Source organism: Adiantum capillus-veneris, chromosome 30 (assembly GCF_014529385.1).
Source record: "Adiantum capillus-veneris isolate H3 chromosome 30, ASM1452938v2, whole genome shotgun sequence".
In the NCBI taxonomy this organism is placed as follows: Eukaryota; Viridiplantae; Streptophyta; class Polypodiopsida; order Polypodiales; family Pteridaceae; genus Adiantum; species Adiantum capillus-veneris.
This window is the reverse complement of record NC_140960.1, coordinates 87,652,656-87,724,744: the sequence shown is the minus strand read 5'-3', so window position 1 is coordinate 87,724,744 and position 72,089 is coordinate 87,652,656. Positions and strand designations below refer to the sequence as shown.

The 72,089-nt window shown below is 44.3% G+C and overlaps 1 protein-coding gene across 1 annotated transcript; it reads left to right on the top strand.

Moving 5' to 3' along the window:
* Positions 1–17,508: 17,508 nt before the first annotated feature.
* On the top strand, positions 17,509–62,226 carry LOC147418356 (glutamate receptor 3.1-like). Its single transcript, XM_086507579.1, has 7 exons — positions 17,509–18,183; positions 18,369–19,422; positions 20,928–21,321; positions 26,477–26,757; positions 26,916–26,947; positions 27,028–27,437; positions 61,474–62,226. The coding sequence occupies exons 1-7, from the start codon at positions 17,907–17,909 to the stop codon at positions 61,915–61,917; spliced, it is 2,892 nt and encodes a 963-aa protein (XP_086363705.1). The 5' UTR covers positions 17,509–17,906; the 3' UTR covers positions 61,918–62,226.
* Positions 62,227–72,089: the final 9,863 nt, after the last annotated feature.

Genomic DNA, 72,089 nt, shown 5'->3' with positions numbered 1-72,089 from the left:
TTGTTTTTCCATAAAAACCTTTTCAATGGTTTTAAGAACTCTTTCCAGTGACACTTAGCCATCTTGAGAAGCGGGCTAGTGAAGGCAATATAAGGAATTATAAAGGCATTAATCACTTTTATCCGACTTGGGAATGGGAGAAGAGCATATTCCCACCTACGCACCCACTCAAATCTTTGCTTGTGAGTTACGTCCACGCCCAAGGGGGCTCCCAGATGTCTGAAGATATTCCCCTTTGTGACAATCTCCCCCGACCAGTCAGAAGGGTCAAATGAGTCATTTTTCGATAGGGAGATCAGCCTTGACTTCTCTATATTACAATGGGACCCCAAAGCTAATGAGAATATTTGTACAATCTCAGGAGCTTTCTTGATGAGCTGGAAGCACGCCTTCAAGAAGAGGAGAGAATCTTTTGCAAAAAGTTTTGCTAGGAGTTGGCTATTTCCTGGCAAAGCCAGGCCTTGCAACTCCCCTCGTTCTGCACTAGCTTTGAGCGTCATGATTAAAGGATGTGATCTTATGGCAAACAGCAGGGGGACCAGAGGGCATCCCTGCTTAACAGACCTTTTGACCTCAAAAGAGCCCACAATTCTATCATTGAAAAGGAGCTCTGATTGGCTTTGAGCTCCCAGTACACTTACCAGATGACATAGGCGCGGCCCAAAGCCCCCAGAGCTTCCATGACGGCTTCTATATATGTCTATGTTATTATGTCATAAGCCTTATCCAGGTCCAACTGTAGCAGTACAAACTCTTGCTTTGTGACAGTTGCGCGTACTCGATGCACACCATTGCTGCCAAGATGTTATTGTAAATGGACTTCCTTTGATGAACCCATGCTGATGGGGAGAGATGATCTTGGTTAGTAAGGGGGCTAGTATGAGGGCTACAACTTTAGCAATAATTTTGTAGGCCACCGACATCATCATTATAGAGCACCAGTGTTTCAATTCAGAACAACAGATTTGTTTGGGGATGGGTTTGATAAGCCCTCTCTTTACACTTATCTCCAACGACCCTTCAACAATGGTTGTATGGGGCAACCTTGGGATTGGGACCTTGAGATCGTCCCAAAATTCTCTATAGAATTCCACTGTCATCCCATCCCAACCAGGGGACTTTTCCTTGCCAAGGGCTTGCAATGCTAGTGAACATTCATCTTCGAAAAATGCGCTTTCCAAGAATTTAGCTTCTGAGTGGGGAATCTTCTTCTTGACACTCTGAAGTAAGAACCCTCTGGCTTCTTCCACTTCTTGGGACTGGATCTCTAGCCGTCCAATGATTTGACTAAGATAGCTCAGCATCAAACAAGCCATCTCATCCTGGTTATGAACTGTTGTCCCTTTCTCATCATCGAGCGAGCGGACGTGGCCTCGACTCTTCTTGATTTTTAGAGCCCTAAAAAAATGAGCTTGATTAGAGGCTTCAGGTTGAAGGCACTCTCCTTGGAGAGAAGCCTTGCCTTTCTGATATCTTCTAACTGCTCAATAGCAAGGTTAGATTTGCCTTTGAGCCATCGTTTGTGCTCATCCTCAGTAGCAAGCCCATTGGGTTTATTGGAGGTAAGCAACTGTATCTCCACTGTAAGATGCAGAAGGTGTACCTCCCTAACTTTATTGATTCGAGGGCCCGAGGTTTTGATTGCTCTCTGGATGCTCCGAGCAAAGAGGTCCCACGCATTGTGTTTGTTGAGGTTGACATCTTTTTTGAGCTTACCTAGGGCTTTCTTGGTTAGATTCCTGAAAAGAGGGTCTTTGAATAGGTGTGCCCCTATTTTTTCCCACCTCTTGGGGTCTGCTCCTCCCCTGTATTCTTCTTAAAATGTATGTGCAAAGGTCCAAAAGGCTTTTTGTTGGGACTACCTTCATCTCCATCAACAACGATATCCAGCCAGTTTGGTGTGAGCAATAGCATCTGTCCAGCCTGGAGGCAGTGCGGGCATACTAGAGGCTTGTGTAGGTGAACACAGGCATGTTGTTCCATGGGCCAATTTCCCATAAGTCGATCATCGCCCATTTTCCTTGGAGGTAGTGCGGGCATACTAGAGGCTTGTGTAGGTGAACCTAGGCGTGTTGTTCCATGGGCCAATTTCCCATAAGTCGATCATCGCCCATTTTTCACACAAACTTTGCCATTTAGACCTTTCCAAGCAGCCAACATACTGGAGGATCCTGTTCTATCTCTACTCTTTTCTACCATATTGAAGTCGCCAACCAACAACCACTCACCTTCAATAGGAGTATCTCTAAGATGCATCCATAGTTTAGCTGCATTGCAAGGGCCGTACACATTCACAATGGTGAAGGGATGCCCTTCCCATCTGATTCTAATCCCCAAGATTCTGTCGGATAAGTGGTTTAGAACCAACTTCAGTTCCAATTCTCTGTCCACAATGCTGAGGATGCCACTGAAGCCGTTACTTCCTTCTCCATATAATAGTAGTTTCTTTCCTAGCGCCTACTTTCTCTTGCTATGGGCATCTAAGTGGTGTTCCTGGATGGCCCAGCAGTTAACTCCCTTCTCCTTTTTTATTTCCTCCCAGAATAGGGTACTCTTCTTACGGGTTTTCAACCCCTTTACGTTCCAAGATTGGATAGTGAGAGACTCCATCATTAATGAGGGGTTCATTGGGAAAGAGGAATGAATTCTTCAGCATCCGAATCATCCCTCCCCCCTCTCTCCTTGGTCTCAGGAGAATCTGGGTACGAGTGGCAATGTTATGTTAACTCATCAAAGAATCTACAATGAGCCTCACGCACCACATGTGTCAAAAAGAGGCTTTACAATTCATAAGCAATAGGCTCTATTTTTTCCTTGTCTAACAGCTCCTTGTGTGTCCACTATATAAGCATGTTGATGTACCATTAACATGATTATAGCAAAAGGGTTTTTAAAAATCCTTTGTGGAAAAAATCCATTAATTCATCAATCTATTCATATTACCATTATAATAGAGTGGGTTTTTAAAGTACCATACAAACAAACTCTATTAGGGGTTCTTAATGGTGGACCCCCCTGAGAGTAGCTCCTGTCCAGATTCGTGGTCTCCTTTCCCTTAGAGGACACCACTTAAGAAGCCAATGCAACTTAATGCATGTTGCCATTCTTTGGCTTGCAATTTCAACCCTATCAAGTTATAAGCTCAGTGATTTCACTCACAATATCATTGAATTGATCTACCACAAGGTTTCCCTCAAAAATCCAAAGGTTTTGTGCTTTCCATACTTGCTTTAGATAAAAGTATTGGATATTTGTGTGCATACCAAAATTGCTTGATTCTGAAATGTTCTCCCTCCTAGAACCAATTCTTTCTAAAAAAAGAGTACCTTTCATGTCATATGCACCCATTTAAAGATTTTGGTGGCAATTAGACCCCACAAGGAAGGGTAGTTTTTAAACAAATATAGTAAATCCTCCTAAAACTGCTTTGCACTCAGAGCAGGTGTTTGTGCCAATCCCTCAAGATAGAATCTTATTCCAAGTTGGGATAGTCCCCCACAACACCTTCCAAGTGGATATCATCATTGAAATTTACCTCCCATATGGTCTTTATACTTTTTAGTCACTTCTCTTCTGACCAATTGAATCTCTAGTCTTCAGGCCAATGCCCATCTTTTCAATCAAGCTCTAACCCGACAGCAGGTATTGGAGAATTGCATAGAACTATGGAGACTCTATTGATCAATAGCCTTTCGTTTAGATTCAAACTATTTTGTAGTCCACATCCTTCTAGCATAAGTTGCCCTCATCCCAAATATGTGCCAACTTTGAGCTCCCTTTTCTATTCACATGTCTAGCAACTTCCCTCCAAAAGGTACTCAAGGATCCTCCTCCTAGCTTGAAGAGCCAAGGCAGCTAGTGTAGGACAGAGTACTTGAAGTATCCCAAGGTCTCTTGAGGTCCTCTTTGTCCACATAGCTTTGGACATGGAGCCTCAATTTCCCAAGTAAGGGAGTGAATGAAGCTTCTTGCCCCTTGGAAGCACCATCTGCGAGTAGGACATCTACCATCTCATAGGCTTGGATGCCTAGCTTGGTGGCCAACTCTGTGGATATGAAATTGTGAGTAGAACCAGGGTCAAAGAGAATAAAAGAATCATGTTCTCTTACCTTTCACCAAGCATGGCATAGAGGAGATCCTTTGTGTGGTGAGCTTCCTCTTCTTGGATTTTGACCAAGGCAGCTATAGGAGGCTCATGGTGGGTGTTCTTTTGGGGACAAGCACGGTACGCATGCCCTTGCTCGCCGCACTTGAAACATCGGTTATCCTTGCGATAACACTCAAGCTCGTCAGGAGAGAGTTTGTTTTTGCCTTTATAAACTCCCTTCTCCTTAGCTTTGTTGTTATTGGAATTGCCCTTAGGAGACTTTTGGGCATTGTCCTTCCCCTTAGGCTCATTGGGACCCTTGGGCTTAGAATTTTTCTTAGCCCCTATTTGGAAGTTGATTCAAGAAGCCACCATAGTATGGTGTATAACTGCGGATATGGTGCGTGGCCTTTGGGAGTTGACATACTCTGCCATCTCTTTAGTTAAGCCCGCACAAAAATTTTGCTTTTGCTCTCCAAAATCCATCTCTTTGAAGACAATGGCGTTGAGATGTAGGTCCCAAAACCTATCTACATATTTGTGAATGGATTCGTAGGGAGAGAGCTTCACGCTTTGCCATTTGGTGAGTACTTTGTCTTTGGCATCGGTGGCCAAAAACTGCTTCATAATGGAAGCTCTTAAAGGTTTCCATGTTCGTGGAGCTTCACCGTTTGCGTGTAGGCTAGACCACCATTGCCTTGCATACTTTTGAAAGTGCATAGCTACATGGCATAGCTTAGAGGATTCCATGAAGCCGTCATCTCCAAATGCCACATTGAATTGTTGGATAAAGGCCAAGACTTTGTCCGTGGAATCAAAGGTGTCATCGTAGGTAAGGAAAGAGATGCTCTTTCCTCCCTCTTTGAACTTCTTTAGCTTGGACGATCTCTTCCACGCGGCATGGGATTTCCTATGGCCTCTTCTTTTTGATGTTTCAAAAGTTGCACCATTGCTTTCTTCATAAGATGAAGAATTTGAGGAAGATGAAGAAGAGGGTGACCTCTTTCTTGCCTTTTTCTTGCCTTGCTTTTTGTCATCCCTCTTTGAATGATGGTGTGGAGAAGTGTCAGATGGTCTTCTCCGTTTTGGAGGTGATGGAGAGCGTTTAGCCCACCGTCTTCGTGGAGCCATCTCCACCAAGGTGATAGGAGACTCACTTCTTTCTCGTTCCTTTGGTGGGGGCTCTTGAATTCTCCTTTGGGAAGGAGATGTGTCATCAAGAACAAATTTTTGAGCCCTTCAAATGGATGCTCTTCTTTTTCCGAATCGGAGAGAGTCCTCTTTTGGGAGTCTCACACGGAGGCTTCCTAGGTAGTCTCTCATCATGGTGGGAAGCTTGGAGAATCCCATGAGCAGGAAGCTCCCGTTACACTTCACTTTGGAGGGATGGATTGCCCATGGCTTGTTGAAGCCTAGAAACAAGGCAGTTAACAAGCATAGGGGCATCATTAGTAGCCTGCTCATTAGCAACATCAAAGTTATCAACATTAATTCACTCTCTTTACTATTGTTAGCCATTTTAACAACTTTTAGGTGTAAACTTTTTTAGGTGTACTTTGGCACTTCAAGCCCTAGTTGCTACTCCTCTTTACCCCTTTAGAAAAGCACTCAAGCTACTATACCCGTGGCTTGAATACCATTAATTGCAAGGAATAGAAGAGAGGGTCGTTCAACACCAAAACAGCACCGGCCCCTGTCAAGCTTCTAATAGCTCAATAGTGGTTAAGCCATAGGCAAGCCCCATAGGACTTCACTATTAAGACAATAGCTCTCAACGGTGATGCTCTGTTATCTGCATGAAGGCAGGCCCCACTGCAAGGCTAAAAAATCCTTATTCTACTTATTCAAATGCAACTAATAATACCAACCATTTATAGCTAGCTTGAGGAACTCCCTTCTTGAGCAAGAAAAGAGAAACCTTGGGCTATGATACCAATGTAACATTTAATGGCCTAGTAACTTGTGTGTAGTGGAAAATAACATGAATAGAGTGAGCATTTCATTAGAATAAATTCCTAATGAGCATAACAAGAGTGCTTGGGTGGAGAGAGCAACAAAAAGCATAACACCTAGTTAGATAGGCATGAACAATACTTTAAAAGGGAGAGAAATTAAGCTATTGACAACAGTTGAGGACCGGATTTACATGGAGCCAGTCCCCCTCCAAAAGGCTTTGTATTATAGGTTTCTCCCATCAAGAGAGACATTTTGCAATACAATTCTTTGTGTTCCTTCAATACTAGCTAGTGCAATGAAGATGGAAGCTTCAAGCACTAACAAAAACACTTATAAAACACAACATCAATTCCCTCACGGTCTCAGACGACCCAAGACCTCACACACCTTCGAAGATGGTGAGAGCTAGTGGGGCATGAGGGTAGATTGAGAGGAAGAAGGAGTAGTCTTACGAGAAAGATGTGCATTTCCTCACATAATCACTCATATTATCATAGCATGGCTTAGTAATTAGCATGGTAGAGGAGATGAGCATGCATTGAAGCTTGGCTCTTAATTGGATTTGCATGACAAAGCCAAGAGTTGTTGGTGTAGACCTCCCTTGTCACAAGCTTGGAGTAGGTGATAAGCTTTCCATTAAAGATTGAGAAGGAGAGAGAGAGAGAGTCTTCTTGCTTCACACATGAGATAGTGTGAGTGTGTGTGGAATAATGACTTGAGAAATTCAGCCCCCTCTCTCTCTTGGTCGACCCCTCATGCAATTTACTCATGCTGACACCCCATTGGACCTTTCCCAGCTTAGCCAATGAAAATTAAGCAGCATAAGTGATAGCCTTCTGACATGTGTCCCCCTTTCCCCTTTTGTGAGAGCTTTAGGTAATTAATTAATGCAACTAAACTCTCATTGGACCCCTTTGTCTCCTAGCCAATAGGAATTAGGCAAGCCATTGGGCTGCTGAATGCTCATTGGACCCCTTGGGAGACTGTCCAATAGTCTTCTAGAGAGCTTAATTCTTATTGGTTCTTTTATTAAGTGTTTTTAAATGAATTGAACTAGCTTTACTCTACCCTAATTCTCATTGGTCCACCTCCATGGCCATCCAATAGGATTTTAGTACACCTTGTGGGCATCTGGGCTAGGGAGCTGGCATGTGTCCCTCATCCCCTTTGTGTAAAGGAAGCTTGTGAGTGTGTGTGTGTGTGTTGCATGTTTCTCTCTCATACCCTACTTGCAAGGCTCGCCCCCTCTTATGTAGGAACCTTTGAAGACTTTTTGTACACACACAAAGCATCCAATTTAATTAAGCTTTGACCATTGGACACAACCTTTGAATTTTGGAACCTTAGCATTTTGGAAGTCTTAATGGGCTGAACCTTATGGTCTTTAAAGCCCATTGTTGCACATTGCTCTTTTGCAGATGGCCCCCCCTTTGGATCCCTATTTTCCCTCCTTTGGATCCCAATTGTGGCCGGTCTGCCAACTTAACCAATATTCTAGCCTTTTCTCCCCTGACACTTCCCCATATTAAATGATCAGTTTAACATGAGAAAATTATTTAGGAGAATTAGATATTAGTTATTATGACATGATGAAATTGTTGCATCTAGCCTTTTGTGTCGTGGGTTGTATAAGCTCACTTTGTATGACAAGTGTAGACAAAATTTTGCAAATTCAGTTGCAGATTCAAGGGGTGTTTCAGATGCAAAACTGTGGCATGCACGTTTTGGGCATCTAAATTTTGCCACTTTGCTGCGTTTGCGCGTTTGCAGAAATCTGATAAGGTTGCTTCTTTGCTGCCTCTTGAAGCACCTGTCAAACATGTTTGTGAAGGCTGTATTTTGAGTAAAATACAGCGTTCTAAGTTTCCAAAGGATGGTTCAGTTAGGGCCACATGCAAGTTGCAGCTTGTGCATAGTGATGTTTGTGGACCCATGCAAACTCCGTCCTTAGGCAATTACCTATACTTCGTGACTTTCATTGATGATTACTCCAAGCATGCATAAGTATTTCCGCTTAAAGCGAAGTCCGAAGTTTTTATGTGCTTCAAAACATTTTTGGCTATGGCTGAAAATGTCTCAAAATGTACTATGGGCACCCTCTGTTCCGATCGAGGGGGGGAGTACATGTCTCATGAATTTAATGCATTTCTGGCTAGTCATGGGATAAAACACCAATGTACAGTGCCTTATACACCTCAGCAAATTGGGGTTGCTGAGAGGAAAAATAGGTCACTTACGGAAATGGCACGTTGTATGGTCAAAATTCAAGCTTTGCCGCATTCTTTTTGGCTTGAGGCCATCATGTGTGCCACCTATGTACTTAACAAGTGTCCTACAAAAGCTTTTCAATCTATTACTCCATATGAAGCATGGCATGATAGAAAACCTTCTATTGAGCACATGCGTGTTTTTGGTTGTTCGGCATATACTTTGGTGCCACAAACACGGCGCAGAAAATTGGATGATAAGGTTGTCAAATGTATTTTTGTTGGTTATAGTGTTGAAAGCAAAGGTTATAGGTTGTATCATCCGCAAACAAAGCGTATTTTGGTTTCAGGGGATGTAGTGTTTGTGGAAGATTCTGTTCAGCCCTTGATGTCATGTACTAGAGACAATAATGTAAGCTCACATGACATTTATGACACTTTGTTGCCTCTTTTCAGTGGTGGAAGTTTGAATGTAGATTCCAATGAAGAAAATTTACAGCCTATGGGGGTTTCCAAAAATGTTACAGTTTTAGATCGAGAGTGCGTTGTGTATTGTGAAAGATTGTTTAGTGCATGAGATGGCCAATCATAGATATTATTGCTTTTGTTTGTGTTTTGAAAATAATTATCATCGTTCCACTGTATAAGTATGATTATTCTTTGTTGTATGTGAAAATAGTTGAGCAAATTACAAAACCCTAAAACTCTATATATATGAACAATGTGAAGTTTTTAGATGTGACTTAATGTCTACAAATTGTAGAGGGTGTATAACTAATCCTCATGTTTGTAATTGCATTGAAATATTCATATCTTTGTTGCATAATGCCAGATAGAGAGTGCATTGCAATGTGTATACTTGCTCACAACATATGTGATCGATATGTGAATTGACTAAAGTACATTGCAAATCGCACAATGTGTAAATTTGAGTGCTTTCTTAATGAAGATTTTCAGTTTTCATTTATAAGGAAAAGTAAAAAATTGTTTTTATGAATGAATATCCAGTTCTTATGCCTTCAACATAAAATTCCAGTAATGGAGCAAAATGTTGGCACACAAGTGGTATGAAAGATATTGCATCACATCGAAAGTACTGGCTACGAGGAAAAAATGCCTAGTTGGGTGTGTGATTATCAAAATGAAGATGAAAGTGAGTTCAATGTCATTGTATCCCAATGCACTATAATTGAATTTGAAGAGAAACTCAAAATAGATGTGGACGATCACATAGAGGAAAACCAACAATACTGGGACTCAAAACAAGACAATGACTACATAGATTCAATAGGACTTTAGCAAAGAATCAAGATTGCAATTACGAAATGTACTTGGAGCTTATATTCAATGTGTTGTTTTGATTGTATACAATGCTTCTTAGAAGAAAAAATACAATGTCTATTGTTATTAACTGTTGTGTTCTGAGTGTGCTTCTTAAGTACTAAATAGATTCCTAATTGCACTAGGGGTGTCTTGGAGAGCTTGCTTGAATTTATACTCATTTTCCATTCCAAACATATAATATATCCCTTGTGGAATCTCTTGAGGATAGATTCCACATCGGCTGTTGTTTTGCATAATCAAATTAAGCACACTAGGTGATAATAATGGCCACATGTCCATGTGTAGTATCCATTCTATCCATCAAAAGTCTTGTAGCATATTGGGAACTGAGAAGATGAAGATCCATCTGACCATGATACAAAGACTAACTCTGGAGGGATTCACTCATTGTGTCAAATTCTGAATATCTTGGCTTAGGTGATGAATACTTTTTTCCATTCTAGCCTGGGACACTTGAGGTGTTTGGGTTACTTCAAGCAGCCGTGTTATTTCTACATCCTTCTCTGCCAATAACTGTGTCTTCAAAATATATTTTTTCTTTTTCAAATTTAAGTCGGCACATTCAACTATCAGGGCCAACTCTTCCCATGTGAATGTGACACAACTCTCTCTTATATCATGGGTGGCCACAGTTGTCTCTTTTGAGGAAAAGTCTACTGCACATTGCTGGACAAAGTGTACATATAACATTTTTGCAAAATAGAGCGCACAAATTGCATTGTGTAATGGATGGCCAAAAACCTCCAAGTAGATTCTCTCATTGTTTTCTCTAATTTCTTGGTGTTGGCACTTCAAAACTTTCCACTATCCTTTCAAATTAGGAAGTGATGGGGTATAGAAGGGTCTCTTTATTTGGCAGTTTAAGGGGATGCTTAAAGCTTAAGCCAAGTTTGACCAAGCCTAAAAGAGAGGGCAAAAAGGCCTATGCTGAGATTTTTTTAAAAGCCATTTCTATATTTTGAATTTAAAAATAGTTTATTTAGTAACCAAAAAGAGAGGGGGGTAAATGAATATTCAAATGTCCTTTTCCCACCCCTCTTCTCTCTCTAACACTCTCTCACTTAGAACTCATTAAAGGAGACACTTTTTAGCCCCCCCGCCAGAAAAGCAGATTTTTGACATTGTCTCTCTAAAATGTGAGCCAACTCTCTCTCTTTCTTTCCCCCCTTTTCTCTCATGTCACTTCCTCTTCCAATCATTAAGGAACATTCTTGGCTGCCTCTTTCTAAAAAAATGCAGATCCTCCAAGGTTGCAAATATGTCCTCTCTCCCACTCTCTCTTCCTTTATTGTCTTTCTATCCCCCACTCCCTCTCTCTCTCTCTCTCTCTCTCTCTCTCTCTCTCATGCTTCTCCCACTCCAGCTTCAACTGAGTGCAATGGAAAACTCCACTACCTTTGTGTGCTGTAGCATTTCTCTCTCTACAGTCATGATCAACAATTTGAATTCAAAGGAGATTGAGTTGCACTTCCTCTCTTTCTTCCCTCCACAACATAATCCTTTTCTCCTAACTCTGACTACTCTCCACTTCTTTCCTCCATAGCTATCTTCGCTTGCTTGTAGCAGTCACCATTACACATTCTCACTAATTTGCTTGATTAACTAACACAAATGTCATTCAATCCCCTACCACTACAAGACATTACTAACAGATCAAAATGATATCAATTAAACATTGATTTAGAGCAGGAGTATGCTACTGTGCGACTTGGCACATCTAATCCCAATGCTAGAGACCAACTGCAAGGCAATCAACTTATGGGTTGATGGCCATATTTACCCTGGCGATCCAATAACCAATGCATCACCGCCTTTCCGTAATGTCACTGAGCTACTGTGTTTTATTGGAGATGGGAGAGACGGATTGTTTGGCTACTGCTGGAGATTACATTCAGCTTTTTTCAATGAAAGGGAAGCAAGAAAACATCTATGCGATGCCTATTCATCATTGCAAGAGAAGTACATGAAAGGCATTCAGCAAGTCAAAGAGGAAGCCAATGAGAAGACGAAGCAGCTAAATGACAAGATGTCAAAGCTTATCAAAAAGGCAAAGCATCAAAAAATGGAGCAAGAGTGTTGTCTAGAAAATTATCTTCAGCTACAACACACTGCATGTAATATGCACCGGCGAATCGATCATCTCGCACACATTCCATTGGGCTATCACATTCGCAAGTGCAAGAGACATGTGATGTCTATGCTATCTTCAAGCGGTGGAGCTCAAAAGAAATGTACCCGTTAAACTCGGTAGGAATACAAATGCAAGCTTCTAATTTCATACATATTTTGTAGGTTGTTGTAATATTATTTCAATATGTAGGAACTTGGCTCAGACGATGATGGGGATCGATTCAAATGCTAAAACGATCGGACATACTCTGCTACAACATATCATCAAACCAAGGGAGTTGGTGGAGCTATTGGATGATCCATCCAATGCTGGCATTGCTAAAGTTTTGCGCTAGAAGTATTTCAGTGAGCTAAAGAGCCTTGTTCACCTCAGGAGATGATGGAGGTGTGTGACAGCACAAGAATAAGTTTCAAGGCCTACGAAGCTTTGTATAGATTTGTCACACTAGGTCACAGAGCAAAAGGTTTGTTTAGGTTACAGCCAATGCCTTACAGTGTTAGCGTCACAAAAAGGTGCGCCAACAATGATGTTGTAAGCTTGTTGGGTGGATTTCAATATGTGGAGGATGTCCTGCCATTAGAAGAGAACAATTCTTTTTGTTACAAAGAGTTCAATAATGTCTATGTTGACTTGTTGAAGCTCCAGGAGTCAATGATCAGATTTTATGGGTTGACACGGGAAGAGTGTGATGGCAAAGTTATATTTGTGATGAAGCTTGATGAGTGCCAAATTGTCAAAGGTCAACGGCTCAAAAGGGTAAGCGTTACGCTTACGAATAGAGCCTTGGTGGGCATTGATGTTGAGCTAAATGCCAGCGAGAAGAGAAACACCTATTTAGGTGTTCAGTCCGAGAAGAATATTTGGTGGCTGACAGCTTTTCATCTCCCACATGAGACACATGAATCTCTCAAATGGTATTTTAATCACACCCTAATTGTTGACATCATTCGGCAACAACAAGAAGGACAACAATTGTAGGTTTCAGCAGGTCTGGGTGCGTTCCAAGTGGAGTGGCATTTGGCAAGAGACTTGAAAACTCTCAAGTGTATGTTAAGATGCAAGCAAGGTGCAATGACCCTCTTTCCATGCATTTATTGCTGCCACAATAAAGTCTCATTAGGAACTGAGGGCAAGGGTAAGGATAAGAGTAAGGGTGGCAAAGCTACAGTCAACTCTGCGAAAGGTAAGGGTAAGGGTGGCAAAGTTGAAGTCAATTCTGTGAAAGGTGTGACCACTACACAAACAATGGGTAAAGCACTCCAACAATGGTTTCAAGGTATCCTCAGTTGTAACCAGAGTGTACCCCCTAATCGAGACATGGACGATCCAAATTGGGATCCTATTCTACTGATTCCTCTGATAAATGTGCATGTGTGCACTCTTCATGCCCGTCTACAAATTCTTGACAAGTTGCTTATGCTCCATATTAATTATGCTTGGAATATGGAGCCTGCAGAAAGAAGGGAAGAGTCTATCAGAGAACTTGAATGTATTCTATCAAGCGTTGGCCTGCATGGCCGTGCAGTAGAGCTATCAAAGGATAGGAAGGCATCTAGAAGTACACAGGATCGTCCTAATAAAATATGCATGGGTGGTAGTAAAGCTAGGCATACGCTCTCAAACTATTGTAACTCCCAAAGTCCCAATGAGTTTCAATTGTGGAAAAAGGTGTGTGACATTACCACCTATAGAGGTAACGAAGCAGCCCTAGGAATTAAGCGTGCTCGTGTGTGGCAGTCTCTAGATGATATTTTCTGTTTGCTTGAAAAGGTAAATCTAACTTCTGTTGAGATATCCACTTTAAAGTTTGTAATCAATAGTTTCACAGCGCAAATGGTGGATGCCTGGGGGGAGACACACATAACACATTACATGGTGGGTTGAACACTTTGTCTTTGTAGTAAAAAAACATCAGTGTTTGAACTAAAGGTTTATATTTTTGTAGCATATTCTTTTTGCTCATAGATTATTTTTTCTAGACACATTCGGCTCATTGGGCATTTGGAGTAGCCAAGGGGATGGAGCGCTCACACTATCAAGCAAAAGCAGTGTATTTTTAAAATACAAGGCATGGAGGTGGGAGGAAAAAGAGCAATGCCCTGCAGGAAATGTTCAATTGGTTCTACAGAGTTTTAGCTGGAAGAGAAAGGAAGAAGACTAGAAAGAAAAGAAGCTTGAAATGCAGAATAGAGAAAGTGGTTAGCGTGAGGCGATCGCAATTGTATCATGCTTCTAGTGCAAAAGATCGATTTCGACAGTCGTTGGCGACAAGGCAACGAAATGGCAGATGTTGGGTGGAAAACCAATAATTTTTTTATACTAACCATTCCCATATTAAGCATACATTGTAATGCCACGTGATTTGTTGACGCCCCAATCAGTGGTTTCATGTAACAAATTTCGATAATTTTGGATTTTTAATGGTATTATTGAGTTTTTAAGTTTTTTTTAAAAAATTAGTACTTATAAGTCAAAACTCACAACTTGAAGCCTCATTTCTTGTTCGCACATTCTAGAAAATCCACTCGAGCACAAATGCACACGCACTCACACCTTGCACCACATGGACGATTCACACGAGTAGACTCGCACTACGCACAACAATACCACCACAACCACTCACACCATAGAAAATCTGCAGCCGAAACCCCATGCAGAATCTACGGCTTCAATCCACATCTACAACCACAAGTGGATAACCCAGTGCCCCAGCCTGCTCCAAACACCCAAGAGTCTCCCCAACCATCAAATCCAGATGATCTAAGCAACATGTGACACATCTTTGAAGGTCTCGGCGATATAACCCATGCTACTCGCACACCTCTTCCAGATCCCCCACCGATTTCACCTCTTCACAGGGCAATGCAAGAAACTAGAGAAACAGAAGAGGAATATCGAGGTCCGCTTCAAAATCCACCGCAATCGCCTCCTACCACAACCACTGGTGCTCAGGGTGGGAAATAGAAGAGAAATATCGAGGTTCGCTTCAATATCCACCGCAATCGCCTCCTACCACAACCACTGGTGCTCAGGCCACCCCACATACTACGCCGCGAAAGTTTCCACCGAATCAAAGAAAGAGTAATCAAGGTAATACCCCACGACCCGGTATCTAAAGCAAAAGAGGCCAAGAGAAGAAAAAGACAAAGGGAGAGGGAAAAGAAAGAGGCAGTTGAGAAGGAAGCCCTTAGAGTACAAGAGGAGCAAAGAAGACAGACAGAGCAAGAGGAAAGGAAGAGAGCTGAGGCCGAGAGAGCTCATTTGGCCAACTTACAAGCACGAGCAGAGGTAGAGAAGAAGGCTGCACAATTGTTATCTCGATGTGAGAGGAATGAAGTGCTGAAAATTGGCTGCAAAAGTGTAGATCTGGGACATATAATGTGGCATGTCTGTCGAGTAAACAAGGGCTGAAAATGCAAATCTCTATGATGTCGATGATGGGCAACAATAGAGCAACTGATGCTATCGAGGGAAATGTCGAGGGGAGGCTCAATGGCTACCAAAGTACCTGACCGCAATGGAGGAAGCTAGTGAAGCCAGATCCAAGCCAAACCGACAAAGGAGAAACTAGAATCCAAAAACCATCAAGTAACTCCTCAAAGATAGAGGCTCCTCTTGGGGCTTCGACTAAATTGACATATGATGGAAGCTTTAGATGAATCCTTGTCTTTGCAACAGATGTGGTTGTGAATGTAGGCTCAAGATGCCTGCAAACTTCCACGATGGCTGCCTCAAATTGGAACCCTTTGGCTCTGAGTGATGGCTACCGATTGCTAAGAAGATGCAGATGGTGTTGACCAGATGTGCTGCCAAAAATGTGTACATTGATCATTGACAATGCAATGTATCTTCTGGAATGAAGGAATTCTCCAAGCAGATGGGAGAGATAATTGTTCAAACAATGCCAAGACTCCAAAGTTGATAGGCTGAGCTCGATAACATCTTCCTTTGTCGTCATATGTTGCTAACAAATCTTGATACTCGTAAGGCTATGGCAGCTATGCCTATGAGCTATACAATAAAAAGATAGATCCAAGGTTTATAAATACCATGTTACTTACATAAGTTTTTAGAAAGTTTTTTTCACACCTTATAAATACCACGTGTGTCATGGGGAGACGTAGAAAGATAAACACACACACACACACATACATACATGTACATATACATACACACCTGGGTGCATACACACATATAGGCATACTTACATGTATACATAGAGACATTCAAAAGCGAAAATAGAGAAATGAGAAAGGTATAGCGCGAGTGTGTCTATGTGTGATCATGAGTGAGCTTGAGAAAGTGTATAGGATTGCCATTCAAAAATGTTTGTAAGAGCGAGTGAGACAACTGGCCACGCAAGCTCGTGTTTTATAATGTGACTCCTAATTACTTTTCTCTTGAGGAGAAACACAAAGCTGCTATTCATGTATAAGTGAGCTCCACCTAGGATTGGGAGGGTCAATAGCTTTATAGATTCATGTTAAGGTATCCAAAGCAATGGTTGGAATATACAAAGGGTATACTTACCAATAGAGGTTACTTTTTGTAGACTATCATTTTGCTTCTATATAATACACACAAACACATGAATGGGTACTAGTTGGCGTAAAATTGAAAAATCTCTTGTTAGGAGAGTATGTTCCCTTTGGGACTTCACGATGGATCACAAAGAAGGTGTGAGAGAAGATTGCGGACAAGGGGGCAGGCACACAGGTTACGCAAATAGGAGGCAAAAGAGAGGTGTGGTTTTCGAGAAGGGGGGGGGGGTTGTGCAGAAGTCTCGCAAGCGAGAGGCAGAGAGGGGGCGCCAAAAACATTATTTTTTTAAATTAACGGATAGACATTCTGGCTCATCCTTTATTATATTCACAATATACTCAGTAGATTCCTCCTCCTTCCCATTCCTTACGTTTCAAGGCCACGTTGGACAATGGAACTCATCCTATAAAAGGTCTGGAGTACGATTCGAACATGTGCAACAAGCAAGGTACGAGTACTTGAGAGCCCTCACATAACCAACCCAGCTCCTGGCTGCAGCTGTTTCAAATCGTGAATCGCAGATTTAATAAAATATACAGCAGCTAGCTCCCCTGCGCTCGGTGCTCGCCTATTATCCAGAGCCTCATGTCCCATGAAGCGTGCCTCGTCTTGCCTCCCTCTGCATCACCTACCTCCCTTTACCCTCACACTAGGCCGCCTCGCACGACTTCTGATCATATCAACAGAGATTCCCTTGCTTTTCCCAATTTTTACAATTGGGTACCCCCTACTAGTGCATGAGAATGGTTGTCCTCGTGGTTTACAACAACACTAAAGCTATGCTCAGGCGAGGCTTAGTTGCCTATAACAAGTGCCGAGCATCGTTGATAGCTTGCAACTTTCCACCGGCTTAGTATTGTTACTATGCTTAAAACGGCATAGTTTTCAAACTATGCCGGTTTCTTGTCGGTCAGCTCTCTCTCTCTCTCTCGTCTATGCCTCACTCTCCCTCTCACTACTTGCTATTTATAACAATGACCGTCTGAATCACCATGGTCAGAGTTGTCGAGGCTTACTGATAAGTAAGCCTCACATGACCATAACCTAACATGGTGGATCTCCCCTCGGTGCCAGTTCAAATTCGTATCGTTCCTTTTATGAGGGTGCGAGAGCAATCCCGGAGTCCTATCAATTAATCTGCTAGGCCTACCAGCTGTTTTAATTCCTTTAATTACCTTACAAGTAGCCTTTTTATTGCCAGGGTTGCTGGCCACGATCGACTGCAGTTATCTCTCTCTCTCTCTCTCTCTCTCTCTCTCTCACACACACACACACACACACGCTCACCTGCCTGCACAGTGCAAACAACTGCATGTGTCTCCTCTCTCTCTCTCTCCTCTTTCCTTTCTCGCCGCCCCCTAGGCTATGCCATATAAGCTCTGCAGTCTGCACGGTTTCGAACCCTCTCTCTCTCTCTCTCTCTCTCTCTCTCTCTCTCTCGTGTGCACACACACACACACAATATTTTTACAAGACACACAAACGGCGCTATAGAGCAAAGCCAAGGTCCTCTTGTTAATGCTCTCAGCGTGAGGAGCTTACGTACGCTCACAAATAGTTCATGAATATGGCCCTGAAGGAACTCAAAAAGAAAGTATCATGGAAGACCCACATTCTCTGGTTTTAAGCATCCACGAGAATGAGTGCTCAATACTGGTTTGCTTGGCCTACATTGCTCATATGCTGCTTGTTGTTGCTGCACAGCGGGCATGGTGAGAATGTTCTCAGGAACATAAGCATAGGAGCCTTGGTGGACTTTGATTCAACAATCGGCCCTTCTGTAAAAGAGGCCATAGAGCTTGCCATAGCAGACATTAACCAGCTCGTCAGCTCTGATAGTAGCTGGCTCAATGGCTCTCGCCTCTCCCTCATCAGCGCCGATAGCTACAACAATGCATTCCAAGCTACTGCATCAGGTATATATCAATACACAAGAAAAATCGGTTCATCGAGCAAGGGCGCGCGCACACACACATGGCATTTGTGGAACGTCACACAATAGCGAGAGACCTAGATAGTGTAGTTAATTGCACTCACTTAAAGCTGATTGCAGTGAAGTAATTAAGCTTACCTTCCTTATTGATTTCAATTTTCTGCATAGCTATGGAGCTGCTGAAGCAAGAAGTCGTCGCAATCGTCGGCCCTCAATCCACCACTGGCTCCCACTTCATCGCTCACATGTGCACCACTTTACAAGTCCCCATTGTCTCGTATGGCGCCACCGATCCCGCACTCTCAGAGCATCAATATCCTTTCTTCCTCAGATTATCCCACAGTGATGTGTACCAAATGCGAGCGGTGGCCGACCTCATCAAGTTCTATGGCTGGCGAACTGTAGTCGCATTATACACAGATGATGACTATGGAGCCAACGGAATCACTGCCTTGGAGGATGCCCTCATGCAACAAGTAAGCCCTAGCATGTTCCGGCGAGAGAGATTATCGCCCGGAATCGATAGGAACGGCATAGGCAGCATCCTCTCTAAACTTGCCATGATGGAATCCCGCATATTCGTCATGCATGCACAAGAAAGCATCGGGCTCCGCGTGCTCGCTGAAGCCCAGTACCTCGGCATGATCAACACTGGGTTTGTGTGGATTGTGACAGACTTGCTTGCATACTCTATAGAGATGAGCATGCGGCATGCTGACATGCCGGTGGTGAGAGCAACACAGGGGATTATAGGCATGCGGAGGTATCTGCCACCATCACCAAAGCAGCAAGCATTGTCCAAGAAATGGGAGAGACTTTCCAGTGGCAGCACAAGGCTGATATGGAATGATGTAAATGTATATGCAATGTGCGCGTATGATTCGGTGTGGTTGCTAGCTGAGGGCTTAAGGGCACATCTGAGTAGAGGAGGAAATTTTACATTTGAAAGCCAATCTGGCATGGAGGGAGAGGAGGTAGATATGAGGAGGTCAGAACTGGCACTTTTGAAAGTGTTCAGGGAGGGGGATGAGTTAAGGGAGGCAATGGTACAAACAAGGTTTAATGGCACTATTGGGAGAGTGGAGCTGGATGAGAAGGGGGATATGCAAGAAGTGTCATTTGAGATTGTGAATGCGGTGGGCCGAGGAATGCGTGTTATAGGCTACTGGCTGGAGGATGGCGGCATCACCGCACTTCCACCTGACCTTAAAGGCAATCCCATGTAAGTAGAAAACTAGCTTTGTATCTATCTGCAATCTACTATGTATCTACCATCTACTATCTACTATCTACTATAACTGGTTATGAACAAAGTGCAAGCCAGGAACTAAATGGTTTCTGCCCTTATCCACCCTTATAACATTGCCAACAATTTCCTTGCAAAACAAGCTGAAACTTTCCAAGCTATTGCTTCAGTCAGAAAATCATCTGCATATGCTTTTCGTCGCTGTGCTCGCAATCGCAATTCATCCTATATAGCATACGGTCAGGTCCAAGTTGTGGTCTGATCAAACCAACAGCTTTAGGTGAACCTCACAACCTTTACTTGGCTCAAGGACACATATCCAGAGTCCGCATCGATGATGCATTTGGGAGAAATACCATCTGCACTATGCCATATCAACATGTTTGGCAATTCCATGACCAATGATCATATCCAATCAAAACAAGCTTACTCTACTTTTGTCTTTAGGTTTGTGCAAGGATGTGGTTAGCGTGTACTGGGTATCACTAATGTGTTACTGGTGCAACTCAACCAAAATCGGCATAGTGGCGAAAAGACTTGCATAGTTGCATATAACACAAATCATGGTGCACATGTGGCCATGCATGAGGCACAATCATTGCATAAAGTAACTCATAACTATGCATTGTGTGACCACTGCCTAAGTAAGGAGCTCTGTACATGTCTTTTCTCCTCCTTTTTTTCTCAATGCAAAAGGAAGATGAATTGGTATCAGAAAGATGTGCAAAAATGCGAAGTCCTCATCCATCAATTGCCACAAACTCTGCCAAACTTGTTTGCTTGATGCCTCTAGTTTGAACATTAGGTGGAATTCGACTAAAATTGTAACTACTAACCAGTAAAAGACTATTTTGTTGGAGGCTGGAGCTTCACTAGTCCTAAAGGCAAATGTTTCAACAAGGTTGTGATCTACCTTTCTGACTCTATGAGCCAAACTTAAGCTAATCATAAAGCAAAGAACTTCTCTTTTAGTAAAGATGATATTTTTGGTGAGTTACACCAAAATGTGGTTCACATGAGTCCATAAGTGAGTGAACTTTACTTGTCTAGGGGCACTCACTCATCGATGTCCCCTATATCGCATGCATTTAAGAGATTAAAGTTAATGATGTGGTTGCATGGCGATAGTTATCAGCTACTTTTTGAAAAAACTTTGCCCCACATATGGTCACACATCCATTAGTTATTTGTCTTACATGTAACTATGCAAGTCTTTTTGTAACTGTGCATATTTTGGCATAGTTGCATCAGTAACATATTACAAGAAACTGGTGCACACGTGATTGCATCCTTATACCGCTACATGCGTGCTATATTTACACTATGGATTTCTTTAAAGTATCCCCACCACCTCTATGCTATACATGAAGTATACATCTTTTGAGTATTGATAATTTCCTTTGGTTAAGTCATGTGATATAGTACATGTTTTAAAATGTGATGCTTGTTTATAATGATTTGGTTCGTACTTTATTGAATAGTCAAGCCCCTCACTCAAGTGCAATGGATACAAGTATTGTGGATGTTGATGAGGCTATTAATTATCAGTTGCCAAGTAAAGTGAAAGGTCCAGTTAAGCTCCCCGATGTGGTGTGGCCAGGAGGAGGGATTCAAGTACCAAGAGGATGGGTGATACCTCAAAATGGAAGGCCCTTGATGATAGGTGTACCAAAGAAAGCTGGTTATAAGGAGCTTATTCGACAATCAATTGATGTCCACACAAATGTAACCACCTTTCGTGGTTTTTGCATCAATGTTTTTGAAGCTGCAATACGCTACCTACCGTATGCTGTAACCTACCAATTTGTCACGGTCATGGGAACTGATAACTCCACCCCAATTTATGATGATCTCATAACTCAGCTTGCTAACCAGGTATTCCTCTGTGACTTCTAATGCTCTTGCTATTAAAGGCTTTCAATCATATCAACACTAAACATAAGGAAAAATTTAATTATGGGGCTTGTTGTTATGTCTTTAGCTTTAATGACAAGCATACGTACTCAAGAACATACATCAAACACATTGAAAGAATAAAAAGTAGTGAAGTAAATTGAATTCTTTAGTCAAGTTTTTTTTTTAACTCTCTATAATCAATTTATTACATTGTTGATCTGGTGAACACTTTGTCGACATGGCATATCCCATGATGCCATACCAACAATGTGCCGCAGTGGAATGAAATTGTTTTATGTTGACCTATTCCATGATGTCATACAATGTGGAATGTCATTCCTTTACAAAATCCTCTTTGCTATATTATTAGCAAGATCATTAAACATAATGTTAACATTCTCCTCTCCACATATAAAGCCTCTCTCACATTCTCCCATGATCTCTCAATTATCTACTATTACACTATCGGTTGCTATAGAGCATGAGACACCACACGAAAATCCTACAAATCTCATCAACAAACTTACAAATCTATATGATTGACCCAAAATCTTTTTTATTTAGATGGTTTCATGGTTTACAGTGCCAAAGCATGTTGTATTTTTAATGTAAGGGAGGGATCAATGGTTCATGTGCTTGATGATCACTTTGAGATCACCTCTAACTTTTACTTAACAAACAGGAATTCATTAGTAAGAAAACTATATCTAATTTTACTGAGGAAAAAGATGAACAATTTAAATGAGAGACTTCCAACCTTCAACTCAAACCTACAAATTGGGATTCTCCACAATTGGTAAGTTGCAAGTTGGGCCTACCTTAACAACCGCTTCCTCAAGCCAAACTTGGGAATTATTCTCCGGCCTCCTTAGTACCAACATGGTTTGGGTTTTTTTTTTTTGGGCTTAGAGGTTAAAGTCATCCACAATTTAACATGTCCCTTTCTATGGACTCAAAGTTTGGGCTGCGCGCGAACCATGGCTATGATACCATTGAAGGTCCCAGAATGTTCCTACGCATACTAGTTTAACTACAATGTTTCACAAATTGGCCTAGCCATACAGACCCAAAACCCATAAGGTGTCAGGGACCTTTGGTCTAGCCAATTCATGCAAGCCTCATAGCTAGGCACAATTGATAGTTTACAACTTGGGTTGACCCCAACAACATACTCTTATTGAAGTAAAGAGAGTTTTACTCAAGAGGGTTAGACCAAGGAAAAAGAAGGAGCAACTTTAAATCATATAGGTTCACAAAAAGATTTTAAGAGTACTACCCAAAAAAAATCAAGGATGGTAGGGTACTATTCCTAAAGAATATCATCAAATCTAGCTCAATGGAAAGAAATTTTTTTATGAAATTCCCACGAACAACCACAGTGGAGAAAGCTAGGATCCTTAGTACCCACCTCAGTAGAGAATCCACCCTAAATAGAGAGGACGCAAATCCATCCCTTTTCTTCAAGGTGAGAAGAAAACCAAACATTATTTTTGGTTTGAAAGATGGTAATCCAATCTCCGTCAAGGTCCGGGGCCGGAGGGCTGGCAATCTGAGCCCTCCGTCCACTGTCCATTCTCCTACGGAATGAAGTGTTGCAGCCGCAGGATGTATGCCAAGTCAGCACACAAAAAAGCTGCAGGTGACGACCACTCAGCATGCACCAGTTCAACGATCGGAATTGTGCCTGCTCCTGACACCTCAACATCTGGAATCAAGTTGATGCAACTATCACAACAGCCAATCATTGCCGACCATCTCAGTAGCGTGATTACCACCTCCTGCTGACACCTTAGTATGCATAATGGGTGATGATTTTCCATGCAACCAATCTTGGCTCTGTAATTCTAACTTCTATGCAATATTCTGAACAATGACTGAGTGCACCTGCAAGCTTCAATCTCTACCAGCGTTGGTCATTGATGTGTTGCTTACTCCCTCAAAAAATGGTGTTGGCCCCCCTTCCCCAGACCCTTGACAGTCGGGAATGGACACTTAGTGTCCATTCACTCATAATACCTACTCCCCCATGGCTCTCGGCCTCCGCCGATCGCCAAGGGGTCGCACGTATTATGAGGAATGGACACTAAGTGTCCATTCCCTAACCCTTAATTGACCGAGCAACATCTCTTAGTGTAATGCTTCAAACATCTTGTTACCCATAAGAAGATCAAAAGTTCATAAGGTAGGATTCTATCCATAGTCAAACAAGCAATTCACCAATAAAGAGGTTTTAACTTTGTTCGGGTCATTAAGAGTGAGGAGTGTGAGAGGCTCATCTTCCTTATTAAACAGAAAAGGTTTCCATCATAGAATTGGATGAACGTGAAATTTGTAGAGGATTTCAAGAAGACGTACAAGACCCCAATAGGGAGCCAAAACGACTTTTTCAGAAGTCATTAATTAATTAGTTTGGGGTGGGGGGGGGGGGCGGGCGGGCGGGTGTATCCTTTTTTTATGGCTCAAAGGGAACTCAAGGACGACTGCAGGCATATAGCTTAGTGGGTTAGGTTGAGTTTCATAGTATGTACGTGATGAGTTCAAATGCTACTCATTAACATTGGTTTTAAATGGTGACGTGCATGGACATGCTAATTAGAGATGCTAAAGGATCTTGGGGAGATTCTATGTAATGAAAAACAAAAGTAGTAGAGCCAGTAGCCAATAATCATGTTAACCTGCAAATACTTTAGGGAAGGTGCTTGAAATAGGTAGTCCAAACGTTTGGATTAGATGGAATCTAGAGAGATCCCTTCGCTTGGGGCTCAAGAGGAAAAGGCAAGGCAAGGCAAAAAAAAGCCTCTTGCTTTCCACTTGTAATATCTCTAGATATTTGCTTTCCACTTGTAATATCTCTAGATATTTGTCTCTTGGGATAGTTTCCTCGACGTTAAAACTCTCTTCTTCTTCTTTTTCTCTTCTCTCTCTCTCTCTCTCTCTCTCTCTCTCACACACACACACACACACACACACACACACACACACACACACACAGGCTCACTTGTGTATGTGTGTGTGTCGCCGTGAAGTAAAAGCATGACGAAAATGCTCGGGTGAATGGAAGCAACGGCACCATAAGGGCGCAGGTGGAAATGAGTGCAACACAGCGAACCTGCATCCGCGAGGCCCAATCAACAGAGGAGTACAATGTGTGCACAAGCTATGCTCTCTATCTCGTACTGGTACAGCACTGCAGATCATGCCCGAGTACAACAGGTACTCCCTTGCTGCAACAACAGAGTGGCTCGTAGAGGATAGGGCATGAGGAAGGGGGGAGCACCATTTGGGGCGCAAGCAGGCTAGCCATTTCCTTCTAGAGTCACATTTGAATGGAATGTGTGGTGATTCCGTCTAAACAATTGAATGTAGAGCCAAATAGGCCCATTAAAGCTGCTTGAGAAGGAAGCATCGAAGGCCATTCTTGAGCAAATTTTCTACTCTGGCTTGAAGCGCTACCACCATTTCAATAATGATTGTCATTTAAAAATTATTGGCCTCAACCTTGAATAAGAGCAGCATCCTATATCAATAGGGCTTTATAAAATGAGCTCACACTATGGCAAAGTATTGTTTGCCACGATTGGATTAAACATGCCCATCTATTCTATCCAATCAAGAGTGCCTTTTCTTTCTCCCTTGCTAGGACAAAGCCTAGCATGGAATGTGGTCCCTTTATGAGCAAGACAATTCTAAGTCTTATGTATAGGTCATAGGGAGGATTTTGGGAACTTCTATTTGAATAACAAAGGTTTCCTTGTTCCCTTTTTTTTTGCTAATGCATGCCACACATTTTCATTGTCAACGTGAAAACTGCATGATCAGAGACTCTTGTACATTACCCATCCTGCCCTCTTTTTCTTGTTGGTAAAGTTTATTAGTATCTCACATAGCAATATTGAACCTAAGACCTTCCATTGATGCCTTTCCCTACTAAGGATTCCATGCAATGCTTTCACCTTTTCTCTCTTTCCTCTTTCTCTTTTCAATATAGCATGTCTCAAGTTAAGATTACGTTGGATAGGTAAAAATTGTCCCTCCTCTCTCATATTTTTCTCCTTATAATTGATGTCTTGAGAAAAGGTCAAGAAAACATATGCAAGTATCCAAGGGTTCTATGAAGTGCACACTACAACAGTAAGTGTCTCTCTCTCTCTCTCTCTCTCTCAAACACACACACACACACACACACACACACTCACCCAGCCTCCCCCCCCCCCCCCCCCCCCCCCCCCCCCCCCCCCCCCCCCCCCCCCCAAAAAACACCAAAAGAAAAAAAACAAAAAAAGAAGAAGGGAGATCATATCTTCTCTCTTAGAGGTAGTGGGATACTTCTACAAGCTCTTTTATGGTAGTGGAGGAGTGTCAAGGAGGAGTGTAGACATTCATTGTTTAAACATTTGTCTCATGCTAGTTCTTAGATCGGGGGCACATCATCTAACATTACGCCCGTCCACTCTAGTTTATTCGACACTCATTTCACATGCCACCTTAATGCGCACACAACCCTGTTAGCTATATAATTTCAATGTATCTGATAGGCTGGGTTCACATCACGAGGCTGCGAGCCAATCAAAATCTCCTCACTCGCTGCCTTGTTCGCATAAGGCGGTGGAAGGTGTTGACGTGGCTGTCTTGTTCGTAGCCACGTTGAGGAAGAATTGCCCTTTTTCTCTTCCACCTTGCCCTCTTTTTCTTCTGACCCCCCGCCCCCTCGCCCGTGAACACTTCCACCCTGATGCCTTTCTTCTCCAACCAATGGAGCCGCGCCATGCAAGCAAAGGGAACCCCTACGGCTACCGTCTTGTGTGTATGCTAGGGCGGCGGAAGAGCGGAGAAATTCTGTGTTCCGCATGGAACTTCGAAGTGGTGGCAGGGTGTTTCTCTTCTGCCTCTCAAGTCTGAACCCACCCATCGCCTTGTACTCCCCTAGTAACAAAATCAAGTTTGCATACCAGGGGGCCCACAATTCTCCACACATACACACGCACACTAAACTGAGGCCCTCGGGCTCTCTCTCTCTCTCTCTCTCTCTCTCTCTCTGTATGTGCGCGGCGCGTGCGCGCGTGTGTGAATTGATACTCTCAAATACTCGAATGCAAATGTGGACGTTTGATTTGGCGCCCTTTATGTTGTGTAGGAGTTTGATGCAGTGGTGGGTGATGCGACCATTACGAAGAAGAGGCTGGACCTGGTGGACTTCACGCAGCCCTACATCGAGTCCGGGCTAGAGATCGTGGTGCCGCTTGTCAGCACCCGCCCCAACACCCGATGGGCCTTCCTGCAGCCCTTCACCCCCGCCCTCTGGCTTACCATCGGTACCTTCTTCCTCTTCACTGGCGCTGTCATTTGGATGCTCGAGCACAAATTCAACTACGCCTTCCGTGGCCGCGCCCGCAAGCAAATCGTCAATTCTCTTTGGTGCGACCTCTGTCTCGTGTGTGTGTATCGTATTCGTTAATTGTTAGTCCACTTGAGTGTAGAGAGAGAGAGAGAGAGAGAGAGAGAGAGAGAGAGAGAGAGAGAGAGAGAGAGAGAGAGAGAGTGAGTTAGTTTTCTGATTTGTGCATGTCTGGCAGGTTCATCTTCTCAACTCTTTTCTTTGCTCATAGTAAGCATCTGAACATCTGCTTATTATGTTTGCTCACTTCTAAGGTTATACTCTTATAATGGCCATGGAATCATCTGCAGGGGAGAAGATGAAAAGCTTTCTTGGGAGATTTGTGGTGATTATATGGCTATTTGTAGTACTGATTATCACATCAAGCTACACGGCAAGCTTGACATCTATTCTGACAGTGCAACAACTCTCGCCTTCTATGCTAGGCATCCATAGCTTGCTAGCAAGTGATGTGCCAATCGGTTATCAGATGGGGTCTTTTGTAAAAGATTATCTTGTTGAGCTTGGTATTAAAGCAGAAAGGCTATTGCCTCTCAACTCTAAAGCAATGTACACAAAAGCTCTTCGCCTGGGAGCAGATAATGGAGGGGTAGCAGCCATTGTTGATGAGCTGCCTTATGTGCAATTGTTCTTGGCTTCAGAAGGCAGCAATGAGTTCACAACTGCTGGTCAGGAATTCACCAAGAGTGGTTGGGCCTTTGTAAGTATCTGAGCTTTCAGGTTTTTGTTCTAATTTTATTTCAATTCTGGGACAGTTTGCCCAATGAAGGATAGTGCGAAATAATCTGAATATAAATATGTGTACATGATGAGTCAGTTTGTCGTTCTTGGATCGTGTCTGGTCAGACCAGATTTGGTTTGGGCTCAGTACGTGCCCAGTCTTGGGCTAATGACTGTTCATATTCCATTTATTTGGGCTTGTGGATAACTTTTGGGGAGCTGGGCAGCTATGTTCATCCCCAATCAGACCTGAGGGTCGTTGTGTCTGCAGATCACTTGTACAAAGGTGCCCAATAGGCTTTGCCCAATCTCTTTTTCCTGTCGCCTGCCTCTTGTTGCCATACTCCCATCTTCAGTTGCTTCCTTTGACATGGTATCAGACCCCAGCCTTGGTGATGCCTGCTGTTTGCTCGAGAGCTCTAGGAGGGCCTAATTTTTGCGAGCAGCAGGGCAACTTGCGTTTGTCTTTTTGTCGTAGAGGATCCTTTGTCACTTGCGTTTTTGCATTTATAGGGTGTTGGTGGAGATCTGTTGAACAGGACGAGAGACATTTGCATTTTTACAAGGTAGTGGTACAAAGGTCTGGTGTGCGGTGGGGAAAGCTGTCCATGGCTGCTGTTGTAGTAGTGATGCCGGCTGGTGATATAGTCCATGGGTGCCACAGGGTCCACAAGGAGAACGCGATCATGCACTCGGCTATCAAATATGTCTGGTAGATCATGTGTGACACAGAGGATGGTGCCCTGTTGTGTGCCCTTCTGTAGGTGGGCTCCCACCGATATCGCTCCACTTGAGGTAGCAATGAAGAGATCAAATGAATTGAAAATTTATATATGTCTGTGAAAGGCCAACATAATTGTGAGAGCAAAAATTGCATCTTTGTCATATGATCCAAATGTCTAGAACAGAAATATAAAAGCCTTAGGTAAAAAATGGTAAAAATGTAGACAATAAGTGAAGCAATAGAGCCAACTGGTAGCATATCTCCCAAAGCTTGATCTCGTGAGTGGGTTGTCAATGTAATGACAATCACAAAAAATCTCTCATGGGCTGTTGCATCATGGGATCAATCTCTTTCTTTGTAAAGCTCCTTCCTACATGTAAAGCTCCTCATTGGAGCTGCTATATGGCTCTCAATAATGGCTTGGATGTGGCAATGGTAAAAATATTAGAGATGTGATCTATGAGAGGGACGAGGACATTGAGATCTGTTGATCTATGTAGCTCCATGCCGGAGAGTGCAGTGAAAAGCGACCTGTGACATGTCCTAGGGTCTTGTTAAGAGCTCATGCATTGGAAGAAGTGTATCAATGGATGGATTTTTTGCTAAAGTGTGTTGAACTCTATAATAAAGCATGATTGTGCCTGCGAAACTCCAATAGCCCAAGGCAGATGAGTGTAATCTATGACCTTCACAAAGGCCCAAAGCCCTCTTTGAGAAGGCAATGTCATGTGCACATGGCTCTGCGTGCCATATGGACATGCTTCATCGACCTTGAGAGCCAATTTTGCACCTATCCCTAGATAGGAGCGTCTAGAAATTAGAACACTAGGAAAATTAATACTGACAATTTTGTGAGCCTGTTCGCAAGACCTGCATATCCGGACGAGTCCATTAGATTAGGTTTTCCAGTTTTGGAACCCTCTTGCATAAATGGTTTGTACAAGCGTTTTGATAGATGTTGTTACACTACAGTGGACATCTGGCATGACGTGCATGTACTTTTTGGTTAGAGGAATCCAACGAGCCATTCCCCGCGTCAATCAAACTCTTGGGTCGCCCGAAGTGCGATTGTTTCACCCAGAAACTTAGCCTTGGTCAAGTTTATGAATAATTCATTTTATGATTTTTTTTAATAACTTTATCTGCCAAGTTTTCTCTACCTAAGTCTTAAGGGGTTCTTAAGAAGTAACCCTACCCTAGAAAAGAAGCAGAGTGCCCAACGTTTTGGAGACAGAGGAGCTAGCGCTAGAACAACACCCCAATGTTTTTGTAGATCAGCCGACGCTTTGTAGATAAACGAGTGTTTTGCATTTTCAGCCTAGCGGTTTGGTCCTCCATCGCCGGATCAGTAAATCAGCCCAGCGTTATCAGTTTTCAGCCCTTTTCCTTGCAAGAGAAGCGGTGAATGTGCTAATGCTAACCTCCCTGCTCTCGGACCTTCGGCAACCCATTGAGCCTCTTCTCGGCCATTCCCTCGCCGCATCGAGTGCTCCCATTGGTGTCCATCATCAGCTCCATCATCATCTGCGTTTTCAGCCTTGCATTACGCGGTAGATTGGCTGCGTTTTTGCAGCCAGCTTTCAGTTGTGCATCAAATCAGCCTCGGAGGCGCTTCATTTTGAAGAGTTAGTGCAGCAACATTCCCCATTTGAGTCAGTAAAGTTTGCATTGAGGTATTATGTGTGTACATTCCATTTACGCAATCAAAAGCAAATACCACATCGGCAACGGTGTGGGGGCCCTTGAGAGGGTTGGTTGGGACTCTTCATTGGATGTCATTCTCCTCCTCTCTCTCTCTCTCTCTCTCTCATTCTCTATCTAAAAGGAACCATCATTTGTGGTAAGTAGCACACATTCAAGCAAGGAAAGAAGTAAAGATTTATGGAAATGTAAATTCTAGAAATTGTCATCATTTCAATTCTGCTGCACATGACATCGGTATTAGAGCTTTGTGATTTTGCACTAATCCGCTAATTTTTAAATTTTCTTTCTCTCTGCAAGTCCTGCAGTTCTTTGAGTGAGAGAAGCGTCCTTGGGCGAAACACTATGACACACACTCAAACACTGCTTTGAGCATAGGAAAGGCAACAGCGTTTACAACAGGCCCTTGCGTTTTTAGGGCTGTTGGTGCGTTTTTTGAAGATGGACCCGCGTTATTTTCAGCCAGGACAAAGGGGGCAGCGCTCAGCATGGCTCCTACAGATTTCGCCTTTCTTCTCGACTTTGCATATGGTGCATTGCCGGCGGGTATTCTCTCCATGTTCTTCAGATTTCAGCCATTACCTCTCGCTGTTTTCTCTGTTTTCAGTCCATCTGGGGCAGTGACTGATTCACTACCCTTCCCTACACCCTCTGCACCGCTCTGAACCATGCCGGGAGCGTACAAGTACGCTGAAAATCGCTGGACAGAAGTGTTTTCATCACCTTGTAGTTGCGTTTTTGGGTGGACAGCAATCACATGGTTTGTGTTTTTCACAGAGGATGAAGTTTGTTGCTAAATTGGCTTTATCTGACAGAAAAATAATTTTAAATGAATTATTGGATTTATAATTGAGAGGGTTTTCTCGCTTGGAACACCAAGGAAGAATAATTCTAAATGAATTATTGGAATTTTAAGTCAGAGGGTTTTTTTCACTGGAGACATCCGAGTACAGAATATTCCTAGTGCGTCATTCAGAGTAATGACGGGAGCACTGTGAAAGGGAATATCTGTAAGGCCACCAGGAACGGGTACCTCTGATGCGTCACATCAGATGGGTGACAAGGAGCATCGGGAAGAAGTATCCCACCATCCGGGAACGGACATCTCTGATGCGTCATAGGATGGGTGACATAGAGCATCTTGAAGTAGATTGCACCGTAAGTTTGGTAGGAAAGGACTAGGTGATGTGTATTCCTGATGCGTCACAAGGTGGGTGACGGGTGCATCGGAAAGGGAATATCCATAGTCGGGAGGAAATTCCGAACTGTGTACAAGGAAAAAGCAAGCACTTGAATGAAGATGGGTTCAGAGGAAACTTTGAGGAAAAATAGATGCTTTCTGAGAAAGCGGGATTGCTTTTCGGGAAAGCAAATGCTTTCCCGCGAGGAAGTCTATGTTTGCATTGCAACTGTGCATGTGATTGCATCCAGGGACGCCTGGGAAGTGCTGCGAAAGCATTGTTTTTAACTTATAAGGTTTTATTGAGTTTTTGGGCAGGTTCAGACTATTTTTAAAATACGCCGGCCGCCCACTTAATAAGTGGGCAGCCATCTGATAAATAAGGCAACAAATCAGCCAGCTCTCTCTTTTTCTGGCAGAACAGCGAAAAAAAAAGAAAAAAAAAAGAAAAAAGAAAAAAAACGGTAGCGATCTCTACGTGAGCAGCTATTGTGCCCGTGGCTAGGAGCTATAAAAGCATCACATGCCCTCACTCAGAGGGGAGGATCAGTTTCTGCAAGAAGGAGATGCTGTTGTAGAGTTCACCCACAAAGAAGACATTTGCCAGTGATGCCCAGGACTTTCCCAAGTGTACCCGATGTCGCCAAGACCTAGTGCGCGAGTTCCCTCGCGAAGAAGTGTTTACGGAGCGTATTTCCATCGCGACAAGCTGCTGTTTTTCTCTGTTTTCAGTCCATAAACATCGTAGACATGGATGATTTATGAGAAGGAACCCGAGAACACACCTCTTTTGTGTGTAGGATTGGAAGAGAGGATTTTCTATGTAGAGATCTCTTCCGGGGAATTGCTTTTCGAGAACCGAGTTGCGTTTCGAGCGTCGAGATTTTGAAGGTAACATTTTCATGTTATGATCTACGAGTATTTGTTTGCAGGTGTACTTCCTCTTAGTGAGGGAGTAGGAGAAGAGGAAGGCATGAGCCTCTGCAGGAGAAAAGCGCTCTGAGGAACTAGAGCCAGATCAGCCCAAGGGTTTCGAACCCGAGTTTGGGAAGCAGGTCCACGGATCGAAGAGAGGTAGACTCTCGAGATGTGATTCGAAAGTTGAAATTCCCAAGGGAAGGACTTCGCATCCGGGAAAGCAGAGTTGTTCTGCGAGAAGAGGACTCTGGAAACAGAGTTGGAAAAGAGAGTTGCAGGGATGTCATGCCCTAAGTCTGGAAGGTGAGATCCAGAGGCGAGAACCTTGGTTCTCAAGGATTTGGAATAAGGAACGAAAGTTCCTTGGAATAGGGTTTTGCCCTAGGAATCAGAAGCTAAGGCTTCCAAGAACCATCAAGTCTTATTCTAGAACGAACGTGGTAATACGTTCGGTTCAAGTGCTTGTATAGACTTCTCCTTAGTAATAAAGATACTATTACGGGGGGGGGGGGGGGGGGGACCAACCCATCTTTTGGTCCCCAGTACTGTGTCGATCTTCTCACTCTCTATCTCTCTCCCTTTATCTATTTCTCTCTCTATATACTCTGGCTTCAGTATTAAGTGATAAATTCTATTTATCCGAATGTATTTTATATTGTTATGCGCTCCCGTGTGTGACAAAGTCACCTCCTGTCAAGACACCATCCGATGGTGGTCCATGCGGTCTCTCAGTGTGTTAAGTGCAGCGGAAGTGAATGTTGAACTTTGCTCAAGATGAGTGCTCCGAACTGTGCTCAAGGGTTCCTTTTACTTACGGAAGGGAGAGCCTTTTGTTCCTTTAGTGAGAGAGTGCAATGGACACAAACAAAGTGGATGAACACTGTGAATGAAGGTACATGAGACTGAGAGATAGAGAGAGAAGAATATGACACCAGAACGTTGTCAAACCCTCCTCCGAAGGTCCCACTCTCTATGGCGAGAGCAGTCTACTATTGATTGCAGAAATCTCTACAATGCTTTGGACTTGCCGACGATGAGGACGACGACGAGACGGGCTGAAATCTGAAAACGCTAAGGGTTGAAATCTGCAAATCTTTATCTGCTGAATTCTGACTCTATGTCGGTGACGACGGCGACGACTACGATGCAACGACGAGGCGCTGAAAACGCAGATGCTAAAATCTGCGTTTTCCGGGCTGAATCTGCAAACTGCGTTGGATCTGACCGTGCAGCGAGGATCTGCTTCGAGAAGGTGAGATCTGCGAGGTTCGGGGGTTCTACTTCGGAAACTAACTGCTGAAAACTGAAAACGCTGAGTCTAGGGCTGATTCCGTTGCGAAGATCTGCAAAAACGCTGAGGTCTCAGGCTGATGCAAAAACGCTAGGGCTGATTTGGGCTCTGTTGTGGGAATTTGCTAACGCTGGGGCTTCTACTATGTCTTGCTGTGGATCTGTTGTGCCTTGCTGTGGATGTGCTGATCTGCAATGCAAAAACGCCAAGGCTGAATTTGGATCTCCTTGCAAAAATCGCTAGTTAAAATGCTTGGGGGGTCTTGCTGAGAAGGTGCCTGTTGAACCGAATCTCCTGTTGACTCTTCTGCCAGAAAGTGCTAGCGCTAGGTTTTCTTATACATTCACTTAGTCAAATTGCTCTACCTAGTTCCCAACAAAAGTCACTTAAAAATAATAAGTGAAAAATGTCAAAAACAGGGAAAATAAGTCTATGCACTGTAAAAATGCTACTGATGGGTTTTGATGGAAATCTGATGGTCATGCTGTGTGCAACCAGAGGATATGCATCTACTCTAAGTGTCTGGACATGCACGGTCTGCGAACAAACTCACAAAAGTGCCAGATCACTTCCTATTCTAGACTGACTGAACTGAACTGAACCCAACCCTTGTCATGAAGTAGCTTGTCCACGTGCACATAGGGTTAGAAGTGTCACGTGACATCCCCTCCTTTTCAAAGTGAGGTACTGCTACCGAAGTGTATGGCGTCGAGGGAGATCGCCAATAGCGTCGGGAATCCTGGAAAGAACTCTTCGCCGGCCCACTCTGATGCGTGGGTCATGCGATACTTGAACTTCATAAAGGTCTGCAATGCTTGCTTCTTTGGGCCGCGCCAAAAGCGACAAAGTCTTCTGTGGCTCCTTCAATCCTTCTTGTGCTCTCTCGGATACTGTGTCATGCCAAGGAAGAGACATGGAATGTGAATTCCTTCGGTGCAAATATTTCATCTTTTCATGAGTAATCTGCATACATTTGTGCTCAATCATGAGTGAATGGTGCTCATCGTACAATATGTCATGCCTTTTGAAAGGGATCACATAAAGACGCCGACTATAATACAGGAAACGATCACGAATAAAATACTCGATCAATGCGTGCTGACTTGTCATGCGCACACATAATACTTCCTGGGGGGGTTCTATGGACCTAGGCTCGAGAGCCAAGATCGGTTCTTCCGGGGAGGGGGTTCTGTGGACCTAGGCTCGAGAGCCAAGATCGGTTCTTCCGGTGGGGTTTCTTTGGACCTAGGCTCGAGAGTCAAGATTGGTTCTTCCTGAGGGGGTTCTTTGGACCTCGACTTGGGAGCCAAGATCGGTGCTTCGTGATCGATCGTCTCTGCAATGAGGTTAGCTTCATGAGAGAAAGTATCAACTAACACATCATCCTTGTGAACAATCACATGATCTTCATGCAAATCATCATGCTTGTCATTATCATGCTTGTCATTATCATTCAAATCATCATGCTTATCATTGTCATTCAAATCATCATGCATATCATAATCATGCAAATCATGTGTGTCATGCTTGGGAGAAGAAGAGACAGAGAGTCTCCTTCCTGAATCTCTTGCATCTGTGCCTGCACTTGAGAAAAGAGTTGCAACATCTCTTTCATGTGTCTGTCGTTCATTGCTTTTCTTGCTTTGTTCTCGCGATCAAATGCTGCTTCTCTTACTTCGCGCTCACCATCCAATTCGGCTTTTCTTACTTTGGCTTCCAAGCGTGCTTGCTCGCGCTCACGCGCTATGGTTGCCATTCTTTCGTGGTACTTACGATCAATTTCTGCCATTCTTTTTGCTGTTCTTGCTTTGCGTTCTAACTTCCTGTCCATCATCATCTTGTCGAAAGCCTCCATAGGAGTTAGTGTAATCTTTGGCGTAGATGGGGAAGTGGGAGGGTCAGAAAAACCTGCTTGTGGGAAAAATTCTTCTTCGCCACTTTCATGCTCACCATCTTCATGCGAAGTATCCATTCCGCTTCGGGTGATGACCATCCACTGAAGTCTTGGGTTCTTAAGTTCACGAGGAACTTGGGTCTTGTGGGTCTTGGGTTCTTGAGGGTCTTGAGGTTCTTGGGGGTCTTGAGATTCTTGAGTTCTTGAGATTCTTCTTTCGCTTGCAATCTGCGTTAGAGAAGGGTCTTCTCTTCACCCACGTTCTGCTCTTTTCCGCGGGTGCACCCCTTGGCGGCCTTGCGCTCACACCAAGGTTGCTTTTTCCCACCTCACGTCGATTGGCCGGCCGCGAAGTGCACGGTTCGTTGTCAATGAGTGAAAAGAGGCACAAGGGGAGTGTAGCGCGGATAATGCGTCGTGCTCTCTACAGTGTGGGTGTCCCCTAGTGCAATGTGCGTGACAATCTCACTCAACAAACAGAAACTCTCTCAACAGAATGAAATACAAGAAACAATGGATAATAACAGAGACACAGCAGTAGACCAGAACATGTGGACTCGACTAACTCAAAGGACCATGTACAGACTTTGGAGTGGCAACACACTCAGCTCCAGCCCAAGACTCACAGGTACAAAATAGGGTGTCGAGGCTCAGATGTGCATGGATGGTGTAGCCGTGCTCTGTGTAAGACTCTCTAGACGACTACGTGCAAGATAAGATGGAACTGTCCCAAAACGACTACTGATATGTACAACCATAGGAGCCACCAACGGCCCATAAATGTCCAGCCAGCTAAGTCTATCTCCAAACTGAGTGGTGGTGGTGACCTGGCCACGACGTCCACTAGACCACCGTAGGTACCCTGCCACGTGTCACTCCCAGCCACCAAAGGGTCCGTCCAGTGTGAACCAGACCAACTGTAGCTAACTGTCCAACTGCCTGTCCTGAGAAGTGACACTGTAGCAGGCTACAGGTTGCCCACCACAAGACTGGTCACCGTCTCGGTGAGCCAAAACTGAATGAAACTGCAAAAGTAACTATATGTACCATGAAAGATGAGGTAAGAGCACAGTCCTGTCACCCAAGGGAAAGGGTCGTCCCCACTGCTGCTCCAGAAGCTTCCGGATCGGGAGGAGCCATCAGATCAATAGTGTAACCATGCGGTTGCTGTCCTGTGCTTTGCATACCTTGATTTCCTGTGGTTGTAGCAGCCATCTGCTGCACAACGGATGGGAGTACCTGCCCTGAAGTGAATTCCGGACTCCTAGTAACGCAACCATGGCAGTGTGCACCAGTAACACCGTCACAGCAAGGGACACTCTGGCTCTGCATGTGTGGCATCTGGATCTGAGACTCTTGCTGAGTGAAGTACTGGACTTGGGGCTGTGGGTAGTGTCCCATGAACTGCTGAGAGGGCTGAGAGGGACCTGCTGGGTAGTGTCCCATAATCTGTTGAGAGGGCTGAGAGGGACCTGTTGGGTAGTGTCCCATGAACTGCTGAGAGGGCTGAGAGGGACCTGCTGGTGCTGCAAAGGTGGCTGGACTCTGGACCTATATCCCTGGCCTAGTCCATCCATATCCCACAGTAGCCTGGGTAGGCCTGTTATCATACATAAGCATTTCTTGAAATCCTTGCACCTGTGCTTTGAGGTCATCAATAATTCTCGACTTTATCTTCAATGCTTGCTGTAGTGCAAAAATCGTTGCATCTCGATCTGCGATGGCACTCTCGGCAACTCGCAGGGATCCCTCCATAGCTGCGTATGTGGCGGAGTGATGCTGGTGGGTTGCAGCTAGCTGCTCCACGCCTAGCTCGATGGTGGCAATAGCAGCTCTGGAGTCCTGAAGCAACTTCTCTGAAAGCTGAAACAGAGAAGTGGAGTCGGTCCTACCTGAAGATCCCTCAGATGGATGTGATGCTGGAGGGCGCACATGTGGCATTGCCGGCGAGCTAAAAGTAGGTGCAGATGGTGGCACAACCGGCGAGCTAGAAGTAGGGACACTCGGTGTAGAAGGTGCTTCAGAGATTGTTGTTGTAGGTGCAGCGAGTGATATGTTGACCGGTGTATGAGTGAAGATGGGAGGAGGAAGAGGATCCTGTATGGGTGAAGTGACCATCCTGTCCTGAGGAGCGGCAGTAGACATTGGTGTCGGCACAGCAGAACCAGGTGTAGCAGTAGACGTATGACGCTGAAGATGTACCCTAGTCTACTGTCTCTCAGAAACTGGCAAGGAGAGTAGAGACTTCACTGTATCCTTCATCACTTTCGCCTTGATCTTCTTTTTCTTGGTGACTGTGGGGTCTACTTGCATGCTCACGGGTTTCCTTTTCCCTTTCGAGGTTCCCTGTTCCTCATCCACTTCATTTATGTTGATAGGTATGTTTATGATCCATGCCAAGAGAGGCGCCGCAAAACATCTAAAAGTTAACTGCACAGACTGCACTTGGGCCCGAAATCTTTTAGCCCTAGACTGCAGAGAGCTGAAGAGAATTTGGTGGAATCCACATGGGATAGTGTGGATTAAACAGTATAGCCTGTCGCAGTGGGAGAATGTAGTGAGAATATTTGTTTGTACCTTGTCTTCTTTGGCATCCCGAGCCAGAAAGTAATACCTGAAGATTGCGAGAAGCCGTCTGTTTCGCTCTTAATTTGGGTGATCCGAGCTCAATAGCTCTTTACATGCTTGAATTGTCGCGTCCTTGGACAACAAAGAAAAAGTGCGAGTAGTAGACTTCACAGCTGGAAAGTTGGTCATACCCATGGCATGGCCAAGCCTTGTAGCTGTTAGCTTGTGGCCCCGGACCTTTGGAAAGTTTTTCAGCAGTTGATGTATCAGTTCTGCTGGAATAGTATTAGGTAAATTTGCATCAGCCAATTCTGTGAGACCCAGAGTCCGTAGCTGAGCAGTCGAAAGCACCTCACTGAGAGATGGTCGAGGTTGCTGCATATGAAAATGTAATGAAAATGCTGTGCGATTTTTTGAAGAAGCAGGCCTCTTGATTTCATGAGTGATAATTTGCGGCTTTTCTTTTTTCTGAGCCACCTTTGATTGTTCCTCTGGATCACTGGAAGCACCTGACTCTGAATTTACATCTGAATCCTCAGATGCTGCTGAGTCTGCTTTGTAGCTTTCATCACTTGGGTCACTGGAGGTAAAGTCATCTATGTCATGGCTGCTGCCGCTTGCAGATACTTCATCTGCTTCGCTCTCTGATTGTTCAACCCGAGCTTTTCTCCTCTTCATCTCTACCTTTTTCTTGCTACTTCCTTCTTGCTACCCCTGCCATGGTGAGGTCTGATGACAAACAGAGGATGACAAACAAAGCCGCTGAGTAGCCAATGGAAAAGTAGTAGGATGCAGACAAGTTAAATTTCTTCTGCTAAATCGTTAGGCTGGGCGAGTAATTTAAGGTAGGGTAAATTCGAACCAGGCGAAAGTGGGCGGTTAGGGCGAGAGGGTGCTGGGAGAGGGTAGGGGTGAGAGGGGAGGATAGGGGCGAGAGGGGGTGTGGGAGAGGGTAGGGGCGAGAGGGGAGATAGGGGCGAGAGGGGTGTGGGAGAGGGTAGGGGGCGAGAGGGGAGGAGAGGAGAGGGTAGGGGGCGAGAGGTGAGGATAAGTACGAGAGGGGGGGATAGGGGCGAGAGGGGGTGTGGGAGAGGGTAGGGGGCGAGAGGTTTGGATAGGGGCGAGAGGGGAGGATAGGAGAGGGTAGGGGGTGAGAGGTGAGGATAGGGACGAGAGGGGGGATAGGGGCGAGAGGGGGTGTAGGAGAGGGTAGGGGGCGAGTTTTAGGATAGGGGCGAGAGGGGGGGTGGGTAGGGGCGAGAGGGGGTGTGGGAGAGGATAGGGGCGAGAGGGGAGGGTAGGGGGCGAGGGTATAGGGTAGGGGCGAGAGGGGAAGCTGGGAGAGGGTAGGGGCTAGAGGTGTTTAAGTAAGGGTAGGAGGCAGTAGGGTAGGTAGGGGCGAAGGGTTGGGAGACTAGGGTTTATTAAGGCCTAATGAGAGTGAGCACAACAGTAGCAAAGTGCTAGTAGATATAAAGATAGGATAATTTTGAGCAGGTACGAAAAGAGGACTCAGATAAAGAAGGGTATTAAGGCTTGCAATGATTATTAGTAGCCAGCTTTGGAGCACCAAAGAGTACTTTCCCCCTTTCTTTCTTTCTACAGCAAAGCTGAAAGCTTATTTGCACCAAAGGTTTTTGGCTGGTATTGGAATCAAAAAGTTCTTTGACATAAACTCTGCCATATTCTTTATATAGACTCCTCAATCGTCGTCTAAGCAGAATCCCCAAGCAGATTCCACTTTTTCAAACTGAACAAAAAACACTTTGACTAGAAGCTTGATCGATAGCAGTTTGGAAGGACCTTAATACTTAACTGCAAATAACACTTAGGATAGAAACAATTAGAGGAGTGACTGAACTGTTGAAGTTTCGATAATACCCAATTACCAGGAGGACTTAGTGGAGAAAAGATATCTTAGAGGAAAGGTGGAAACTTACAAACATAGCAAAAACTGAGACAGTAACAGAACATCTATTTTGGTGGAAAGCTCGAGGGGAGGAGAGAGATGGGCCATAGAACCTACAGATGGCGGAAAGTTGCATACCCTTTACTCAGAGGAGTAATAGCACTTGATTCTGGAGCCATTTACCAGTGGCAAAGGGACGCCTTCCAAAGTGACTAACTGGACAGCCCCCTGTGGCAAAACCTCCTATACTCTAAAGGGCCCTTGCCAAGCTGGAACCAGCTTCTTTGCTTTTTTCAAATATTTTGCCTGATAGAGTAGCACCAATGTGCCTTGCGTTATTTTTGGCTTTCTGAGGTGGCGATCATGCCACGCTTTGCGACGAAGTTGTTCCGCTTGCAGAGCACGAGAAGCTAAAAGGCGGCTTTCATCCAATAAGGTGAGACGGGAGATAGAGGCAGATTCCATGCCCCAACTTGCACGCAGATTGCCCACCCTAGGGGAACCGGAGTTGAACTCAAATGGAGCTATGGCTTCCAAACCGAAAGCGAGTTGAAAAGGCGTTTGATTCGTTGTTGCTTTGAAAGATGTGCGGTATGCCCAAAGAGTGCCGTGCACAGCTTGAGCCCACGATGCTGGATGGAGATGACATGCTTTCCTCAGTAGAGCGATCAGAACCTTGTTGGTGCTCTCGGCTTGTCCATTGGCTCTAGGGTAATAAGAGCACGACTTGCGATGAAAAATCTTGTAATTGGCCAGTAAATTTGAGATCATGTCATTGACAAAATGACTGCCTCTATCACTGGTGATCTCTAAGGGACATCCAAATCTGCATAAAATATTTTCATATAAAAATTTGGCCACTGTATTGCCGATGCAATCTACTGTCGCTAGTACTTCGGCCCACATCTCTGGCACACATCACAAACCTTAGAATATGCTATTGCATTCTTAAAAATGTAGGGCCACCACAGACCACTCTGTAGTATCTTCTGAGCAGTGATGTGACCAGGGTAATGGCCACCAGTGGGACCATTGTGGGCATCCTCCAGAATATGCTCCACCTCATGAGACGAGACACAACGCTTCAGAACACCATCTGGTCCCGCTTTGTAGAGCTGGCCCCCGATCAGAGTGAAAGGCCTGGACTTCAACAGCAATCTCCTCTTTGCAGTGGGGATGCACTCTCTGGGTACAGCCCAGTAGATAGAAAATATAGGACCTCGCCGTACCATTCCGGTGTTGTATCTATTTTAAAAAGACTGCTATCTGGAAAGTCATCCGCAATCCCGGTAGCTTCTTCGCCTGTGTAAATGCGAGAGAGGTGGTCAGCCATTACATGATGCTTACCACGACGGAGTACCACTTCAAAATCAAACTCCTGGAATAGGAGGAGCCATCGCCATACTCGACCTGCAACCTGTGGCTTATTAAGCAGATAGCGCAAGGCATGGTGATCAGTGATAACTGTGAAGTGGACCCCTAGCAAATAGTGACGAAATTTGTGTAGAGCATACACTATAGCCAATCCTTCCCTCTCTGTGGTGCTATAGTTTCGCTCTGCTTTGGTGAGCAGGCGACTTGCATAATGTACAGGGCGATCCAAGTTGAACTCTTTGCTAGGCTGAGTCAGCACAGCACCCACAGCCAGCAGGCTGGCATCTGTATGCACATGAAAAGGTAGGGCCCAATCCGGGGCAACTAGAATAGGCGCTTCAGTGAGACGTTTTTTGAGGTATGCAAATGCTTCGGCCTCAGGTGTTGACCATCGGAAGGGAACAACAGCATTGGTGAGCCGGGTCAATGGTTGAGCCACCTGTGCATACATACGTATAAACCTGCGATGATAGCCGGTGTGGCCCACAAAGCTCTGAACACCTTTGGGATTTATGGGAGGAGGTAACTTCAAGATGGCCACTATCTTCTCTGGGTCCGGTGCCAAACCTTGAGCAGACACCACATGGCCCAACAGTGTGCTCTCTGTGACCAAAAAATGACATTTGTTCGGATTGAGCTTCAAAAGTGCCTCTCTGCACCTGAGGAAGACTGCAGAGAGCTGAGCAAGATGCTCCTTTAGATTTTCTACTGGGGTCGAACATTGAGTATCCGAGAAGGTGGAAAAGTCATCCATGAATATGCGAAGGTGATCAGTAAGCAGAGGACAAAAGATGAGATATACTATGCGATTGAAAGAAGGCGGTGCATTTTTAAGCCCAAAAGACATTCTAGTGTAGATGAAAATACCCCAGGGAGTCACAAAAGCTGTTTTGATTTGGTCGTCAGGATGTATTCCTAACTGATTGTAGCCACTGAACCCGTCCATAAAACTATACAGTACATGGCCAACGACATCTTCGAGGACTCTCTCAGTAAAAGGTGTCTGAAATCCATCCGGGATTGTGACCTTATTCACAGCCCGATAGTCGACACAAACTCGAATTTTGTTGGACTGCTTCTTTGGGGCAATAACCATAGGAGACAACCATTCTGAGTGCTCTACTGGTACAATAATACCTGCTTCTTGCATTTTTTCCAACTCGATTTTGACTGCTTCTGCATACTTGGGATTCAGTTTGTAAGCACGTCCTCTGACCGGCTTAGCCCCCTCAACCAGAGGAATTGTGTGGACTCCTAGCTCTGCTGGGATTCCTTCTAAATCGTGGTAAGACCATGCAAACACATCTTTGAAAGAGCGCACGAAGGAGATTACCAGGTCGAGTAGAGCGGGGTGATCCCATAACCAAGTGGCTAATAAGATGGGCTGATGGCTGTCAGGGCCTCCTAGGTTGACCTCTCTGACTGGGTCGGGCGGTGCAGTGGTCGAGGCTGCGTTAGGTGGAGAAGATTGTGCCGCCTCTGTTAGCCTTTGGACATTATGAGCTGGCGTCTGATCAATGTTGAAATCAGCATACTCTTCCTGCAACCAACTTGATGGAAGCTCTGCAAATGGTAAATCCTCAGATACCTCAAAGTGCTCCGGCATGGGTGGAGAGTCAGATGGAGTAGAGGCTAAGGAGGGAGCTGGGGTGTTGGCCAACTCTTGCAAGGGAGACTTTTTTCCCCTTCTATGGTGGGTTATAGGCTCACCCAGGCCGACGGTTTCCATCAAGGGACCCTCTGAAGGATGGGCACCAGAGACCGGTCCACTTGGTTCTGACTCACTTGAGACTGGTCCACTTGGTTCTGGCTCACTTGGTTCTGGCTCACTTGGCTGACTGGGATTCTTGGTCTCAGGTGTAGCTTCAGATGTAGGATCAGGGGGATAGGGTGAATTTGTTGGCAAAGGTTGAAGAGAGACTACATAGCATTGCATCGAAGAGGTGGCTTCTAACCACTGCAGTAGTCTTCATCGGACCCATCGGGAGGGACCGGCTGGTCAAGTCAGGGTTGGACTCTACTGACAAAGAGCTATGCTGAACGACCGAATCCATACCTCCTTCGAGACGAATTTGTTGCATTGGAGAGCCAGGAGTATGTATCCACATGGCGTCGGTTCCCCAGTCGTGAAGTGCTTTCGTATGTCGCAGCCATGGCCTACCAATCAGCAAGGGATAACCTCCCTCTACCAGGGGAAGATTAACTACCACAAAATCCAAGTTAAAAGTGAAATCTTGTACCTTCAGAGGCACCTTGTCGACTATGCCCACTGGGTAGACTGTTCTCTGATCAGCCAATGTAACAGTGAAAGGAGCAGGTCGGGTAGGCTTTAGACCTAAGGCCATCATAGTGAATTCGGGCATCAAATTGATTCCAGATCCTCCATCAACGATGACGCCGGATAGCTGGTGCCCAAGAATAGATACAGTGAGGCGAGGACTTTTATAATCTGTGAGGGGAGCAGATGGATAGGAAATCAAATAGGACTCTGAGGGCTATACAGGGAGGTGCCCGCCACTAGGCCCAGCCCCCGGGTACAGAGACTGAATGACTAACAGGGTGTCACTTCTAAGTGTTGCATCAAGCCTTAGCATGTCGTATAGTGACACCTGTTGAAAAGTATTTTTCAAGATGGCTTCTGCTGTGGGCTTGGCGCCTTCGAACTGGGCTCCTTTTGTGACCTTAATCTGTTCCAAGTTAGCCACTGCTTCTAAGAAGGCTCCATCAATGTCAGATAACAAGGAAGTTGGTTTGCTCTGAGCAATTGGGAAGGACTTGTCCTTTGGGTCAGGTAGACCAGAGTGAGGAAGTGGAGACTGGCGAGGTGGACCTGTGGGTAGAGTGAGACCAAGAGCTACTCTTTGTGCCCGAGTAAGGACACCAGCAGGCTCCTCCACTTGCAGAGGCTTAACCACATGAGTAGCAGGTGAAGGTTGAGGCACGGTGTTCACAGTAATCAAATTTATCTTCGGAAAGGTGAATTCGGGCTGGTTCTGAGTCGAGCCTGAAGACGTGGATGCCCTTTGCTTGGGACAATCTTTACTGTAGTGATCCTTCGAATCAGGGCAATGACGACAAGGAGGGGACCCCTCGGGTAAAGGACACTTGCTCTGATAATGCCCATATTCTCCGCATCTGTAGCAGAGTATGGGCCGATTGGAAGGACGAAACGGGGGACGAGGTGGTTGCTGCATGGAATTTGAGGCTGAGGTGTAGAAACTTTGGGGAACTGAGGGAGTACTGGCATGATAAAAAGTGTGGGGTGCAAAGTTGTTGTGCATACCTTGCTGCATAGGGGGTGTTGTCAGCAGAGGAGGTAACTGGTTTTGATGGCCGTAGGGTGAGACCATGTTGGATGTAGGTGCTAGCCCTTGTTGGAGAGAAGGACCAAGATTTTGTTGTATTTGACGCAATCCCTTGAGGTAGTAACAATCCTTATCCTCATGTCCAGCTTTTTCACAGAAGTGGCAGTAAAACTGAAGGGGGCATTCCTGTGGTGGGTGCCCTGGAGAGCGGCATGAGCTACACCAAACCATAGCCTTAGTCTCTTGCTGACACTTGAGCTCTTCTAACTCGCGCTTAATCTGTTCCAATGCCTCATTATGTGTAGGCTTCTCTTGTCTAAGAGAGAAGGACCTCTCCTCTTGAAGAGCTCGTTGTAGCTTTAGGGCTTCCAGTTCCCTACGTAAAGAAGTTAAAGGATCAGTAGGACTACCTTCCGAGAACACAGAGGGAGTATCTATTTGAGGAGAGTTGTTGAAGAGCTTCCTAGCTCCCTCTATTCTAGTAGCAGCTGCGATGAACTCGTCGAGAGTGGCGTCGGGTCGGAGACTCTCTCGGAGTTTTTGCTGAGAAGTTTTGGGAAGCTCCTTCTCCACCCACTTTTTAACCATGAATTCACCGGGTTGTTGGGGAAGCTTGGCCACCAACGACTTAGTTTTCGTCATAAGCTCCGCAAAAGTCTCCTTAGGTTTGAGCACCATGTTGGCCAACTCATCCAACACCTTCTCTTGGTAGTCACTTGGCCTGAAAGCGGCACAGAACTGCTGTCTTAAAGCTGCCCAAGTTGCAAAATGGTTCTCTGCAAATTGGCTGTACCATTTATCTGCTAGGCCATCTAGGGTGGATGGAAATAGTACCAAGTAAGCATCTTCTCTGTTCAGCCCACGTCCCCTACAGAGAGATACAAATCTCCTTGCATGGTCGTCAGCATCTTCTGAAGACAGCCCTTTGAATGTAGGGAACTTGATGTTCACCTTGGCCAAAACACTAGCTAGTGGCTCCATGATTCCTTGCTGAGTTTGTTGCACAATAGCTTGTTGTAGAAGAATAGGAGAGAGCTTTTCTGGAGAAGGTGATCGCGAAGATGGGGAACCTGATGAAGGAATGGGTGATGTGATATGTGGAGGTATAGGTGATGAGGTTGAAGGATTTCTACAAGGTGTCAAAGGTCGTCTTCTGTGATAGTACTTCAGAGGGCTCAGTAGTGGGCTTTGACGCTCAACTGACCTCCTTGTATGTGTCATGCAGTGACCTCCAATCCAACCAAGCTTTGGGCAAGAGAACCTTGAACTGGCTGAAGACTGGTCTAGACTCTACTAGACTAGACGAGTGACTAGACTAGCTGGACCAGGGACGAGGGACGAGGAGGACTAGACCAGGGTCGAGGGGTCTAGACCAGAGACGAGGCAAGTTGGACCAGGGCGAGAGGGGACCAGGCCAGCAAGGCGAGAGACTAGACCAGCTAGATTAAGCTATCAAGGGTGAAACTGGACCAGACCAACAGGCTGCACAGGTGAAGCGACCAACAGGCTGCACAGGCGAAGCGAAGAAACCAGCTACTCAACAGAGTGAGACTTCAGTTGAGATCCCACCGTGATCGCCAAAATGAGAGCACCTGTAGCGCGGATAATGTGTCGTGCTCTCTACAGTGTGGGTATCCCCCAGTGCAATGTGCGTGACAATCTCACTCAACAAACAGAAACTCTCTCAACAGAATGAAATACAAGAAACAATGGATAATAACAGAGACACAGCAGTAGACCAGAACATGTGGACTCGACTAACTCAAAGGACCATGTACAGACTCTGGAGTGGCAGCACACTCAGCTCCAGCCCAAGACTCACAGGTACAAAATAGGGTGTCGAGGCTCAGATGTGCATGGATGGTGTAGCCGTGCTCTGTGTAAGACTCTCTAAACGACTACGTGCAAGATAAGATGGAACTGTCCCAAAACGACTACTGATATGTACAACCATAGGAGCCACCAACGGCCCATAAGTGTCCAGCCAGCTAAGTCTATCTCCAAACTGAGTGGTGGTGGTGACCTGGCCACGACGTCCACTAGACCACCGTAGGTACCCTGCCACGTGTCACTCCCAGCCAAAGGGTCCGTCCAGTGTGAACCAGACCAACTGTAGCTAACTGTCCAACTGCCTGTCCTGTGAAGTGACAGTGTAGCAGGCTACAGGGAGGCTCGACAAGCCCTTCTTTCTTGGGTTTCCTGTCACTCTTCAAAAACACGATTAGGAATCGACACGCCCAAGAGGACTTGGGTTACGTGCGACCTCAACAAGCAAAAGAAATTTTTGTGGTTCCTTCCTTGAGTGATACAGAACATTGCCAAAGCTTTGATACCAATGTAAGGTGCAGCGGAAGTGAATGTTGAATTTTGCTCAAGATGAGTGCTCCGAATTGTGCTTAAGGGTTCCTTTTACTTACGGAAGGGAGAGCCTTCCGTTCCTTTAGTGAGAGAGTGCAATGGACACAAACAAAGTGGATGAACATTGTGAATGAAGGTACATGAGACTGAGAGAAAGAGAGAGAAGAATACGACACCAGAACGTTGTCAAACCCTCCTTCGAAGGCCCCATTCTCTATGGCGAGAGTGGTCTACTATTGATTGCACAAATCTCTACAATGCTTTGGACTTGCAGATGATGTCGACGACGACGAGACGGGCTGAAATCTGAAAACGCTACGGACTAAAATCTGCAAATCTTTATCTACTGAATTCTGACTCTATGTCGGTGACGACGGCGATGACGATGATGCAACGACGCCGCGCTGAAAACGCAGATGCTGAAATCTGTGTTTTCCGGGCTGAATCTGCAAATTGCGCCGGATCTGACCTTGCGGCGAGGATCTACTGTGGGAAGGTGAGATCTGCGAGGTTCGGGGGTTCTACTGCGGAAATTGACTGCTGAAAACTGAAAACGCTGAGTCTAGGGCTGATTCGTTACGAAGATCTACAAAAACGCTGAGGTCTCAAGCTGATGCAAAAACGCTAGGGTTGATTTGGGCTCTGCTGTGGGAATTTGCTAACATTAGGGCTTCTGCTGTGTCTTGCTGTGGATCTGTTGTGCCTTGCTGTGGATCTGCTGATCTGCAATGCAAAAACGCCAAGGCTGAATTTGAATCTCCTTGCAAAAAACGCTAGTTAAAACGCTTGGGGGGGTCTTGTTGAGAAGGTGCCTGTTGAACCGAAGATCCTGCTACCTCTTCTGCCAGAAAGTGCTAGCGCTAGGTTTTCTTATACATTCACTTAGTCAAATTGCCCTACCTAGTTCCCAACCAAAGTCACTTAAAAATAATAAGTGAAATGTCAAAAATAGGGAAAATAAGTCTATGCACTGTAAAAATGCTACTGATGGGTTCTGATGGAAATCTGATGGTCATGCTGTGTGTGTTACGAGCATGTATAGAGTTAGAAGAGAGCAAGAGGAGGCGCTCAATGTACAAGAACTTGGATTTGATGAAAGGCTTAATATTGATTACAAGACTTAATACTTTATTAAGAGAGCTAGATACAAGACTTGGATTACATGACTTGAGTACAAGACAAGGCTTGATTGCAAGGACAAGACTTGAACATAAGAACTAGAAGAGGGATTTCCTCATAGGAGGCTCACAACTGGTGTTGGCAAGACTGAGGGGCTTGTGGCCCAAGACCCCTATTTATACTAGTGCTTGAGGAGGTTAGAACTTTCTAGGTTCTTCTTGAGGAGGTTAGAATCTTTTAGAACCTTCTTGATCCTTCTAGTTCTTCTAGAACCTTCTGGATCCTTCTTCAACTTTCTAGAGCTTTCCAAAAACTTCTAGATTCTTTCGGAATCTTTTCCAAGCTTCTAGAAACTTCTAGAATCTCCTTGATACTTTTAGAACCTTCTAGAATTTTCTAGATCCTTCTAGATTCTTCTAGAGCCTTCTAGTGATGATGTAGGCAATGACACAAGCGATGATGCAGGCAGCGACTGACTCTCAAGCATCCATGACAGTGTGCAACCAGAGGATATGCATCTACTCTTAAGTGTTTGGACATGCACGGTCTGCGAACAAACTCACAAAAGTGCCATATCACTTCCTATTGTAGACTGACTGAAGTGAACTGAACCCTTGTCATGAAGTAGCTTGTCCATGTGCACATAGGGTTAGAAGTGTCACGTGACACAGTGACTACTGTAGTACACAGTATCTTCGACATCAGCTTGATCATCTACGGGCGTACGATCCTTGGGAGATCCATTAATTCCAGCCATCATTCGGCGGTTGCGCACTCTAAAGGGGGTGGTGACTTGTAGTTTGCTTTGGACACACCTATGCACTCATCAGAGGAGTCCACACGAGATATGGCCATGCTCATGGCATATGGGATTTTGACATTCCCAAAGAGGAACCACCATCTTTGGTGGTTAGACACTTACCACTTGACCTCGACACGTCAGATCACTTGCTTACACAAGAGCATCTACATGGACTTAGAGAGAGGATCTTGGATCTCTTCTTGGATTGGTTCACTGCTTGGATCTACAGACTGGAGTGGGACTTCAGTGCTTTAGACTCTCTTGGAGAGTTTACCCGCGAGATGCAGGGGATCAGGCATCCCGCGACTACATCCGGAGTCACCTGGAGCTTGGCTTGGATGGTAATGCAGTTTCTCTTCTACACTCTTGATCTTTTGGATTGCTACCTTCAGAGTTGCTTACACTCACCCTCGGTAACCTTACAACAGACTTATCCCCCGACCTAGGCAGTAGGCCACTCCCAGCTCATTCACATTGAGAGCCACACCGACGAGATGTGGTTCGGTGGCGTTGTTGGCGCGGATTCTGTTTTGGTTGACACCGGAGGATTGGAGGCAAGAGATACATGCAAGACGGCGTAGATAGATTTGTCAGGCCTTTCCTCTTCTCAGAGGAAATTCACAGCGTTGATTGTTCAGTCTGGCTTCCCTACTTATACAGGATGATCACGGTGCAGACAACTTAGTCTGACCACACCTCTTCTTAGAGGCCCTTCACAGTGGAGATTGTTGAGTCTGGCTTTCCCCTCATCTTGGATTACCCTACCTATTGAGAGGACACTATCCGGTGGTGGTCCGTGTGGTCTCTCGGTGACTGCTATAGCTTACGATAGTTCTATAGTGCAGATTGTTTAGTTTGGCTTTCCTTGATTCAGAGGACGTTTACGGTGCAGATTGCTACATCTGGCCTTCCTGGAGTTTTACACACCTCAGCCACCTGGCCACACTGGGTTGTAGGTTCATGCATTGATAGGCTTCCGGTCATCCTCAAGACGGTTCCTGGGCTTCCTCATTTTTTCCAGTTGGTTTGACTACAGACACCACAGATCCTATTGGGTAGGTCACTTGCAAGTCTGTTGGCACGTCTTTTACGACAAGGAGTTGTTTTCACACTCAATTCGGGACCTTCACACAGTATCTTCACCTTGCATTAGCGGAGTACAACAATTTGCTACACTGCTCGTGATGGCACTTTACCATGGAGATTTATCGGAGGTTGTGACATCCCAGACTGCTATAAACATCTTCATCATTTGCCTCACACTTCGGCTTCACGCGGTTTGTTCAGCATCAGATGCTGAGAGGGGGTGTTAGACCTACACCACTTTGTTGCTTCACATAGGTCTAGGGCATACTTGTACGGCTAGTATGTCTCCGGGTTGGCCACCCATAGTCTAGGTTGTACCTGGTCTTGTACTTGGTCCCCGACCGCCCGAGTTTGGGGCCGGTTGCCCACCTTTGTCCGAGCGCCCTCATATATTTCCATATATCATTTTTTTGTTGGGTCATGGGGATTTTTATCAGGCTTTGCCCTACCCTCCCTTGGGCACCTATTTATAGGGCCAAGGGGGTACCCACTTCCATTATATATTGATTGTACTGAGGGTCTTCTGCTCATGGTAGTCATGGAGGGTTGATCGCCCCCTCTTCTTACATCTAGCATTTGTGTTCTCTCTCTCTCTCTCTCTCTCTCTCTCTCTCATGCTTCTGCACACGCGCACTCACACTATTGGCTGTCCGTCACGGAGAGATGTCTTGATGGCAGTTGCAAACGAGTTTCTCATCCCATTCACCCTTTTTTCGTTGCACCTTTGACATCGCATTAGAGACACAACGCGCTTTTGAATCGGATCAATGATTTGTGCGAGTTGGTGTTGCTGATTTTTTGCAACTAAAAGAGGCGGATTCCTGTGTTTTTTGCGTTTTTCACTCTTTTGGGACTGATTTCGGTTCTAACGTATAGATTTGTAGATTTTCTATCTTCTACTTCGACCTAGCCGTATCACATGCCCAGATTCTCCAACACCATGGAGAAGAGTGACGATTCCGAAACATATTCAGCCCACGAAGGAAACCATGAGGATGGGATCGGTGGTGGTTACACCACCGTCAATGAAGAATGGGGAGATTGGTCCTAGTTCTATTTCGGCGTAGGTGATCAAACAATCAAGATACCTATACTCCGTACGTTTCCCTCGGATCGGCAATTGAATGGACACAACTATGTGATTTGGAGAGCCACCATGATGGCGGTGGAGAGGGGGAATGGGGAACACACCCGACACACAAACAACTGCCCCTATATAGCCCAGGGTATTCACAGCACCCCTGTCCTCTCAAAAACACCTTCATAATACGCAACTCACACTAGCAGGGCCTCGCCTGCACTTCGCCCAACGCACACATGCTTTGCCCAATCCTCAGAAAGCTCCCACACCGATCTTGCCCGCTTCTCGCACTTCCACAATTCAACACCTCTCTCTCTTTCTCTCACACACACACAGGGGGCCCGGGGGGCGCACACGCTCACACACACCGGTACCACACACCGGGGAGACGAGAAAAGAAGAAAGGGGGAAGGGGGGAGAGACGACGCCAAAAAAACTGCAATGACAGCTTCTCCTTCAAAAAAGACAACTCATGTACATGATCCACATGGCCTGCTCTTGACCACACCATGGCTATCACCCATCCGTACAGAGGGGAATACACCTCCCTCGAAGCTCGACTCCGTCGACACACGCCTCGACAGAAAAAATCACCTCTGCCTTCGTTCCGACAGCAGCTTTTTCCCTTCGTAGCCTTCACTGGCTGCCTTTCCTGCAAGGTCTTCGCCCTTTCAAGCCACGTTACGGCGATCCACCATCGTGTGCAGTTTCGACTCCTCGAGCGCACGAAGAAACCTCTTCTCTCGCTATTCTCCTCTTTCTTTCCTCACCTTCTTTCTTTCCCTAAGCTCAAAAGCTCAAGCAGCCGAAAAAAACCGGTCGAGGAAGCTCCCCTTCCTTTCCTTTTTCTTTTTTCCTTTTTTCAAGGCAAAAATAGACCAACCAAGAACTTTCTTTTTCCAGGCGCCACTGCTCCTCTTAGCCTTCTCCAACAAAAACCTTTTTTACTCTCTTTCCTTTTGGAACACCTTTTCCTTTTTAGAAATCTCTAGCTACCATTTTTTCCTTTGAACTTACAGTTTACAACTAAAGAGTTTCTTAAGACTCATTTCCCATGCAATCGGTGTTTCCCCCTGCACGTATTTGTCGGTTACCCATTCGGTCTTGGTATACCAAAAACTGCATCTTATTGTCCTCAGACTCTTGGAGCTCCACCGCATTCCAACCCCTACACGCCTTTTGAACTTGGTAAAAATCACCCGTTCTCTTCTGTCCGACAAGTGATCCCAACTTCAATCCCCCATATCTCACCACTTGAGATCTCGATTGACAAGCCATTAGGTCCGGCCATCTCATGCTCTTGAAAAGCACATTAAAAAACGGGACAAGCCACATGATGATCCCTTTCTGCCATTCTTGAATGCCATCTTGAACTGGGTCTACCTCGATGCCCATGACTCCGATCGGCCATCCGCAAATTTTGGCTGATCCCCCATGTTGCATGCAATTTTCCAGGACCCGAGCTAGCTCAAAAATATCTTTGTCCGCATGCCTATCAATGCCGCTCGATGAGCACATACTTGACCCCCGGCAAATATTCCACAGGCCATAACTTGTCCGTTTGAACTCCGAATGGCGAATCGATAAGACCGGCATGATCGACAGCTTGAGCTTTACACGTGTACCCATTGATCCCATTTTTCGCCACCTGTCTGTACTTGCCCTGTCGGTCGGGACCTGCGAAGCCTTCTAACTTCGGACAATCATAACTTTCACACCGGGACTCTGTTTGGCGAGCTGTCTGGACGAGCTTCTAGAACATCTTGAATACCACATTTCGAGGCACATTTTCCGCATTTTGAACACCTTGACTTGCCGTCATCATTATCTCACTTTGGAGGCCCCTGGCCTAAAAAACCCCTTTAAGCACGCATTTCGTTGCCACTGTCCTGCTGAGGTCTCCCACACTGGCTTTAGCCCTCTACCATGCACCTGTTAGCACCCTTTGCACTGCATAGCACACTTCATAGCGCGGACCAACTTTGGTTGCACCAGCGGTCTTTGACTCTTACGAGCTTGGAGGATTTGTCAGTAACTTTCAAAAGCCAAAGGACCCAAAAGAAGCGAAGTTATGGGAGCATGTCGATGCACGGATCTGGTCCTTCATTATGCTCAACAGTACACCAGTAGTGATTGGCCCTCGCCAGAATTTGCAAAATGCTAGGTTGTGCTGCAAACTGGAAACACTAGTTGGTCTGTAGCAAAAACGCTATGCTGATATGCAATCTGAAAATGTTGGTCACTCTATAGCAAAACGCCAAGATTGATCAATTGCAGAAAACACTGGTTGGTCTTGCTGGTTGAAAACGCTAGGGAGTCTTGCTGAGAAGGTGCCTGCAACCCAGTTTCTCAACAAAGTCACTTATTAATAATAACAAAAAAATGGATAAATTAGGGAAAATGGGTTTTGTGCACTGTTAAATGCTCATGATGGATATTGATTGTAATGCTGATGATCATGTTGTGTGCAACCAGAGGATATGCAACTACTCTAAGTACGTGGACATGCACGGATTGCGCACAGGCTCACAAGGTGCCAGAACACTTTCTAAGTTGACGTGAACCCTAGACCTGAAGTAGCTTGTCCACATGCACATAGGGTTAGATGTGCACGTGACATTTCCTCCTTTTTAAAGTGAGGTATTAGTACCGAACTGTATGGCATCGAGGGAGATCGCCAACAACGTTTGGAATCCTAGAAAGAACTCTTCGTCGGCCCACTCTGATGCGTTGGTCGTGCGATACTTGAACTTCATGAAGGTCTGCATTGCTTGCTTCTTTGGGCTGCCCGAAAGCGACAAAGTGATATGTTGCTGCTTCAGTCTCAATTTCGGCTATGGTTGTGCGTCTACCTTCTTGAGAATCTCCGAGAAGGAAAATTCTTGAAACCACTTCCAACACAAAATCATGATCATATCCATTCCATGTAGAGTGACTGGAAAAATACGAGTCTTTCTAAAAGATTGTGCATGCAATGTAGATGAACAAAGTGACGGAGTGCCAAGCCGTTTCACCAAACACACAAAAAATGGGGTCGAAGCTTGACTTTCTGCTCTAAATCTATCAACTCTGGCAAATCACAATGGAAATGTCGATGCTTGATGGTCAATCTTTCTTGTGCTCGTTTTGAGACTGTCATGCCAAGGAAGAGACATGGAATGTGAATTCCTTGAATGCAAATTTTTCTTCTTTTGGAGAGAGATCCGCATACATCCGTGCTCATCCGTGAGTGAATCATGTGCATCGTACAATACGGCATGCCTATGAAAAGGGAACACATAAAGACGGTGACGACAATACAAGAAACCTTCACGAATGAAACACTCTAACAATAACCGCGCCTTGAGCTTGTCTTGGAAGTCGGTCCAATTGAAAGAAAGGGACGTGCCTTCTTCAACTTTCTCTAGGTGCACGGTCAATTGTACCTCTTGCCAAGCGTGGTACGAATCAATGGCATCACCGGCAAGGTACACGGCTGTCGTCAAAACCTTGCTATTTCCTGTCTTCTTAGTTGTCGCAAAATAAGCATTAAATTGATGCAACCAAGAATGAATAATAGTAGCATCTATCTTACCGTCATAATTACTGAACGTCAACTTCTCAGTGACGAGGTTGTTGGAGTCCGATTCTCTGCTTGTGCTACTTGGTGAACTACCAACATCTTTGACTGGCTCGGGCTTTGAAGTGAGTTCCTGTAGGACCAACTCTTGCATGCGTTGGTCTCTCTGCTCCTCACGCTCTAACTCCAAGGCCGCTCGTCTTTCTTTGGCCGCCAAGCGCGCTTACTCACGCTCACGCTCCAAGGCTACCCTTATGTCTTCGGCCGCCAAGCGCGCTTGCTCGTGCTCACGCTCCAAGGCTAACCGTCTTTCTTCGCGCTCATGAGCTAATTCTGCCTTTCTTTCCTCGCTCGCCAAGCGCGCTTGCTCACGCTCGCGATGCAATGTCGCCTTTCTTTCCTCGGCCGCCAAGCGCGCTTGCTCACGCTCGCGATCCAATGTCGCCTTTCTTTCCTCGGCAGCCAAGCGCGCTTGCTCACGCTCGCGATCCAAGGTTGCCTTTCTTTCTTCAGCTTGCGCTCCAAGGTGACGCGTTGCGCTTCTTGTTGTAACATCATGTCCATCATTGTCTTGACCACAGCCTCCATAGGATTTAGTGCAACCCTTGGCGTAGATGGGAGGGGGGAGGGTCGGAAAAAACCTCTTGGTGGGAAAAATTCTTCTTCGTCACCTCCATGCTCATCACCTCCACGCAAAGTATCCATTCCGCTTCGGGTGATGACCATACACTGAGATCTTGGGTACCTAAGTTCACGAGGAACTTGGGGTCTTGTGGTTCTTGGGTTCTTGAGGTTTTGAGTCCTTGAGGTTCTTGAATTCTTGAGGTTCTTGAGGTCTTTCTTTAGCTTGCAATCTATGTTAGAGAAGGCTTTTCTCTTACCCGAGCTCGACTCTTTCTTGCGGGCGCACCCCTTGGCGGCCTTGCGCTCACACCAAGGTTTCTTTTTCCCACCTCACGTTGATCGGCCGGCCGCTAAGTGCACGGTCCGCTCTCAATGAGTGAAAAGAGGATTGAGGGGAGGCCGGACAAGCCTTTCTTTCTTGGGTTACATGTCACTCTTTAAAAACACGATCAGGAATCGACACGCCCAAGTGGACTTCCGGCCGCTAAGTGCACGGTCCGCTCTCAATGAGTGAAAAGAGGATTGAGGGGAGGCCGGACAAGACTTTCTTTCTTGGGTTACCTGTCACTCTTCAAAAACACGATCAGGAATCGACACGCCCAAGTGGACTTGGGTTACGTGCGACCGCAACAAGAAAAAAAAATTCTTGTGGTTCTTTCCTTGAGTGATACAGAACACTGCCAAAGCTCTGATACTAATGTAATGTGCAGCAGAAGTGAATGTTGAACTTTGCTCAAGATGAGTGCTCCGAACTGTGCTCAACGGTTCCTTTTACTTACTGAAGGGAGAGCCTTCCGTTCCTTTAATGAGAGAGTGCAAATGCTCATAAACAAAGTGAATGACACTGTGAATGAAGGTGCTGAGACTGAGAGAGAGAGAGAGAAGAATAGGACACTAGAATGTTGTCAAATCCTCCTCCAAGGGCCCCCCTCTCTATGGCGAGAGAGGTCTATGCTTTTGATTGCACAAATATGGTACAATGGTCTAGATGCAATGGACTTGCCTACGATGCTGATGACAATGATGATGGCGACGAGAGGGGCTGAAGTTTGAAAACGTTAGGGGCTGAAATCTGAGAATCTGCCAAAGTGCTGAATTTTGACACTATGTCGCGGCGAGGACGGTGATGGCGATGACATGACGGCGATGCGTTGAAAACGCAGATGCTGAAATCTGCGGACAACGGGCTGAAACTGAAAACATTGGCTGATTTGACCGTGCGGCGAGGATCTGCTGTGGGAAGGTGAGATCTGCGAGGTTTGGGGCTGTACTTGTGGGGTCTAAGTGCTGAAAACAGAAAACGCTGAAGTGCTCGGGCTGAATTCTCGCCAGAAACTACCAAATGCTAGGTAGTGCTGCAAACTGGAAATGCTAGCTGGTCTGTAGCAAAAATGCTATGTTGATCTGCAATCTGGAAACGCTGGTCACTCTGTAGCAAAACTCCAAGGCTGATCTGGCTGTAGAAAACACTGGCTGGTCTTGATAGTTGAAAACGCTAGGGAGTTCTGCCGGTCTTGCTAAGAAGGTGCCTGCAAGTTGTAGGACTTTTGCTGCCTCTTCTACCAGAAAGTGCTAGCGCTAGGTTTCTTTTATAGAGCTTAGCAAATTTGCTCTATCCAGTTTCCCAACAAAGTCACTTATTAATAATAAGTGAAAAATGGATAAAATAGGGAAAATGGGTTTTGTGCACTGTTAAATGCTCATGATGGATACTGATTGTAATGCTGATGATCATGCTGTGTGCAACAGAGGATATGTAACTACTCTAAGTGCGTGGACATGCACGGCCTGCGCACAGGCTCACAAAGGTGCCATAACACTTCCTAAGTTGACACATGCACATAGGGTTAGATGTGCACGTGACACTTCAACACAAGCACAAAGCACAGTTTTGGTGAAGATTTTAAGGAAGCAAGTTACAACAGTAGGAGTATATGTGCTCTTTCGAGTCTGTATGTAGTTTGGCTTATTGTATTGGATCGTACCTATAGGTTTGATCTTGGCAGATGCAAAGATGTGGTGGACATTTGGTTTGATCTCAGGGAGTTTGCCTGAGTAGCTAGGTTCTTGTTGAACCTCGGCGGCTTCTTTGGCAAACATGATCCTCAGGTGATGACTGCTCAAGTCTTCCTATTCTTAGTAGTCCGAGTTTACCGATGGTATTATTCTCTTCGAGTCTCGAGTTCCATGAGATTCAGGTCTTGCTATTCAGTTACAAAAGAAATTATTGGAGAGAGTGTCCAAAGCGAGCTGGAGAGGCTTTGACTTCCTCGGCGGCAGTAGTACAGTCACTGGCCTTTGTTGATTTGGAGATTCTCCCTTTGACGGACTCTCCGAGGACATCGGAGGCCATGGTGACCTATGCGGGTCGAGACAGTCGTGATTGGATTCTTGACAGTGGTGCCTCATGGCATGTTTTGACAACATTGTGGTACTATCTTCATTGGCAACAAATCTGAAATTCCCATTCACAGTGACGGTTCCATGGAGCTCATTCATGACAGCAGAGGAGGTATGCATACCTCCAAGGTACTATACGCTCCAAAGCTGGGATTTCATCTTATGCCAGTGCACGTGGTGTGCAAGCTTTGCATGGAGGTGATTTCACAGAGGACTCGGTATCTATATGGGATCGGCAAACCGTTATAGAAGTCAGAAAGGGCTCGGTAGAGAACGGTCTCTGTCGGCTCCATGCTCTTTCTTCATCGACTCGGATACCCACAGGTGATTTATGGCATGACAGGTTTGGCCATTTGAACAATGATGCCCTTCGACTTGTTTTTCGAGAGCAAATGCTCCAAGGCTTACCAGATGTTGGGAGTAAGCATGGAAAATGCATTCGTGGGAAATAACATCGTGAATCCATCCCGAGGCTTTCTACACGTTGAGCCACTGTCGTATTGGAGTTGGTTCACACATGGCTGAAAATTCTTGAAACCATTTCCAACACAAAACCATGAACATACCTATTCCATGTAAAGTGACTTGAAAAAATCTTGTCTTCCTCAAAGAGTGTGCATGTAATGTAGATGAACAAAGAGACGGCGTGCTAAACCGTTCACCACATACATGCAAACAATGAGATCGAATCTTTCTCTTATGATCTAAAGCAATCAACTGTGGCAATTCACAACGGAAATGCCCATGGTTGGTGCTCATACTTTCTTGTGCTCTTTCTACAACTGTGTCGTGCCAAGGAAGAGACATGGAATGTGACTTCCTTGAATGGATACTTTTCAGCTTTTCATGAAAAATCCGCATATATTCGTGCTCATTCATGAGTGAAACGTGCTCAACGTACAATATGTCATGCCTAGGAAAAGGGATCACATAAAGACGCCGACTAAAATACAAGAAACGATCACAAATGAAACACTTGAAAATGCGTGCGTATCAATAATGCGAACAGTTAATACTTCCTATGAGGGTTCTTTGGACCTAGGCTCGAGAGTCAAGATCGATCCTTCGTGATTGATCGAATCTGCAACGAGGTTAGCTTCGCTAGAAAAAGCATCAACTAACTCATCCTCCTTGTGAACAATCACGTCATCTTCATGCAAATCATCATGTTTGTGAGAAATCACCTCTTGATCATGCAAATCATCATGCTTGTGAGGAATCACATCTTGATCATGTAAATCATCATGCTTGTCATTGTCAACCAAATCATCATGCTCTTCATTATCATTCAAATCATCATCATGCTTCTCATAATCATGCAAATTCTGTGTGCCACGCTTTGGAGAAAAAGAGATTGAGAGTCTCCTTATCCTTAATCCTTTCAATCTTGTCCTGCATATTAGCAATGAGAGAGGGAGAATGAACAATGTCATCTCCACGAATGACAATGGGAGAATCACTTTTGGCATGGAGAGTGAATTTTGAAAGTGTTAGCCTTTCAATCAATGAGAGGGTTAAGATCACGAAACCATCGAATGCCCAAAATCATATCACATCCTGAGAGAGGAGAGACAACAAATCTTCTAGTGAAGGCAGCTTGTTGTTGAATTGTAAACAACACACCAAGACACTCCTGCGTGATGAGAGTGTCCATATCGGAAACAAAGCCAGAGACCTCGAGAGGAGATCTCTGACTTACTTCTAGGCGGGCTCTCTCAACAAGAGAGAGACTGATCACATCATGCATACTACCTGGGTCAAACAATATGACAAAACGTTGCCCCGACACCTGACCATAACATTCAATGAGAGAATCATCAATGGGAGGGTCAAGAGAAACTTGGGGCACACTCGTGTTATCATTGATTGCATTGACAGAGGAAGTGGGTTCTGTGGATTCTTTAGATTCATTCGATTCAAGCTTAGGACATGTTCTTTTTATGTGACCCTTAATGTGACAATGAAAACAACGACCTTTCTTAGAATAAGTGCTTTGTTCTTCCGACGTGATGTATCCTCCTAAAATTCCTTGTGCTACCTTTTCATCTGGAGTAAGCTTAGGTTTAGCAATTGTGTGAGCCTTACCCTTAGGTTCATTGGAGAATTTTTTTTTGAGAGGCTGTTGGAATCCGGAGAAGATGATGTGGATGCCATGTATGGAAAGCGAGACCAAAAAAAGGAACAATTGCCCAAACCAAGCGGGTAGAGCCTATCAAAGGTGTAGCGGAATACATGAATCGGAAAGCAACCAAATTTGCAATTGCAAGCAAAGCTCCTCTCGAACACAGGCAGCCACCGGATCTCAGATCTACTGTGATGGAACTTTGTCGAATCAGCCCACAATCAAAGGCAGCCCACTACACGGGCAAGAGTGGCCTAGATCTGCCAGTGGTATACCTAGTTGCAAACACGGCTAGGCGCAGGTGAAGAGAGATTGCTGAAGTAGAGGTGAGATCGTTGTAGATCTACAAGCGTTAGCAACAGAAAACACTAGAGAGAGATAGTAACATAAAAGAGGTAGAGAGAAAACGCTAGAGAGAGAGTGATCCCCAAACGTTGGCCATCTGTAACTCAGTGAACTGGAATAATACCGGGGGGGGGGGGGGGGAGTGGTCCCTTTAAAGGGACCCTGGACGTGTTATAAGGTGTCCAACAACCTTGCCTGACCCACAAAATCTGCCCATGACCTAGATAAATGGGGTGCCTTGATAAAAATGCGATGTCATCACCTGCTAATAATGAACTGGACAGAAATTGGCCCGAGGGACCAAATTTGATCCCCGGCTGGACTCATCAGGGGAAAACATGGAGAAATTGAACTTTGCCTCGAGAAACCCTAGGAACAGGGGTCTTGCCTCATACCAGCCTATCGGGTCGGCACATACATGGTTTGTACTTCAGGAAAAGGTATGTCTACCTCAAATAGGGCATGGCACGCCCACAGAGCCCCCTAGGCCACATAATAAAACCTCATCCTAAAGATAGTGAAATGGCCAAAACAAGTGTGAAATAGGCAAAGTGCTGGTGTAAACTACATCAGGTGTACAGGTAGCCAATCCACAACTAAGGGCCGGTCAATTGACTAATAAAAGGTCCATGACAAAAAAATGACCAGCCCTAGCGAAAACTGAATTCAGCCATAAAGCATAATCAGCCCTAGCGTTTCAGATTTCAGCAAGCATATCTAGATTCAGACCAGATCGGCCAGCGTTTTCAGATTTCAGCCCATTTCAAGCATCATCATCAGCACCCTCGACATCGGCCATAGCAAATCAGTCCATAGCCTCGTCAATTTGCAGATCCAGTGTTTCTGCATTTTCAGCCCTTAGCCTCATAGATCCAAGCACTTATAGTCAGATCCCATCAGCATCTCAGCATCTAGGACCATTGTATCAGCATTTGAGTCTTCTTTCTGTCTCTTATCACTCACACAACCTTCACTCACAGTATCATTCTCTATTCTCTCTCTAGTCTATTGCTTATCTCTCATAAAATAAAAGGAACCTTGAGTATTTACTGAGCACTCATCCCGAGTTATCACCTCTAATCACTTATGCTTCACATTACATCACGGGGTGCCTTCCACGGTAGTTCCATCATGGGTGTATGAGTGTGTGTGTGTGTGTGTGTGTGAGCTTCCCGGAGGGCATGCTTGGTGGTGGAAAGGTGTGTGTGTGTTTGATGATGGAGATGGTATTTGCAGGTGTGCCTTCTTGATGTGTGTGTGTGTGTGTGTGTGTGTGTGTGTGTGTGTGTGTCTGTAGATCCTTGCACTATAGAGAGAGCGATCCATTGGACGCTCAACCTATGGGAGCAGATCAGAGACCTTCGTTCTGTTAGGTTCCATTTTGGGGCACCAATGAACAATAGAGCTGATTTTTTCAGATCAGGGGCATAATGTCTTTCTTATCTTGTTGATTTGTGTAAAAGGCCAACGCTCCCATAGGTGCACAGAGACTGCTAGTTGCAACTTGATGAACATTAGCTTACTAGTAAGTACTGGAAGCTGAGACACCAAGCCTTATTTATGTGGTTGGTGATCCTTTGTTCTCTGTTCATATGTTAGCTTGCATAAGAATTCAATACGGGCTTTCTTTGTTGACATTTGGACTTCTGTCTGTAGGCCTTTCCAAGAAACTCACAACTGACGTCGGATATGTCAGAGGCGATCCTAAGGATGTCAGAGAATGGGGAGCTCCAAAAGATTCATAACTTGTGGTTCAACAGTCAAGATGATAAAGTAAATGATCCTGATGTGAACTCAAGTCAGCTAGATATAAAGCCTTTCTCAGGCTTGTTTATGATAAGTGGTTTGGTATCAGCTTTTTGCTTGCTTGTGTACACAATAAGGCTATTGAAGGAGTTTATAAACTCGACGGCATGGAGTGGTTCTAGCATATCAGCCTCGTCGTCTTTGTCCCGAAGTACTCAATTCTTCAAATCATTTGCTGTGTTTATAAATGAACCTGTTGATCGAGACGGTGTGCATAACAGCAAAGACTCTGGAGATATTGCCACGAGCCATGTTCTGGAAGTAACCCCTGTTTCTTCTTTTGAAAGGTATTAAGAGAACTAAGGGACAGTGCTTGGAATGTAGGACTAATCTAGGTATGAGTGCATTGTATATTTGACTCTGAGAACACATTATTTGCTTTGCTACTATGGCAACCCTGCTATAAATGCTCCTGCTATATGGAGCCTCTTTAAAGTATTGATGCTAATGAGTTTAGTCATAAAGGATATAACCAGGCTCTATTTAGCCTAGGACGAGCACCCTAGCTTTTTTTTTTCAATTTGTAAGTTGACCTCAAAAAGCTTATAGTGTGGAGATTATCTACTTCTTTAAACTGTAAAGGTGTATCAATTTTCTGTGCAACTTATTGTCATTTGTACAACGTGCTCAATTTAAGGCTGTAAAAATGCAAGTACATACATGTGACTAGGAATTGCAGAAATTTTCCTTTTTAGGCATGTTGCCCATAATGAATGAAGGTGCTGGTTATGCTGACTTGGACCAATTAAAACATCCATCCTAGCTTCCAATCATGTAATGCTGGTGGATCTGTAAAGATGTACTGAGGTGAATTGCCAGCTAATCTGGTCGGTTTTGCTGGAAATGTGCCCTGCGTATAATTTTATACACCCTTCTACCACGCCTCACGGAATACTTCTGGCATAGTTACAAAGAAACTCAGTCTCGGGGCCTATCGGATTGGAAACTGGTCACCCGTTTCGGATTGGTTCTGTTGGAAGCTTGTCATTTTCTTCTTGTTCCCACTCTATTACCTCTGAGAGAACTAATAATGCCCTTGCAACATCATTGCTGACTTAAACACACACCTTAGCTATGGGCAAAGAGGGGGCTCTTGGTGTAATGAATGTTACCTTCAAACATCATAGTTGCTGCGTTCAAGATGCTTTTCATTGTTGCATTAAAAAGCCATGTGAAATGTAACTCTTGCAGTAGGTCTTTGATTAGAGCAGTTGAAACAAGGCTTGGGAAAAGGTAGGGTTGCTTTATCCAAAATGTGTTCAAATAAAAAAATGGTTGTCTCCAATTTTTGCAAGGAGGAATCGAGGCCGGATCAAAACTCAAATTTCAAAATTTTATTTGAAAAGCTCAAATTTTCCCTCTCAAATATGGTTTCCATCTTCTCGTGAAGGGGTGAAAAGGATCCATATATGGCTCCATAAAAGCATTTTCTCGAGCCTTGAGTTGAAAAGTAGAATCAATATCTATCCAATTCTTTGGCGACATGCCTCCATCTTGTAGTGTGAGGCATGGCTGTTTGACATGAACTGTCACAAATGTCTAAACAAGGCATCTGGAGACATGTTGGCAAGTCCTTTCACTCCAATTGAAGAGAGAGAGAGAGAGAGAGAGAGAGAGAGAGAGAGGCAAACGAAGAAAAAGAGAGACTATGTATTAAAGAGGAGAAAAAAAAACATACCTTACAAAATTTGAAGGGTGCTCCGTTGTACACTACACGTGTTGAAACTCCCTCGGCATTTATCCTCCCTTTCTAGTGAAAGGTTGTGCCAATGAAACATAAGCATCAAAGCTAAAATGCTCAAAGCTAACTATGCTCTAATGGAGAAAAGTCGCCATTTCCCACGTGAGAGGATGAGAAAGAGTGCACAACCCACTATAAAATCTCCCTCATAGAGAAACAAGAAATAAAATGTCAACTATTCCTCACAAATAGGCGAGGCAAGGGGCTTTAAGCGTGTTGTTATGGTTCCTTACAAAATTTGAAGGGTGCTCCATTGTACATGTGTTGAAACTCCCTTGGCATTTATCCTCCCTTTCTGTTCAAAGGTTGTGCCATTAAAGCATAAGCATCAAAGCTAACTATGCTCTAATGGAGAAAAGTCGCAATTTCCCACATGAGAGGATGAGAAAGAGTGCACAACCCACTATAAAATCTCCCTCTTCATAGAAACAAGAAATAAAGTGTCAACTATTCCTCACAAATAGACGAGGCAAGGGGCCTTAAGTGCATTGCTATAGTTTAACCCTTGCGACATGCGAGTGTGGCTGCAATGTCAACTATTCCTCACAAATAGGCGAGGCAAGGGGCTTTAAGCGCGTTGCTATGGTTCAACCCTTGCGACATGCAAGTGTGCGGCCGCAATTTTAAAGATGATGCTTAGTTAATGCTCCTCTTCGAAGAAAAGGAAGACATCCTGTTTGCCTACCTATACATATAGATGATGCTGAGTTAATGCTCCTCTTAAAAGAACAAGGTGAGATTTCATGATGGCTTTCCAAAAAGGAAATCAAGATATGAGGGAAATACACATAAAATATATAAATTAGTATTTGTATTTTGGCTTTATGAAAAATACGAGAGAGAGAGAGAGAGAGAGAGAGAGAGAGAGAGAGTCACAATCGCTTGTCCTTGTGAAAAAGGCTCTTTACTCTTTAAAAGCTTTAAAAATAGAAAGATACACAAAATAAAGCAATGTACTCCCATCTTAAGAAAAAAGAACAAGTACAAATTGTGTGTTCATGTTGAAAATCTTAGCAAAATTAGTCTTAGTGTAGGGAACATTTCCTTTCCTCTCTTGGTCATCATCATATCTTTGGGCATGACTGATGGCTTCTTCCAAAGTTTTTGGATGTTGGGTCTTGACATGAAGATAGTTTTTGTCAAGACCCCTATGAAAACCCCGTATCTTTTGGAATTCATATAGACCTTCTAGTTTTAATACGATTTCCCGATACTTTGAAAGGTACTGTGTGAGAGAGAGGCCAGACATGCGGCATGCATTCCATGCTAACCAATTCTTATCTTCTTTATTGGATTCCAAAAACTCTTTGGAGAAAGAAGCTTGAAACGCAGCCCAAGATGGAGGACAAGCATCTATTGGAAATGTCATCCACCACTTATAGGCCTTGCCTTTAAGAGATAGACTTGCTTCCACAGCCGTCTTTATATCCAAGGTGTGTCTCAATCTATGAATATCACTCCATTTGTGTAAGAACGTATTGACCGTATCCTTGTTGCGATCACGCTCTTCCTCGTAAAACTCAAGAATGGTGATATTCTTAAGTAATGCATTGCTACCTTCTGCATCTTCTGCAACACTTGTCTCTTGGACTCCTTGAGTCGTGCGAGGTTGGTTCCCTTGAACCGTGCCACTTGTGGCTCCTTGAGTTGTTTGTGAATTCATAAATTTCACACGTAACTCCGTAAGATTGGTAACATTTGCATTGAGTGCAAAGAGGTTGCTTTCAAGTACGCTTTGGTGATGTTCCAAATTCTTGAAAGAAGCCATATCTACAAGCCCATGATCTCTTAGATCATCATCATCATGCATATTAGTGTCAACAATACCCGTGGTGCCCTGATTTTGATCTACGTGCTCAAAATCAAACGTGTGTGTAGGTGGGATATCCTCACAGGCCATGGTAAACACACACTAATGTAAAGAGAGAAGAAAAAACGACAACTTGTACCTTGAGAAATTGAAGTCTTTGTGTTTTGTATGCTCCACAATTTGTGTTGCATGCAAGCTTCGCCTTGCGAGAATTTGAGCCCTTCACATGTCGTTCGTTGTAAGAACACCTTTGATGATTCTTCACAAAAATCTGTCGTTTTTGTGAAGGCTTTTGTTCACTTTGAAACTACCTCCTTGAGGAAAAAAGAATTTTTGGAGAAAAACTTGACTTACTCTAAGAAGTGAAAAGGAAGGGTGAAGCTACTTACTTGAAGTTTGAAGCTTTCCCTTTCCTTCTAGTTTTCCTTTCAACACAAGTATGCTATCTTTTCTTGTCATACACAATAAGGGTCAATAGCTTGATGGTAAAGTGTTGGCCTCTTACCCTCATGGGGTGGGTTCAACCCTCCTTCATGCAAGGGTTAAGTGGGCTTTCCTACGCGCGTAGCCGACGAAAGCCTTCGGAGCCACAGTGCCATCAAGTTTGCCTTGGTCGCCTTGGTCGTGCGTTGTGGAGGACGTAGATGGGGTGATCGGTGGTCACTGTTTGTCTGTGCGTTATTCGCACGGAGTGTCTTCCTTCTTTTTGCTGCACAACAGAGACATTGCTGTCTGCGGAACGTGGGGATGAAGCAGCGTGTCGCATGCACATGCAACCCACTTTTCCTCTTCTCCAAAGATAGCTCGAATACCAGTGAAAGGGCAATGCATTATTCGCACGAAGTGTTTGCCTTCTTTTTGCTACACAGTGGAGACGTCGCTGTCTACGGAACGTGGGGAAGAAGCAGCGCGTCGCATGCACATGCAACATGCTTTTCCTCTTCTCCAAAAATAGCTTGGATACCAGTGAAAGGGTGGTGGTAATGCGTGTGCTAGTCTCCACCCAATCGTGCTATATTATAGCCTCTCCCTAGCGTACACACTGTCCGATCGTGCCCGTGGTCTTGTCCATAGGACCCATGTCCTTACAGTTTCATTCAATTGGGTGATACTTGCTACATGAAAATTATGAGCATCCCTATGGGATTCTCTTGCTCCCCGATCATGTGTAACCTATGTCTTTTCTTTTTTGAATATAAATGGGTATTGAAAATGATGGCTGATTCGAATAAGGTCAAACTACTCTCAAACTTTAATGACAACCTTTTGATTCATGGATGATCTACTTAGTATTAATGATCCTATGTTTTTAGAGTATTCGAGTAACATATATCCTTCTTTCTTAAAAATTGAACCTACTCAGTTGTATATAGAACTCAAAAATGATATGTGGTTTGTTACCCAGACTAACTACTTAAATATTTGTTTTACAACCCCCTTCATGGGTGACTATTCGACCCGCTTCTTTTGGAAACAGGATAATTTGGGTCTACTTGCCTTGAATTTGTAAAGGAAAGAGAAATAGACCATTAAAAATGCCTTGCACACATGTCTTTGCATTGTTTTTTTTATTGCTTACTCGTGTTCTAATGTATTTATAGCATATGAGGAGTTGTGCACACTTATGTGTAAATTTTGAAGCAATGGATTCAAAAAAAAGGGACTTAGTTTCTTATATTTGCAAATCTCTTTCATCTCACAACTGGCTTGGGGTCAAATTTGATCTAGCTACTTTATATACTCTAATTAGGCAATAGGCCCATACTCTATGGGCCTACTGCCTAATAGAGTATGGTGCCTGGGAATGGTTGGGTGCATGCGTGCACACACACACACACACACACACACACACACACAACACACATACACACACACACACACACACACACGATATCTGACTTGATGGATATCTATATTTATAGGAATTGTTTTTTAAAAAAAAGGGTGCTTTGTCGTGGATGAAAGGCGACTATTGAATTTATTTATTTTGGCTAGAAAACATGGCCAATTTTTAGAAGACTCAGGTTCGGGATATTCCTATTTGTTTTTATGGTATACCATGTGCTGTTCGTTTGTTATTCTAGCCATATCCCAAATACATGGGCATAATACACATGTGGAGTAGTTGTGCACCATCGACGGTTTTTCTGGGAAGGAATTGCATCACCATGTGGTCAAATGTGTCCTCATGGTACATCTATGCTTGCTTGCATACAGATCATTGAGAAAAAAAGCATGCCTATGCTGGACTTTCAAAAGGTTCCGTTAGCAAATGAAATACCAGATCCTTCTTCTTTATATCAACTCTTACATGTTGCCCTCCGCATCATGATGTATTGGGCACTCATTAGCTATGGTCAAAACCCTACTCGTTTTTGACACGATTCCAACTGCATGCCTAGCTGTTTCGGATTCTATAGTAACTTTGTTTTTAGACATTATATCAGATTCACTGGAGTGTAACTGTTAGGTCTCATGGGTCATTTTGGCCTCTTGAAGAAGTTAATAGAATGCCTCTTGGATAGATCTTTAAGGTATCCTGGGATAGTTTCCTACAATGTTAAAATTCTCTTCTTCTTCTAATTCTTATTCTGAACTCGTAATCTAAGCTGGGTTAGTAGAGAGCTACCCAGGGCTAAAAAAATATATTGAAGAAAATAAGGGCAAAACTACATGCTTTGGGTTGATATTACCAATATTAAACTAAGTCTTGTATACATGCAGGGTAAAAAATGTAGGGAGATTATAACGATTCTGCACGATTGACGCTGAAGATGTCCACGCTTTGCATTAATACCAACGCATGAGATTGTATAAGGGGCCGAGGATCCATGAGGATGGCGGTGCGTTATGGCTCACACTGCGAATTTCAACTAGGAACGGTGGTTCCCAATTCCCGATTCCCAGCTAGTACGAAATAAGTGGAGTCATAAGGGCTTGCTGTGAGATGGGACCACCAACAGTAGATAGGGTTGCTGAGTATAGAGCACTAGATGGAAATACCGAATATAAGCCACTAATATTTTATTAGGTGAGTCCTCTTGGAGAGACTCACTTAGCTTGTGATTACTGTTCTTTTCAATCTGTGTGTGCGATATGTATTGATTTTCTCTGAACGGGGGCTATGGCAAAAGGCAAGGACAAGCTCACTGTGATAGAACATGCTTTTGCAACTTCTCAACAGGTATATAAGCATTAAAAAACACTCCAAGTGGGGTGATGGTGATTAATATGTCTAGTATGTGGGTTTGATAACTGAGATGGTTTTGTTATACTGGGGATGGAAGGCTGCTTACTGTTGCTTGAAAGCGAATGTTGAAAATGTTTCTTGGGGCTTCGTTATGTTTCAAGCTAATGAGGCTTCTTTAACAGAGTAAGGGCTGACTGTTGGCTTAGGTGGGATGGGGGTGTGATGGACTTGTTGCTCACACTGGACATGAGGTGATTATATGTGAAGGGTACACTCACCTATGTATGACTTTTGTGCACTTTTATGTTCTCTTGAAGTTAGCTGGACTAAACCCAAACTGGTTGTGTATGTTTGGCTATTTATCTACTCATTGTACATGGCAATGATGCCTACTCGATTTTTCTAATCTAGAGCTTACATGTATTTTGGTAAATTGTGTATTTACGATGTCAACAATATGGGATTTATCTTTGTCGAAAATAAGCACCTCACATTTGGCCGGTCTACTAGTCGGGCGGGCTGAAAATTCATCTGATTCTAATACACTACAAATGGTTCACAAGAGGTTTGAGTGTGATTTGTGAGATGTGTTGAAACAACTATCTGTCTAAAATCGGAGGTTTGATAACTGAGTTGTTTTGTTCTGACTGATTTTGAAAATTCGCTTACTATGAGTGAAAAAGATATTGGATATGGTGATGTTGGGCTTTGATAATCACCATATTGAAGATGGTTATCTAAAAATTTAAGGGCTGACTATCAATCCATCTGGATTGAGAGTATTGCAGTTTTTGTTACTCACAACAACGATCCTAAAGTGATTGCAAATGAAGGATACAATCACGCATATTTGATTTTTCGTTCTCTTGAGTTTGCATGAACTAACCCGTAACTGGCTGTGTGGGCTTAATTTCTCAATTAAAATGTACAGGTACAAGTGGTGATTATGAGATTTTCCCAATTCCTGAGTTCCTATCTGAGTATAGTAGGGGATTTTCTACTTGGCTCAAAAAATTTTCCCGACTGAAGCTTCACTATTCGTAGATGCGGATCTACTATGGTGTAATGTAGGTGACTCCTCATGGCTGTAAACCTTATTAGATATAATGGTTATTCAAGGCTTTCCTTTGCTAGTATTAGAGAATTTAGCAGTGACTTATGCTCTACTAATTGGGTGGAGAATTCACTGCATGAATGAGTATACTGTAGACGATTAAAAAGAGGTTTGCAATATGATTTCTAATTTGGGTTGGTACTAGTTTCAAGAGCAAAATGATGAATCGGATAAGTTCGGATGGGGACTCATATGCTTAAAAATTTATGTCTACATTTTGCTTTGACTCACGTAGGTCATGATGATGTAATGATTAGAATACATCATGTCACATTTGTGGGTGCTTCGTTAAATTATATATATATCATAACACTACTCAATTCATTTCTTTCAATGCATTTTGGTGACATGGATATCAACTGGGATGCTCATCGTCACCTGCATACAATCACTTGCTAATGAGTGTTTTCTTGTGGCTATGGGTGCAGGTGAGGGCTACCTTCCTTAATGCTTGTAGAAATTGGATTGTTGCTCGTCCAAAATACTACAGGAGTGGTTTGATGCCATGTCTACATTGGTTTGTTGGGCTTCACTTAGATTTTGTTGTACAATATTGTTTAAACATCGAATGGTATTTGTACACGTCCTCTGTACTATGCTGGTGTATGATGGTCTTTGAACATGTAATCTCCATAAGTGACATAGTTATTATAAGTAGCTTAAACATACACACACTCTCGTAGGTACATATTTGCCAACCTTCTTCAATCGCCCTTGCAAGCTCTTCCCTCGCTCACTCCTCGAATCGGCGTCGGCATGCAATATCTTGCATATGCTCCCTAGTAGAGTTTGCTCTTGACTTGTCAAACATGGTTCTCTTCTCATCGATGATTGCACACATGCTTACAACAGATTTCTCCTCTCTCTCTCTCTCTCTCTCTCTCTCTCTCACACACACACACACACACACACACACACACACACACACACACACACACACACACACACACACACACACACACACACACACACACACACACACACACACACACACACACACACACACACACACACACAAGGTTTTGTGCAATAACGTTGACCGCCCAAGATGTCTGAGTGATATCCTTCATCAAAGCACCCTTCTCTAATTTGAATGCTTATGGCAACTGGATGCATGGCTACAAGTGAACCCACTTCTATCACACACACTCTCTCAATAGAGAAACCTTTGCAGTTCAACTAATGACGACCCTTGTGATTGGGATGACATATCAGCAGACAGTAGGTGCTTATGCCCCTACTCGGAATCTGGCTGTTTATTTTTTATAATTATAGATTAGCTTGAAAATGGTTGTTATTTGTCTTATAAACATAAAAGGATAACTTGTATATTAAGTTCAAGGCTATCACGCGAGAGAGAGGCCTAATGTTTTAGGAATGAAATGAGAAGGAATGGTTGAATGGGAAACAAAGGGGAGAAGAAGTAGTGCAAATGGATGGTGTGGATGAAAGGGGGAGACAGGTTGTGCAGCTATGGAAAGCTTGACGGGAGGGGGAGAAGTGGCTAATGGGGAGCAAGGGGAGAAGAAGTAGTTCAAATGTATGGTGTGGATGAAAGGGGGAGACAAGTGGTGCAGCTATGGAAAGTTTCCTCATGTGTTGCAACTATGGAAAGCTTGGAGGCAGAAGGAGAAAGAGAAGAGAGAAGAGGTAGAGTAGAGGGTATTGTTGAGAAATGCAGATTTTGATCAAAGAAAATAGTTTTTTGACCATGTATTTGGTTAGGAGAGCTTTTGGAGAGTGAAAAGTGATATTTAGAGATTTTCAATTTTATTTGAAATTTTAGGGCTACTTTATGGGCGCCCATGAAAATGGAGGGAACCCCCAAAACTCCCCCCCCCCTTCTTTTCCCCCTTCTCTCTCTTTCTAGGGGACAAAGCTATAATGAGGGGAACAAATAGGTCCCCATGCCCCCTACTACCCTACCTTTTGAGAGGGTATAGCTGTGGCCACCACCCTCTTCCTATTGGTCCATGCTTAATTACCCCTTAAGCTAAAGGACCCAATTGGGGTTCATATTTTTCATCATGAGTTGATGGAACGGGAGCGATGTTTTAAGAACATTGTTATTCGTGGAATTTCCAAAGAGAAGTTAGAGATACCTCCTTCTCTTGCCATTGTTATTGAAGATTTCTTCAAAACCCACTTTGTCATGTCAGGAGTTATGGTCTGTGGAGCACATACAGTGGGTAAGCAAAGAGCTCCTCGCTTGGGATGAAACCAAAAAAAATATTGTCCTTGATAATAGTTGGATCTATTTAAGGGATACAATTTTTTTTGTATGTGAAGATCACAGTATTAAGCAACAAAATATATGTCCCAAGGCATATGAAGAAAGGAATAAGAAAAACAAGGAGATATCTCACGCAGAAAATGTGCCCAAGGAGGAGGCAAGTCCCTTGAGCAAATAGGAATGTGTGACCTATGAGGACAAGTTACAATTGAAAATATGCTTCTGGAATTTAAATGGGTACCCATGGAATGCAGAAGTTGGCATTGATGAACTAACAAGCAAAGCCGATGTTGTTACCATATACATGTGGTAGTGATGTGTGTGAACACACTAGGACCGCTGAGGCATTTTTTCCCTCTTTAGGAGGTTTTTTCCCCC

Excerpts from the sequence above, each read along its gene's own strand:
- LOC147418356 (XM_086507579.1), top strand. The coding sequence starts at position 17,907 with ATGAGTGCTCAATACTGGTTTGCTTGGCCTACATTGCTCATATGCTGC. Across the intron at positions 21,322-26,476 it reads TAACTCAGCTTGCTAACCAG|GAGTTTGATGCAGTGGTGGG; the intron begins GTATTCCTCTGT and ends TATGTTGTGTAG. Across the intron at positions 27,438-61,473 it reads CCAAGAGTGGTTGGGCCTTT|GCCTTTCCAAGAAACTCACA; the intron begins GTAAGTATCTGA and ends TTCTGTCTGTAG.